We start from the raw sequence: 70,374 nt of genomic DNA on the forward strand, positions 1-70,374 counted from the left end.
TAATTATATAAAAAAAATTTAAAACTTAAACTTGAATTTTTTTATCTAAAATTACAAATAATAAAAAAGAATAAAGGAGCTAATATTCGAATATTTCTATTCTTTTCTAATAATAGTAATAATAAAAGTTTAATATAAATTAGCTATAATTATTATATAAAAAATAACTTTTAATTTATATAATTAAATAATAAATATAAAGAAAAATAGGCTTGAATTATTTATTCTAAAAGATTTTGGCTTTAAATTAATCTAACTAGAATAATTTAAATATAGTTTAATAATTTATATATTATATAATATAAAAGTCTTTTTTTCTTCTTTTTTTTAATTAAAAAAACTTCTTATTTAAGCTCGGTTCGAGCTTAATAAAACTTAGTAAAAAGCTTTATAAATAATAGAAAAAAAGAAAAGAAAGCTATATAATAGAAGCTATTAATAGAGAATACTAGATTACTATTTAAAATCTTAATAATAATTTCTTTTATATTTTGAAATATAAGAAAAGATATTATAAAATTAATTATAAAAATATTATAATACTAAGGTTTTAAATTATATAAATTAAATAAATAAGAGATTTCTATATTATATTACTTATATTAGAACTAGCTAGGCTTATTAAAAACATTTCTATATATAGAATATTTAGAAAAAAAGCCAGAAATGTTTTTAGAAAGTATTTTTAAATAAAGATTTATTTCTTCTTTTAGGTCTTTTATTCTAATAAGTTTCTTTTATCTAGCTATTTCTTATTTTATTTCTTTTTATTTAATTTATTTAAATTATTTTTTCTATTAATATTTATTCTTTTAGTCTATTTTTATTAGAATTATATAATTTCTATAAACTTTTAGTTTTCTAAAATTAGCTATCTAAAATAAGATTCGTTTTATTATATCTTTTTAGTATTAATTTTAATCTTTAAAATAGATTCTAATTATAGGCTTAAGTTTCTACTAATAATATAATATTATATAATAAACTAAAAATAGTAATATATCTTAATATAAAGCTTAAAACTATCTAATTTATTAGTTTCTTTTATAAAGCTTAAAGAATTAATTTTAATATCTATTTTTTTATTTACTAAAATATTATTATATTAATAATTATATATAAATATTTCTAATTTGAATTATATTTTAGTTAAATTAGAAATATTTATATATAGTTACTAATATAGTAATATCTTAGTAAATAAGGAAATAAGCTATAATTTATACTATATTAAAATATTATATAATAAGTACTTATTAATATTTATAGCTAATAATCTTAATATATAAAAATAAATTTATAGTTTAGCTAACTAAAAAGCTCTAAAGCTAAAAGAGAAACTAATAGTAAAGAAATATTAAAGCTCGATTTATTTATTTAAATAAGAATTATATAAATTCCTAAATTAAGCTATATTATAAACTATTACCTAAATATTAGTATAGCTATTTCTTTGGAAGTTACGGGATATAGGTAATAGGATATGGAATACGGGATATAGTCATGTAACCTTGCATCTCATTAGTAACTCGACTAGTAGACTAGACCCCTTTAGGCTTAGTAGATTTAGGGATTGCGTATTAATATTATAATACTATAATCCCTACTTCTAAATAATAACTTTACTAACTATATATAAATAGTATTCTATAACTTATATAATAGTACTATATATTACTAGTAAACAGATACTAATTAGTTTATATATATAGATTAGAGAATAGAATCTTTTGAGCTAAAGTATCCGGTAGCCTAAATAAAAATTAATCTAGTCTATATTAAAGGAGGGAATTACCTATTAACTCTATAAAGTATCTGATAGCCTAAGAGAGAAAATAGCTAGCTCTTACTAAGGACTAATAACTACTTCATTAAAGGGGGGAATTACTTATTAACTCTATAAAGTATCCGGTGGCCTAAAGAAAAAGACTCTAGTTCTTACTAATTAATAAGCAGTTAGCCATTTAATTATCTATTCATCTATTTAACTATTTACTATCTTTTAAAACCAACTTCTTTCGGCCCCAAGACTACCTTCTTGGAAACCATCTTTTCCACTTATATAATACCTGTATCTATAGGATACTCTCTCCGGAATATATGCCCTATATATGCCCTTAAAGCTCTTTAACTACTACTTCGATTTTACTATTAAATCGAGTCCTTTGAACTTCAGACCCTCCCGGAATCGTAATATTTCATTTCCTAAATTTCTCGTTATAGATGAAATATTTAAGGGCGAAATATTTACTTTAATACCCTTAATACCTCTAGGTATCTGGGATATCTAATATCTTAACCAGGCATCTGAATCAGGTATCTAAATACCTTTATTACTAAATCCTTTCTATAAACTACCTTACCTTCAAACCTCTCTTGCTACGAATTACATATATATTAAGAAGGGCTTGGCCCTAGGGATTCGGTATAGCGGAACTATAGAATAGATATATATAGATAAAGAAGTAGAAAGACGGTATTAACCTAATTACCTATAGTAATAAGGAAGTCCTGGACTATCTTAATACTAGACTATTCTAGTATAAGGTAGAGAAGTTAACTAATAACTATCTCTGGGAATTATTTAAGGAGGATTTTAGTAATTTCGACCTCGAAGTACTTAATTATCTAGATTAATATATACTATATAAATTACGAACTACTTTATAATATAGTAGTATTTATATTAAATAAAATAATAAGAAACTTGCTATTATATAGTCCTTAGTTAATACTATTTAGGAAGAAGAGTAATATACCTAAACTATAGCTAATATTATTACTACTAGACTAGACCTTAATACGGGCTCTATTATCTTATTATATATATCTCTTAATAATAGTATTATAAGAAATTAATAAACTAAACCAATTATTACTTATATTTCTTTACTATCTATAACTGCTCTTACTAGTACCGGACTATAGAAAGCTAGTAATAACGGATTTCTACTACTTCTACTACCTTTACTACCTCTAAATGGCCCTTTAGCTAGCCCTCCTACTATAAAGCTAATTAGAGAAGTAGTAAAGATATATACCAAAATACAGAAATATAATAGAACTAATAGTAGTTTCGACTAAAAACTTGCTATCTTTCTCGATATCTACTAATATATAGAGCTCCCAGAAAAGGTATTAGTAAAAGCTTTTCTTACTATATTAAAGGAACTAGTATAAGACTACTTCTATAATAACTAGCTCTCTTAATATATATATAAAGAAGTCTATATAAATATTTATAGTTTCTTTAAAGGCTCCGGTTACTATTATCGAAATTTAGATAAATAAAATACTATTACCTTAATAATTATAATAGTAAAAGATCCTAAAAAGACAATATTCAAGCTTATCTAACTACTAATTAATAACTTATATAAATTGCAATATAGCCTTACTCCTGTCTTATAAATTACCGAATTCCTATATAATAAAATTATTACCTCCTATTAAGGCTTACTAGTATACTAATATATAGTCTCGGACTCTCCTAATAATCTCGGCTAGCTTATTAATAAGCTCTAATTATTTATTACTACCTATAAGAAGAAGTAATAAATTATTACCGAAACCTATTTTACTAATTAATAATACTATTCTCAAAACCCTCCAAGCTACTATTTGTCCGGAAATTATTAATACGGATCCAGCTATAACTTCAGAACCTGTAATAACTATTCCAAGCCCTGTAATTATGATAATTATACTTTAAAGTCGTATTTTATATATAAGAGACCTGAATATTACTTATAGAAGTATATACCAGAGAAATAAGAGGCTAAGAAGGCTCGATTTAAGAATAAAAACGTTTACTAATTTAGATCCCGAAATACCTATAACTTTAATAAATACTTTAGTAGTACTTATATATAGTATATTACCGAATTCGAAGGAGAAAAGAATAACGAAAATAGTAAGGACAAACTAGTAAATAATGCTTTTAAAGCCTTACTAGTAGAAATAGATAAAAGAAAGAAATATTACTCTAATTCCTACTTTACTTCTATTAAAGGCTTCCTAGCCGCTCCTATAGCCCCTGCTTTTACTATTCCTATAACTAATACTCTTATAAATAACCTTATTTTTTTCTTCTTATATATTAGATAATAGGCGAAAACCATATCTTGGAGCCTATTAAATAGATAAAAAATACCCAGATATTTATAATTAATAATATATTAAAATATAATATTTACTACTTTTATAAAGTTATAATTAATACCGGAGCCTCTAGATTCTTAACTACTAGTTCTAACTAATTCCAAGCTTTATAATAGACTAATAATAGTATTAAACTTAATAAAACTACTAAAGGTTAAGTTAATATCTAGTTTAGTATTAAATCTATATTCTTTATTAGATCTATAATAGTAAGAATACTAATTAGGTAAGTATAATTCCATATTATACCTATAAAGACTTTATTTCTATTTAGCTTAGCTAATATAAATAAGCTAGGAATCTATTTTAATAATCTTACTAATTATCTTATTACTTTTAATAAATACTTTATATCTGTAATATAATATTTTGGATACTCTTTCCTGCTTTAGAATACTATTCTATAAAGCTTTATTTCTAAATCCTTTACTTATAACTCCTGCTTTCTTATAGAAGTCAAATTATAATATCTATATTACTGTTTTAGTTATCTATTTATTAGTAAGCTCCGAAATATACTAGAACAAATAGGCTATAATATTAATATAGAAGCCCTTAAGTATTTTACGAAATACTATAAGTAATACTAGAAATTCGGATAATTACCGGAATAATTTAAATTTAACCTGAGAGATAATATTAGCTTTAATTACTCTATTATTATTAATATTTTCTATATTTCTAGTAAGCTTATACTCTATATTATTAATAAAGGTACTTAATATTAAGCCGGCTAATGGCTTTAAAATATTAGTATATTATATACTTGGGATACCCTAAAATAGTATTAGATTAATATCTATTTAGGCCCTTCTAATTAGATTATAGCAGATACCGGAAAGTAGTTTACTAGTAAGAAGTTTACTTAGCTTGCAAATACTATAGGAACTAAGGTCAAAATTATTCTTATAAAAGCTTATAATTCTGTCGGAATTATAGAATACTACTATAGCCCGATTTAATATACTTATCTTATTATTATAGCCGAAATTAATAGAATTAATAAGAATATTATATTCCAAATAGCTTTTAAAGCTATTAATAATTCCGCTAGACCCGATAGTATTATCCCAATTCTTTTAGTTTATAGTATTTTATCTTAAATAACCAAATATAATACCCTATTATTAACTATATTATAGTAATTAGTAGTACTTAAAAAGGCAATAATAGAAATTCAGAAGCTTTGAGCTAGATACTAGATTACAAATACCCTAAATACCCGAAATAGTTCTAGTACTACTAATATTTATAAACTTCCCTTAAATTTGGATATTCTTATATAATATAAAGGAAATACTAGTTAACCTAGTAATTAGAATAGACTATATAAGCTAGTAGCTATTAACGGGGAGGACTATATACTAGCCCTACTATATAGTAATACTACCTTTTATTTAACCTCTATAAAGCCCTTTTATATAAGGGATATTAAGGTTATTACTAATAGCCCCGAACTTGAACCTATTTCCAAACTCTATAGTAATACCGAAAGTAATACAGATATGATTTCTTCTACTATTCCTACTATTCTACTAAAGTATAATAGAGGATGCCCTTATAAGAACCCGGATATTATAGTATTCCTATAAAACAATAACCTATACGAGAACTCCCGTTAAGTTAAAGTTACTAGCCTCCTAGAAAAGGGTATATTTAAGGTTACTTCCAGATCTCAGATACTAAAAGAGATATGTATTTTTAATTCCCGGTTTATTAATAAGATCAAGAATAAGAATATAGAGAGAGAGTTTAAGAAATTAAAACTAGTTATCTAAGCTTATAATAATAGTAAGAAATATATAGTATTAATATAATTGCTTACTATTTAATATATTAGCCAGAGAATTATCTTTAGTATTACTACTATAATAATAGATACTACGGAACTATATTTATATAATATCTTATAAGCTTATATCTAATTAATAATCTTATTTAACTATAATTTTTATATTAACTCACCTTGCAAGCTTACTAGAAAGCTAAATCTGAATAATAATTCGGTTCTAAAAGTTATAAAACCACTATATAGTATACCGGAAGCTGGGAACTACTAGTTTAAGACTTACTATTCCTACTATATTAATAAGCTTTCTATAGAATAGTCTACTTATAACTCTTGCTTTCTCTATAGCAAATAATTCTTCGGAATTATTGGCCTTTAAACTAATAATACCCTGTTTATTGGAACTAATGATTTTGCAAAAGCAGAGTAACTAAAGCTCTATAAGGCTAAGTTCTTAGCTAAGGAATACAAATGCCTTACTATTAATTATAATCTCAAATTTAATAGAGGTATTATCTATATAGATATTACTAGAATTACTCTTATATAGGAATACTAGTATAAAAACCTCTAAACCGTTTCTATAAAGAATACTACTACTACAAGTAGTAGGGGTACTATTTGTTAAGATTTCTCTATTAAGAACTAATATATTACCTAATATACTAGAGGAGTATATATTGTATTAGTCTATTAACCAGAAGCTTTATATAACCTATTAATTACTATTTAAGCTATTAAACCTTTGGAAACTAATATAAAGGCACTTAATAAGTATATTTAATAGCAAATTGAGAATACTGCCAGAGGACTGAGATTCATAAAGCTAGTAAAGGAGTTCTTATATTTAATTATTTTTACGAATACTTTATTCGCAAATAACAGAGATCTCTCCTCCCAAATCGGATATATTCTAGTTCTAGTAGACGGAACTAGATATACTAATATTATTTACTAGTTCTCTACCAAATACAAGAGAGTTACCAGAAGCGTCCTAGCTTCGGAACTCTATAATATAGCTTATGGTTTTAATATAGGCGCTTTAGTTAAATCTATAATTAATAGAATACTGGAAATAAAACTACTATTAGTAGTCTATATAGATTCGAAGTCGTTATATAAATACCTTGTCAAATTGGGAACCACTCGAGAAAAGCGCCTAATAATCGATATAATATGCCTTTGCCAGGCATACGAATAATAAGAGATCGCAAAAGTCAAATGGATTAAGGGAGAATTAAACCCTGCTAATTCCATAACGAAATCGAAGCCAATAAACGCCCTCAAGTACCTAATTAATACGAATACCATATAATTGGATATAGAGGAATAGGTCGAGTACGGATAGGGCGGAAAATATATATATAGGATAGGAGGAATTTATGGGAGGAGAAGTTATGTATAAAAGGCTATAGCCTTTAGTATATAACCAAAAACCTCAGAAGTAATATGGATATACAGAACGTTTGGGAATCTGGTACTAGGCCGGATTAGGGAATTTGCATACGATCGGAGGGAGATACTGTTTTTTCGCGTTTTTTAGAGAGTTTCCAGTATTAGTATAGCTATTCCTTTGGGAGTTACGGGATATGGACAATGGGATATGGGATACGGGATATGGTTATGTGACCTCGCGTTCTATTAGTGACTCGACTAGTAAACTAGACCCCTTTAGGCTTAGTAGATTTAGGGATCGCATATTAATACTATAATACTGCAATCCCTACTTCTAAATAACAACTTCACTAACTATATATAAATAGCATTCTATAACTTATATAACGGTGCCATATATTACTAGTAAACCAATACTAAATTAGAAAAAGAAAAAGATTATAGAAATAACTTATTCTAATTAATATAATCTTATTCTAATTTAGCTAAAAGCCCTTTATTTATTAGAAGCCTATATTATTTAATAGTTATATATTTAGAAAAAAATAACAAAATATCTATTATATAGTATTTTCTTTTTAGATTTTTCTGAATCTAATAATAATTCTATATTTTCATATATAATATTATAATATATTATATAATAAATATATAAATAGCTAGTATAATAATTCGATTTATAAAAGTATTATTAAAGTTTCTAGCTATTATAAGGCCTTAAAAAAAGTTCTATACTAGATTAGCCCAAATAAAAGAATTATATAAATAAATATAAATATAAATATACTAGTAATATAGCCGGAATTTCTTAAGTTAATTCTATTAAAACTCAATTCTTTAATTTTTTATATTAATTCTAAAATAATAGATCTTTTTTTTTAAAAAAAAAGAATTAGTATTATTATATAAGAGAAAATATATTAGATTTTAATAATAAAAGAAATCTTTCTTTTTTTATTAGAAGAAATTATTCGAGAATAATAGTTAAGCTTTCTAAATATCTAAAAGAACTAGCCAAATATATTATATATTATATAATATTATAAAAATAAATATTAATAATAGTATAGATTTAGAAATTCTATAAAGCTAGCTTATTATACTAATTAAAAAACTATTTCTAATTCGAGCCTTTAATTATTATCTCTTATTTTTTATATTATATATTATTTATATAATACTTATAATTCTTATTATATAGATCCTTAATAATATTATAAATTAATTTATAAAAAGTAATAATTATTATTTAATAGAAATATATTTTAATTAAGTCTATTTTATAATTTTTAATTTTTTTTATAGTCTAGCTTTTTTATATAATACCTATAAGCTATTAGTAGTAAAGAGATATTCTTTTAACTAAAAGTATTTAGAGAATTATATTATTATTATAATTACTTATAAATAATTCAGAAATATATAATTTAATTCTCTTAACTTCAGAAGACCTATTCTTTCTATTATATAATATATCTTATTTCTAAAGAGTATATTTGAATATATTTAGACTATATTTAATTTATAGAATTCCTATTATTTTATTTAATATCTCAGGAATTATATACTTCTCAGAGATCTAACTAAGAATCTCATCTTTATAAGACTCAAGATCAATTTTTAGAGGCATTTTTCGTACCATATAATATATATAATATATTAAAAGTGGAATAATTAAAGTAAGTAGTCTGTAGTAGGTCAAAAATGCGATTTTCCAAAAATTCGATTTTGCGGAAAAAGCCATTGAGCCTTTTGGTCGCTAGGGTCAACCGTACCTAAGCGCAAGGTCCACGAGATTAAGAATCTCCGAGTCGTCGATGCTTCTACTATCCCAGTCATCCCCGACTCCTGCCGCTCCAGAACTCCGTCTAACATGATTGGCAGAAGGACGCCGACTTTGATCAAAGGCTGGCCACAGGAAGAGCTGAGATGTAAGCCAGGCTCTGTCTCTTATAATTAAATAAAATGTTCAGATGAAATTCCGCGGTTTTGGGAACACATCTCTCCCTTTCGGAGATTCGTCTGGATTGATGGTCTGGATGGTCACCGTAGCTTGTCTTTCAGCGCCACGGGGAGAAGCGAAATGACAGGCCAGCCTAGCAACTAAAGGCGAGGTGTTTGATGAGTTTTTTGGGGCTCAGTGCAACACTAAATTTCGCGAGCACATTTAAAGTTTGCCGTGAAACATTTTTTTCCCCTTAATGGACAACATACAAGGATCTACCAGTCTCTACGCAGGTTCAGGCCCTAATGTTTGTTACACCGCCTTTGCAGGGGTTACGCTGAAATGCCCTGTAGCAATGCGCTGTAGCCGACTTTTGCTTAGCAGAACTTAAGGCGGTGTAACAAACATTAGGGCCTGAACCTGCGTAGTATGCTGACCGCCGTGCTGGACCGACCCGCCCGGTGGGGGACATAGTGGACCACTCTGACCCGTTGTAATTTCCCGTACACTTTTGAAAGCGGTTACTATATTCGAAACACTGACATCGAATCTAGCTCGAATTCTCAGGTCAGTATTTCCTCGAGACGTCTAAAGTATCTACTGATGAGCATCCTATTCAATAGAACAGCGGCAGATGTCTCAATCCCTGCGAGGTGAAGAGTACCCGACTTTAATGGCCGTTGCCCCCTCCGATTTCTCATAGCAGCCTCCACCTTCTTTTCATGTTCATCAAATCCCATACACTCTTTCCACCCTCAGTTTATCGCGTCTTTCTTTCTTCCAGTCACTCTTTACAAACCTAGGTTGACCCGAATTCCAATGACTACTTCTCTTCTCTTACAGCTTTTGTTCCTCCTGCCATTTGTTTCTGCCTTTGTTCATCCCGGACTTTTAGTCACGAGCAGTGACATCACTCGCATTAAGACAAAACTCGCGGCGCAGCTAGATCCATGGCAAAGTTCATGGAATAAACTTATCAGCATTAAATACTCCCAGTCTACATACACCAACAATGCTGTCTCCAGCGTTTACCGCGACACCGTGGGCGATGTTCACGCGAACGCCCAAAATCTCTGGCACGATGCCGCCGCCGCTTTCAACCTCGGACTGCGCTGGAAAGTCGAGGGCGATCCTCAATTTGCCAAAGCTGCGGCAAATATCCTCACCGCCTGGGGAGAAAAGCTCACGAACTTTGATATAGGAGATGACAAGTACCTCACTACTGGCTTACAAGGGCATCAGTTAGTCAACGCTGCTGAGCTCATCCGAGACTACGCTCCATTCGCCGATAGTGGGTTAAAGACCTTCACCGACATGTTCAGCAATGTCATTTTGACTAAGAATATGTTCTTCCTCAACCATGAAGCTGGTTCGGAGCATAACCCCAAGCACTTTTTTGCCAACTGGGAGCTCTGCAACATGGCATCGGTCATGGCCTTCGGAGTTTTTACTGAGAACCAGACTCTTTTTGATTTCTCTGTCGAGTACTTTAAGACGGGAATAGGCAATGGTGCAATTAACAATGCCATATCAAACCTTGTGCGAGAACCGGGGACCGGCAAAGTGATTGGACAACCCCAAGAGAGCGGGCGCGATCAGGGCCACACAGGATTGGATTTCCAACTGCTTGGCGTAATCGCTCAACAAGCCTGGAATCAAGGCGTGGATCTCTACAGTTATAATAGCAGTCGTATTCTTCTCGGGTTTGTCCTCCTTGGCTGGTAGCAACGATCGAAGGTTCTTGGCTAATCAATATATGGCAGTGCCGAGTATTATGCGCGCTATAACCTGGGGAATGACGTGCCTTTTGTGAATTACACAAACGGAATCGTGTTTTACGACCAGATCAGCTCTGCTTCTCGCGGTGCCTACAGGCCAACTTGGGAGTTGCTCTACGCTCATTATGCCCAGATCAAGGGACTTGATGTACCATGGACAGAACAGTACAAAAATCATACCGTTGAGTCGATGGGCGGTTTTGAGGGCGGTGCTGGATCCTGGGGCGAAGGGTCGGGTCATTACGATGGGCTTGGCTGGGGGTCATTGCTCTATCATTTGGATTCGTCTGATGTTGATGCTCTTTCATCACCCACCGGCCAGACTTCGTCAATCAGCTCTTCCTCCGCAGTCTTGACTGGCGCAACTGCGCACTCAGATATCTCCAGCTCTACTTCTGTCAGCCCTGTTTCCACCTTCATCCCCACCACAACTACTCTCTCTTCTGCCTTAGCCCCCGGCACCACTTTCGCAACATCCACTAGTTCTACGAGTTCCACAGCCTCTGCCAGCTCTACGACCTACATATATGAATACGATTGCGGCTTCTAAAATAGGAATGAGTCTGTGGAGAAATTCGACCTCTTTCCACAGTACATACCAACCGCATTGGACAAGCCAGAGGCTCCGGAGGACACGTGACTTTGAAGTGATCATCAACTTCAATTCTATCTAACTTCCACCATCTGCCTATTTGTATCGCGGCCTTAGGTGACATTATTTTCGAATGATCTAGTTATTAGGCTTAAAACCTTAGAATTTTACTTAGAACGGCCGCCATGGCTATCAAAGTTCATACTGTTCAACTTTAGAACACGAAGTGTTTTAAATATCCCTTTCCTTCTTGTTCGTCTGCTTTTCCTTTCTCCTCCTCCCTGTTCCTAATAATTATAACATCGAGCCTTTCCTTCCTCTTCCTAAGTTATCCTATAACAGGAATAAAGGGAAGCAGGGGAAGAGGGAGGGTCGTGGCACCTAACTACGTAACATGTCCTCTGCGTTCAGCCTCACAAGGCTGACTTTGGCGCCTCCCGGGCAGCTTTTCGTTTACGCACCTAGCATTCCCGATCACCGTGAGGTTACTTGTACGGGCTTGGCCGACCTGCTTCAGCCTCGCATCTCCAAAAAACCACCCAATCCAACCTCACCTACTGGTCCCAAATACTTCACAACCCGTTCAATTACTGAGATTTCTCCCCCACAATCGCTAAAGTCTACAAGAATCACCACCACCACTGCCCGCATCTCCACCGTCGAAGAAAGAAGCGCGGTCTACAGACTCCAATATTAAGCTCTAGAAAGCTGGCGAATCCTAAGTAAAATACACAAAGCTCTGCCTCCTTTACCGAGAACTACGAAGATAATGGCATAAAGTATTGGGAATACGGGGCATTTTGACCCTTGGTGCTCTACAGGGTGCAAATTTAGGGCAGAAGCTCGCTACAAGCTTATATAACTTTAGGTAGTGCTACCTAAATTAATATAAAGAGGCGCTAAGTAAATCTTTTAAGGTTATAGTATTATTAATAAAGCAACTATTCCTTTATTTACTGAGACATTGCCAGGCGCTAATAAGGGGGTATCCCGTATTAAATAAGGAAGTCTTACTTAGTATAAAAAATATAATTTTATATACCTTTATATATAATTTTTTAGTAAGCTATATTATTTAAATAAAATTATTACTAGTACTCTTTCTCTTTATATAATAATATATTATTTACTTCTTTTCCTAAAACTCTTTTATATTTTAATTAATATAAATACTATAAATAAGTGCCCTTATTAAAATACTTTTTTTTAATAATATAAATATATAAGAAAGTACTCTTATATTAATTACATTAATTATAGTGTTTTTTTTTTTTAGCTCTTTAGGCTCCAGAAATAAGCTAGAAGAATTATTTATTATATAATATATATTCATTCGAGACCAGACTTTGTGGCACTATCCGATGGGCTCTTGTCCCATTGGAAGTGAATACAATCCAATTGCAATGTTGGACTCCGAGTTTCGTGTGAGGGGTGTTGATGGCTTGAGGGTTATTGATGCAAGTGTGTCTCCCATCATTCCTGGTGCATTTCAAGCTGTGGCAACGACGATGGTTGGTCAGAAGAGCTCAGAGGTTATCCTAGAGGACCGCAAAGACGGCTGGGAGCGAAAGAGAGGTAAAAGGTATACAGAAAAGCCAAGTAATAAATCCCTTTGTGTTTATATATTTTAAAAGTCCACCTCTCTTACCGATTATCGTCTGCCACTTGGCGCCCAAATTAGGAGTTAACAAGACTCATTCTCTCGAAGCAACATCCGAGCTTCCTTTCAGAATCTCTCCCCTCAAAAGCAGAACGTCGTAGCAGCAGGATCATGTGCCAATAACAGTTCTCATCACCCTGCCGATCCTCTTTTCAGGGGGGAAAAGTTCGGCGGATTTAGAGACAGCTGCCTCGCCTTGGCGTGCCGTGGAAATGAGTTTAGCAGTTGCAAGAATGAGGATCATACCGTGATTGTTGTTGTGGAAGGAAGTGTCTTCGTAATGCTTGTTGTGCTCCTGAGAGTCGTAGCTGTTGGAAGCGGAGGAGTCAGCAATTATTCCAACAGTGTTCTGAGAGAATCGGAACATTGAAAAGGTGGTCTCGTTGGGACTTCATGAGATATTCTCGAATAGGTAAATCATTTCCCTACCGGCTTACTCGAAGCCTTGACAGATGTAGAGCGCACAGTTGAGGTTGAAGTTCTCACCCTCGCTGGAAAAAAAGACTAGTCTGCAAATGTAAAATAGACCAGGAAGAAGGATGAGAGCCTCGGGACGACCCAAAGTATGAAATGTTCTTCTCTCTGGTTACTTACTACTTGTGGATGTTACGACAGACGTGGAATTTACGGCCGATGTGCTCGTGGTGGTTTTCGTGGCGGTCTCGGTACTTGAGCAAACTCGTGCGACGAGGGCCGATGAGGTATAAACCGCAGCAGCCGCGGCACAAACGCAGGTCCCACCAGTTGTTGGCAATGCAGTCGATGATGCGGTTCGGCTGTTCGATGTCAAAGAGCTAGGCACCGAAGAATGGCCGCTGCTGGATGAGCGCGAGGAGCTCAACGGGGTAGTGCTGGTTCGCGATAACGACGATGAACTTCGACCGCTAACCGAATTCGAGAATGGTGTCGAGCTATGGGTGTTGCTTAGTGTGCAGCTGTGTGTCAACGATGTAAAACTCGTTTTCAATGGGCTATACGATAACAGCGGGCTAGATTTGGTGTTCGCGAGGGACACAGATAACGTTGAAGAGAGTCTTGAGCCGGACAGAGTAGAACTGCTCGTAATTGATTTTGATTGTGTGGAGCTGGAGCTACTGTGGAAGAGCTGTCAGCAGGGAACTGGTATGAAGAAACTGATATTATTTGGCGGTGTTATATATCATGGCCAAGGTTGAAAGACAAGGATGGTATCATGGAGAAATAAGACTCTCACCTAGTTGTGAGGCTCGGTGACGTGGTATTGGTGCTGGAAGAGGATCTCAATGAGCTAAATGTAAGTGTTGCGATTGATGAAGTTGAGGAGCTCGAAATTGAAAGCGTAGAGCTAGAAGAACTGGAGGACACGCCTGGACATGTTTCCACGTTCACGGTATTCGCATCAAGAGTGACACTCCCAGTTAATCCGAACACACCCCCATTCGATACTGCGTCAGTGTTGAGCGTCACAGAAGCTCCCGCGAGGATGGGGCCATGGCATAAACTGCCTGTACCCAAAGTCGCCGAAGTTCCAACTTGCCAAAACACATCGCAAGCCTGCGCTCCTTCAGTGAGCACAACACTTGAGCCAGTCGCCATGACCAAAGAGCTTCCAATCTGAAAGTACCAGGCATCACTTGATGAACCGGTGCCGGCAAGAGTCAGAGTCCCAGTAACCGCTGCAGAACTGCTGTAGCTGTATGTCCCAGGAGCCAAGGTCATGCCACCCAGATCACCAATCAATGGCGTTGCGCCACCGAGGCCAGTGAGCACATTGTACGCCGTCTGAGCATCGTTGAGCGGTTTTGTAGCAGGCGTTCCTGTGATTTCGGTGCCAGTAAAGACTCCAGGGGGAAAGCCCGTAATTGACGTGCCAACAGTGCCAAGATCGCCATTGATAACAGTTGCACCCGTGTTCGTAACACTTGCTGAGCTGAGAACACCGAACGTTGCAGCGGAACCGAGATTTATCTGCTAATGTCAGCGACATAGCCCATGTGAAGACAAGGGGATCTTACTTTTGCAGATGCGAATGATGAGCAAGACAGCAGACCGAGAATCAAAAACATGGCGCCTATTGTAGTCTCCGTTTACTGACGTGGAAAGCTTGGCGAGTTAAGCTTCTGTTGGGATCTGGGCAGAAAAAGAGAGGAACCACATATGCAGCCAAGGTACTAATACCTGAAAGGGACTCTGGAGAATCGAACGCCTTGCATGTTGGAGAGTCTATATGGGAACTGGAATGAAAGCAATGAAAAGAAAAGAGAGACAATCGTTAGCTCGAGGAGACTTCCTGACGAGTACAAATCCGCTAATCTCCACCCATCCCAATGGAGACACTTTATCTCACATATCGGAGTGTCGAAGACAGAATGACGGTGAAAGTCTTGAGAACGGACCACATCGGGTATATGAGGTACAAGGAAAAGCAATTGAGGAGAACTTCGCCGCCATGAGTTCCCGATTGAAAATCGGGCCGCGGAACCGAGGTGCTTCAACCCTCCACCAACTGGTATCTCGGCTCGAGGCTGCGGCTGAAAGATTGATACCAGTAAAGCAATAAAAACCAAAGATCTTTGTCTGTATATATAGTTTTCGGCTTTTCTCTTTTATACCTCTTTTTTCAAATTTAACCCCCTTATATCTTTATTAATTTAAGTCTATTAATTATAAAAAGTAAATTAAAATACTCGCAAAAGCTAAGAAAACTAATATCCTTAAAGGTTTATATTTTTAAGGCTTAAAAATAAAGCTATAAAAAGTGCTTTAAAAATAAAGTATTATTATAGTTTCGGTTTTAATCTAGTTATTTAACTAACTTATACGTGTATTACTTATATATATTACTTCTCTAATTGTCTTTATAGCTTCTATTATCTCTAGTTATTTAATAAATATATATAATACTATAATAGAAATATAAAACAAGAAGTAATATATAAATAAATAGGCTTCTATAATATAGGATTACAGTATATAAATAAGATGTGAAATTAGTATATAAAGATTAATTTATATAAGGTATTTATTAGTAGGTAATAAGATAATAGAATAAATTAGTATATTATAAAACTATAGTATTAAATTTAGTATAGAACTAATTTCTGTCTTTTCTATAAGGTCCAGAAAAGCCTTCCCTAAATAGAAGGCTCTAATAATATATATATAATTAGTAATTTATAAGCCTAATATATATAATATAAATAGTAGTTAGTTATAGTATTAAAGGGCTACTAATCTTTCTAATTAATACCTGTAATATTCGAGATTCGTTATATATAACTTTATATATATTATAACTATATCTTTTTTTTTTAGGATCTTATTTCCAAGATCTATTAATTTATTCTAGTAAAACATTTAATTAATTATATATTTAATTAAGATAAACTTCTAGTATTTTAGGAGATAGATTTATTAATATAATCTAGGTAATAAATATAAAAATCGTCTAATTAGATCAGGACTAAATAAGTAAAAAGAAAGAATAATTATACTTTAGATATAGAGGCTAGCCGGTAATTATAATTTTATTTAGGATCTAAGTATTTTAATTAGCTTAATCTAAAGTACTAAGATATTATTCTATAAAATTAATACTATCTATTAAATTTTATATTAGAATAATCTAAATAGCTATATAAAAAGAATTTAATAAATATTTATATAAGAATCCTATATAAATGTTTTTGAGATTCTAGAAATTATTTATAGGTTTCTAGAAATATATATTAATCGGTTATACTAAATTCTAATTAGAACTAATATAAAAACTAGTAGTTAATTTAGATAGTTCTTTACCTCTATAAAAGAATCTCTTTATATTACTATATATTCTCTTTCTTTCTAATAACTATATATATAATAACTTCTTTTATTATTACTTTCTAGCCTATTCTTCTATTCTTCTTTAAGTCTTCTTTAATTATCTTTAATTAATTCTATAATATCTTTTTCTAGCTTTATTATTTACTAATATAATTACAAGTATAAAAGTAATCTTATAGCTTTCTTTCCTATTACTAGTAAATACTTGAAATACTTTAAGTATTTACTTATTAATCTCTTTATTTTATATACTATAATATCTAGTAAAAAGAATTATAACTATTATAATAAAGGTTCTAAATCTTATATATTAGTAAGTTCTTTAGCTTTAATATCTATTAAAGCTAATATAACTTCAGATTTCTTACTATTTATTAGAGGCTTACTAGTTCTAGAAAGATACTATTATAACTTTTAAGAAATTTCTTAAAGAATATCCTAAATAGTATTATACTAATAAGAATAATACTATTAATTAGGTTTTCGAAAACTAGAAAAATACTAATAAGCTTCGGAATTCTTCTTTCTATCTTAATAAGGCAAAGAATAATACTATTTAGGTTAGTATTCTAAAAGTAAGTTCTTTCTAATATATTTAAATACTTACTAATTCCTTAAAGAAATACTATAAAGTCTACTTTTAAAGTATTAATCTTTATTATAGTAAGAATTACTGAATTAGGGCTAGTATAATTGCTTTACTTAGTCAGGATCTATATATTTACTTCCTAAAGCTTTATACTTTACTTAAGCTCTTTTCTAGCTAGTTTAATAAACTCTTTTACTATCTAATATAATTCCCTACTCTGTAATCTTTATATATATTAGTTATGAGCCTGGCCTTATACTAATAAGCTTCCTAATTAGTAAGCTATAGAGAGTATTTAAGAGCTTATTTAATTCATTCTTTGAAAATTATACTTTAGTTTATATTTCCGATATTAACTAATTAATAGAAACTATTCCTATAGCTCCTATAGTTTCCAAAGCTTAATCGCGATTATATTAGAAGCTATAGTAAAGATTATTATCCTGAAAGACTATAGTTTCTGGACAGACTAGTTTAATGCTTTCCGTAAAGTAGCTAGTAATAAAGGCATCTGGAATAAGATTAACCTATTTAATAATAAAGTAATTAAAACAAATATAGTAGCTTCATCCAGGCCTCTTTTTATAATTAATAAGCTTATACTAAAGGAAATAGAGAATTATTATACTAGATATTAAGTTAATACGGAAAATTGGGATAAAAATACTTGACCTATAATTAAGAAAGAATTAAAACTAGTATTTCTATAGCCTGTAATATTTAGGGATATTAGAGATTACTATTTAGTATTCTTATAGGACTATGAGATCAAGAAACTAGACTAGATAAATAAGCTAGTATATTACTATATAATTAGGTAGTGGCTCTATTAAATAGTTAATATAGAGATTCTTATAAACTCTATATTAGGCCTTAAAAAAAGTAAGCAGAGCTCTATTTGTGAGGTTCTTAAGGCTTTATTAATAAAATATAATTTTATAAATATAGTACAAATTACTACTACTTAGAAAGTATATAGCTCGGTTCTACTATAAGTAAGTAAAGAAGAAGTGAGCCCAAAGTACTAGTTTACTAATTGGGAGAAGGTACTTAATAGAACCAGAGCTCTCAAAATTACCGAAATTAAAGGTACTCTAGTAGTAATCGAGTTCTTAATAGCCCTCTAGTAGAAACTTGTACTAACCTGGGTAATAAAATAGCTTAGTAATCTATATAGTAAAGATAAACTAGGGCTTCCGATTCTTATACTTGAATAGTATAGCCAGGTATTTAATTAGATTATTTTAGAAAATTAGAATACTAAATACTTAGAAGCTCCTATAATTTTTATAATACTCGGGAATTAAACTAGTAAAGAATTAGATAGTAAACCCGATTCGAACAAGAATAAGTACTATAAGTACCTTTATAAGAGTTCTAAAACCTATAAGTATAAGTAGGACCTATTTAGCTATATTACTATAGAAATTATAATTACTAGATTAAGTAAAACTTAAATAAAATTTAAGCCTAATAAGAAATAGATTAGAAAAATCCAGGATAAGATCTTAATTAAGTATTAGAAGAATCTAAAACCTTAGCTAAAAGAGAAATATAGTATGAAAATTACTAGTAAACAAGCTATAGAGAAGTTAATACCTAGTACTAGTTCTAAAAAGAAGCCTAAAGTATCCGGAACCCAGTTTCCTAGAAACTTTAATACTACTCTAGTAAATTCTATACTTATAATCCAGAGCCTAGGCTAGGAAATCTATATAATACTTGATTTCTTAAAATATTTGCTTTCTTAGAATATCTTACTAGATAATTATAGTATTATATACCTAGTTAATAGTAAGAATCTAATTAATTCTAGTACTTTTATTAAAGCAAAAATTAATAATTATATAGAAGCAGGAATAACTAGTTTTCTAATTATTAGATATAGTACTTATATAATTAAAAATATAGTTAATAGATTTATAGAATTATATACTAAAGATCTAATTCTCTATAATATTATAGTTATTAAAGGGTTCTATATAAATATTATTTCCGAAGCTTGCCTAGCAAAAAAGAAAGCTTAGTATTATAAATATAATCTTATAGTTAGACTAGAAGATTATAAAAAGAATATAGTATTAATATAATTAGAATATAGGTTCAATTTAGTTTTCCTTAAATATAAGCTATTCTTTACTTACTCTAATATTTTATTTGAAATTTTTATTAGTACTAATAATATACTTATATTTCTAATACTCGAATATTTAATTAGAGCTTAATATAAGAGATCTAGAGAGTATCTTAAGCCAAGAAGTAATTCAGAAGAAAAATAATATATAAGAACAGGGTATTTAGCCTATAAAGCTCTATAAAAGCTTATTAATTATATATATAATATGAAAATTAATAAACTAATAAGAATTATATACGAATTTTATATTTAGGTATATACTAGGCAAGTAATTTTATATAGGCTAACTAAGAGAAAGTCTATTTAACTATTTTAGAGAATCTTATAGAACTTATTTAATTACCTAAATAGCTATAATAGTTTGAGCTAGATTCTAATAATTAAGGACAAATTTAGTAGAAAGCTCTTTGGATATCTTCTATTAAGTAAGGAGAATTTAGTAGTATTTAATATAATTAGGGATTTTAAGTAATAGATATATAGGTAATATAATCTTTTAATTACTTATATTAAATATAATTAGAAGAAAGTAGTTATTCTAATCCAAGAAATATTAGCCTATTAGATCTAGATAAAGAAAGAAGGTATTAAAATCGAGCTTTCTTTTTTTTATATATATGAGCTAAATAGTAATACTAAATAAATAAAGCAGGAAATCATAAATAAGGCTATTATAATATACTTAATAGCTAATTTACCTGAAAAGCTATAGCCAGAGAGCTTTATAGCTATAATCTATTTATATAATTAAAGCCTTTTATATATAAATTACTAGAGAATATTAAATAAAGTACTTGATTTATAGTTCTATAATTATTTCTATTAGTATAACCTAGAGCTTATAGTACGAATAATAGTTAATCTCAGGCCTAATTAGAATGGGATTTATATATATAATTCTAGGGCATATCTAATAATTAAGAACTATAAAGTAAGATAGAATAAGAAAGTATTTAAGGTTATATTATATAAGTATATTAGATATTTAGTTAGATATATTATATCTAATATTTATAAAATCTGGGTTCTTATATTTAATAAAGTAATTATTATATATAATATTATATTTAATAAGAATATATTTTATAAAAAGAATTATAAATATACTAAAGGCTATAGTATAAAGATTATAAAGGATATAGTAGAACTATTTCTAGAGAATAAGATTTAGGATACTAAATTAATCTTTGAGAATAAGGAATTATAGTATAATAGCTTATTAGAGTAAATAGAAAATGAGCCTGAACTAAAAAATAATAAATAAATAAACTAATAATTAGAAGAGCTTATAAATATACTAATTAGTTATAACTCGGAAATAGGAAGCTTTATAATCTTATTAGGAATAGAACTCATAACTTTATAAAGTACTCTAGAGCCAGAAAGTATACCAGAGCCTAGAAATAGTAGAAATAAAGATACTAAGCTCTTAAGAAGGCTTAGTACTATAAAGAGAAATATAATAGAGTATACCGGAATTATTAGGAAAGTATACTAAACTAATAAAAGCAGGAAAGAATCTCCTTAGAACTAGTAATAAGGTTTATTAATAGCTTTTATAAGTAAAGCAGGAAGCTTATCTATAGAATAAGTAAATAACTTAATAGAAATAGGAGAATTCTTTATAGAAAAAGCAAATAGCTTAGCTAAAGTAGAAAATTAAATAATAAAACTAAAGAGAAAATAAATAAAGAAACTAATTATTAGAACTAGAGATAGGCTAATCCAAATATACTTATATAAGGGAAATAATTAGGATAGAGATCTAGGTAAAGCTAGTAGTAATATAATTACTATAGTAAGTATATTACTATAAATAATAAGTGAATTAAATTAGATTAATTACTTAGAGTCTCTTTTAGGGTCTCTCTAGTTTAATTAACTAGAAAATTATAAGAAGGAATTTAATTATAAGACTATATATACTATAATTATAATAGTAGTTTAATTAAGAGTATATCTAGAATAAAGTACTTCGGGTAATATAATAATAAGAAAAATTTATATTAATAATCTTCTAAAGGCTCTAAAGACATGAAATAATCTAGAGAAGTATCTAGTTAGGAAATACTTTAAATCGGATACTAAACTAGAAATTAATAACTTTAAAACTCAAAATTACTAGAGAATTATTTCTAGTAATAAAGTAAGTATATCTCTAATTTCTTTAAAATAAGTATTTATATATAAAATTAATTCTAATAAATATATTACTCGGTATTACTTAAGGCTAGTAATTTATAGAAATCTCTAAAAGAAGATATTACTTCTATTTATATATATTACTATACTTATAATAAAGTCTTTTCGAGTAACTAGTATAATTATAGCTTATTTTAATCTGGAAATAAAGTAATTTAATATTATAAATATATTTATTAATATAGAAAGAGATTCTAATAGGCCTATAGTAGTATATAAGCTACTAGATAATTTCAAGGTACTAGGCTATATAATAGAGATAAATCAAGCTCTATATAGGCTATAAGACTTTCCTGCTCTATAATATAAATACTAGATAAATACTTTTAAAAGAATTGAATTCTCTAAACTCAATAAAGAGCCCTATATTTATATAAATACAGATTATAAGGTCTTTATTATTTTCTATATAGATAACTTTTAAGTACTTTATTATAAGAATAATAAAGCATATACTTAATTAATTATTACTTAGATTAAGATAGTTTATAAGCTTTATAATATATAAAATATAGAATAGTTTCTAGAGATTTATATAATTAGAGATTAGAAAACTAAAAAGCTCTAGCTAGTTTATAATACCTATATTAAGAAGATTACTAAGAAGTTTAAGGTAGTAAATAGAAAGTACTCTAGTACTTTATTACCTGAAATTAATTTTTAGAGATATAGTAGTTAAGCTTATTTATATTAAATTAAGATATATTAGGAGAAGATTAGATTACTACTTTATATTATAATTATAATTAGGGCAGATATAGCTTTTACTACTTTAGTACTCTCTTAGTTCTTAATAAACTCTGCTCTAGAGCACTTTATAGCTATAGATTGGGCTCTCTAATACCTGTTTAAAACCCGGTTTTTAGTAATTTAATATAATAGGAAATATAGAGAGATATAACTATAGATTATATCTAATACTTTATATATAAATAATCTAGATATATAATAATTAAGCTATAGGTATATAATTTTCTTATTTAGAGATTTAATATTATAAAAAGCTATTTAATAGAGCTCTATAATTATTTCTTTAACTGAATTAGAAATACATAAAGTTACTTATATAATAAAGGAGACTATAGCTCTCTAGAGGCTATTTAGGGATCTATACTTAGATCTTAGAGAGCTCTGAACTATATTTTATAATAATAAGTAGATTATTTAACTAATTATTAGAGAGAATAAAAGAATTACTATAAAGCTCTATTATATTAATATCTAGAATATATAACTATATTAAAAGTATAATAAAGGTATATTTCAAGTTATATATCTTTAAATAAGTAAGATACTTATAAATAGACTTATAAAAAATCTATCCTAATTCAAATTTGAGAACTTTAGAGCTTTATTAAATCTTTAGGATATTAGAGTAAAGATTAAAATAATTAAATAATATAAAAAGAGGCTTTTATTTATGCCTTTTATTTATAAAATCTATTAAAATAATAGAGCTTGAGAGCTAATAGTAAGATATCTAAAAATACTTTATTATAGTATTAATAAGCTTATATAGAAAGCCTTTTATCTAATTAGACTACTTCTTATTCCTATTAATAGCCTTTTAAACCTTAGTAGAAAAGCTCTTATTACTATTTTCTTTATTAGATTCAGTAATCTCAAGTATAATATAAATAGAATATCTAAAAGTAGATAAATACTTTAAAATAATTAGAATCTATAAAAGAGAATTAAGAAAAGGAAGCTTATAGTATCTTTAGTAATCGGAAGTTCTATAAGAAAGAGCTATATAATAGAGATATAAGAAATTAGAATAGCTAAATAAGAATAACCAGAAGTATATTTCTAGTAATAAGAACCTTAGCTAATAATATTATAGTAAGAACTATTACTCTTGCCTTTTAGAGTAAATGAGACTATATTAAATCAAAATAAGCTTTGGAATAATATAAAGAACTTATAATAACCCATATAAGAAATCTCTCTGAGACTAGTATAAGTAAGATAAGAAATATAAGGCTTGGATATAAATTTCTTTATCCTTAGTAAAGAAGTACTAGAAGTATTGGAAAATAGTATAGGGATCTAAACCTTAATACTTTATTAAAAGTGAACTTTATATTAATAGTTAAGAGCTATACTTATAGCAGACTTATAAGCTACTTAATACTATCTAAAGTCAGAAAAAGGTAAAGCAAGAACATGTTTTGGGTTAAAAATATCTTGGATTTGCAAGCCGGAATTAACTTAATAATAGTATAAGAAGAGATAGAAGCCATTTTTATAATAATTAGAAGCTTGGGAAGAGATTTCTAGAAGAGTATTAAAGAAGAATATTTAATTAGAGGCTCTAAAGTTAGTAGAAAGAGGGGGTTTATATAGAGATTCCCTGAAATTCAGTAATCTGGGGAAATAATATATACTAAGCCTATTTGGATTAGAATATTAATATAGCTCTATAAAACTCATATATTAAATAAATTTTGCTATTTTAAAGCTTTTTAATTAGGCAAAACAGGTAGAATACGGTATTATGCCTTTCTAGAAAGTGTATTATAGTAAGAATTACTGAATTAGAGCTAGTATAATTACTTTACTTAGTTAGGATCTATATACTTATTTCCTAAAGCTTTATACTTTACTTAAGCTCTTTTCTAGCTAGTTTAATAAACTCTTTTACTATTTAATACAACTTCCTATTCTATAATCTTTATATATATTAATCTTATTATTGAGATTATTACTAAGATTACTAAATAATCTATTACTAGTATTTCAAGTACTAATAATATAATACTTATAGTTATTCGAGACCTGATTTTAGAAGTTCGAGCTTTCTATAAAGTATATATAGTAATTATAAGTTCCTTACTTATTTCTTTTAATATCCTTAATACTAATATTATTAATTATATTCTATTAAAAAATAAATAGATTTCGGAAAATATTAGCTAATTCTTTACTAAGTTCTAAATAGAGCTAGTATTTAGTATTCTTACTTTAGGAATTAGAAATTCATAGAAATTAAAGTTTATTTATTTAAGATATTTATAGCTGGTTTATTTATAATAAACCTTTCTTAATTCTAAATTTTTTTCTAATAATTTAAATATAATTTTTATAAGTCTTAATAAAATTCTGGAAAACTTTTATAAGTAAAAAAATTCTAGAAAAAGAGTATTTCTATTATTATTCCGGGCCTTTTCTTAGCTATCTAAGTTTTTTCTTTTTTTTAAATAGCCTTTTTCTTAGTAGTCTAGAATTCTTTTTAATTTTAAAAAATTATTAAAAGATAATTTCAGATTTCAAATTATAGTTTTAGTTATATAATTTTAGAAGTTTCTTGAAATTTTTAAGATTAGGGAAAGCAGATAACTAAATATTATAATTTTCAGGCTAGGCTTTCTATTTAATTAAATACTATTATTTCTTATTTCTATTATTTTATTAATAATTAATAATAGCTTCTATTTTCTATTCTTATTCTTTATTATTATTTACTAATTCTAGAAGTTTTCTAAAAAAATATAAATATAGCTTCTAATCTTTTTTTACTATATATTTTTTAAAGAAAGAAATATAAAAAGTTAAATATAAATAATTATATATATTTAGTAGTTTTAACTTATATATTAAATTACTAATATATTTAAAGATTCTAAATAGACTTATAAATTTTAGCTTAAGCTTTCCTATTTTAAGCTTAATATTTTTTATTAATAATATTATTTAGGCTTCTTTAAAATAATATTTAGCTAACTAGTATTTATTATAGTAAATTTCCCGGTTATTTTATATATAATACTATAAATCTTTAAGCTTTTTCTATTCTACTTTAAGGGTTTCTAGCTTTTTATATATAACTAGTATCTTTTCTATAATTCTGTTTTTAGAATTTTATAGAAGTTAAAAGTAGTATCTATAATATATATAGAAAGATATATTTTATAAAACCTAATATTTTGAGTTATTATATATAAATTCTATAAAAGATAACTTTTTAAACTAGTTATTCTTTTAAATATTATAATAATATCTCAGATAATATTTCAGGGCCTAGTTTTATTTTTTTATCTAACTATTTATTTGAGAATAGTAAGCTATATTCAAATACTATTTATATATTAAATAGAAATAGAAAGTAAACTAGAACTAGCTAGTAAATACTATTTCTTAATTAGAAATAATTCTATTAGGAAAGCTAAAGATTAAGAAAATATATTTCTATATAATTTTAGTAAGTTTCAGAAAGTTAATAGTCTTATAATATATAATATATCTTACTATTTTAGAGTATTAGTTAATAATTATAAGAATTATATTAAAATCGGGACTTTTTATTAGGTTTTTATATAGTAATAGACCTGTAATAAAATCTATAAAGATCTTATTTCAGGATCTTTTAGGCTATAGTAAACTATTAAGCAGACTATATAGTAAATGCCTTTTTATTTTAATTCTTTAGTAGATATTATATTCTTAATAATAATTATAAATATTCTTTTTTATATTCTTCTAATACTAGAATCTTTTAAAAAGTTCGAAAGTCTTCTTTATTTTATAGTATTTGGCTATTAGATTATTATAATAAAGCTTTATAACTTCTTAATATAAGGCAGAATTATTAGATATAATAATTTTTGAATAGTACTTAAATAGACTCGAATTATTTTTCCAGATTTCCTTTCCTTAATATCTTTCTTACTAAGCCTCTATTTTATAATATTCTAATATTAAGAATTATTTCTTTAAGCTATCTAAATAATATCTAGAAGAAATCCAGATAGAAAAGCTAGTATTATAGCTCTTTTAATAGCTATATATATCTATATATAAGAAATTAGATATTTATAACTATCTAATTTAAAAACTCGAGAAATTAAGAAGTCTTTAGTTCTATTAAGTAATATAATTATAGATATTTCTATTATCTTAGCTATAATAATAAAGTCTTTAAGATATTTTTCTATATCTTATTTTTTAACTAATTTTATAGTTAAGAAATCTGTAAGATAATCTATTTACTTATTTTATAGTAAATATTTCTTTTTAGCTACTATAGATATAGTAAGTATTAAATAATATTTATTTTAAAGAAAGAACTTTTCAGATATCTATAAAGACCTCTAAATTATAATTATAAAAGCTTCTTTTAGTTTATTTTAAAAGATTAGAAACCAAGTTATATTAATAGAACCTTTTTTATAATTAGATCTTCTACTAGATCTATTTACTGAATTTGAGATATCTCTATAGTAAATAATATTAAAATTATATATTATAAGATATATTATTTAATATACTTTATAGCTTTCTGGATACTTTATTTCTATAAAGTATTAGAGATTATTATAGTCTGTAATAATCTTAATTATAAATCTGGATTCTTTAAAGTAATAGTACTAATACTTAAAGGCTTTAATAATTATAAGTAGCTTTCTATTATAGATACTATAATTATATTTAACTCTAGAGAGTTTCCGAAATCAGAATACTACTAGATACTAGTATTTTTTCAGACTATTACTAGAATTAACTTATTATAAAATAGTACTAGTAATTATAAATTTCAATATATTAGTTTTAATATAAATTTTCTTAGAAGAATTAAAATAGACTAGAATAGATATTATAGTAAAAGCTTTTTTTAAAGTCTTAAAGCTTTTAGCTACTTTATTTATCTATATAAAGAAATCGGATTTCTGGCTCTTTTTTATTTCTTTTAAAAGATTTATTAAGCCTATAGTTATCTAAAAGTAATAGTAAATAAATCTATAATAGAAATTAGTAAATCCAAGAAATATTCGAATATTATAGAATAATTTTAGTTCTGGCTATTTAATAATACTATAGATCTATTTAGAATCTATATAAATACTTTCTATTCTAATAAAAAAGCCCAAAAATTTAATTTTCTTAATATTAAACTTATATTTACTAAATTTATAAAACAGGTTATTTTTATATAATCTAATAAATATCTAGTAAATATAATTATAGTATTTATCTTTATTTTAGAAATAAATAAAAATATTATCTAAATAAATAATTATAAAATAATCCAGAAGCCCTATAAATATAGTATTAATATATATTTGAAATATAGCTAGTATATTAGCTAGCCTAAAAAATATTATAAAATATTTAAAATAGCTATAGTAAGTTTTAAAAGCTGTTTTCTACTTATATTCTTTATGAATTTTTATTCGATAATATATATTCTTAAGATCTAGTTTTATAAAGATCTTAGTTTCTTAGAGCCGGTTAAAAGTCATATTAATAAAAGAAAGCAGATACTAATTCTTAATTATAACTTAATTAAATCTATAATAATTAATATAAAGATATAGTTCTTTATTCTTTTTAGGAATAAAAAGAATAAATATCTTTACTAGGCTTTTACTAGACCTTATCTAATATTTATAAAGTATATTCTATAAATACAAATATAATACTTTTAGTTAGGTCTCTAATAGATTATATAAAGGCCTATATAGAACTATACTATCTATATTAATAGAGTATTTAATATTACTAAAATCAGGAAGTTCTAAAGCTTTATTAGAGTTAAAAACCTTTAAAAAGTCTTTATATTTATTATTCCGGAAATAGATAGATACCTTTAAAGTCTTTTTCCGGAAAGTATTAATTTACTATATTAAAAACTTCTATTTAGTATTACTAGAACTATATAATAAAATAGAGACTTAGTAATTATTACAAATATATAAAGCCTATTATCTAGAATAGTTATATTTGTTTTTAGTTAAGAATAAGACTTAAGATACTAGTTTAAAGTATTAGTTAAGCTCTTTACCGAATTCTTTCGATATTAGAATCTTAATATTATTAGGCTATATAGGTATATATATCTATTATTTCTTAATATAGTCTATATATTATATAAGAGTTACTTTATAAAATTCTATATTAAAAACAAGGCTATAAGAGCTAATATTTTTATACCTATAAAACTAGAGCTTAAAAGAATATATTTTATTATAATTATCTATAATAAATATCTTAAGATTATAGGCTTAATAGATCTTGAATTTATTTCTATAAAAGATTATAAATTCTTAGTTATATTTAGCTAAGATAATAAAGCTCTGGCTTTAAATCTAATTATTATTAAGGAAATTATAATCTGATCTAGTATTACTAAATCTACTATATATTTTTAAGGTATCTACTTCTAGCTATATTAATCTTACTTAAATAGTTATATAAAGTAATATATTTTTTTTATTATAACTAAAATTATTAATATTCAAGATTTGACTTTTTTTTCCCCTGTTTTTTTTAGAAAAGTCTCTTTTAAAGTACTTCTCTATAGTAATAGTATTAACCTGCTTCTATAGATATCTTAATTCTTCTATAGTTTTAGCCTTATTAGAGTTCTACTAAGCCTATTTAATATACTTGAAATATTTTATACTTTTTAAGAAATACTCTTTATATCTATAAGTTTAATAAACTATATCTGAAATAGAACTAGTACTTTATTAAAGCCTTAAAAGAGCCGAAATACTATCTAAGGGTTTCTTATATAATTTTCGGAACTTATCTTTTCTTTTTTAATAGCTTTATAAATCAGAATTTACTAAATTAGAATTCTTAGAAATAGAATTACTTTTACTAGACTCTTCTGTCTTTACTTTTCTTAATTTGGAATAAGTAGTATATTCTGCTTTCTAAACTTTCTTAAATTATTTAGAAATAGATATTATCTTATTTTCTAAAAGAATAGATATAAGTATCTAATAAGTCTTATAATTAGATAAAGTAGTATTAAAAGTTCAGATCTAGTTTCTTTTAGAATATAGATTCTAGTTAACTTTAAGACTAATTATTCAAGTATATAACTTAGTAACTATCTTACTATTTTTCTAATAAAGATCTTGGAGCTTCTTAAAGATATCTTATTAATAGGTTTAAAGTACTTGAAGTATATTAGCTAAATAGGCCTTAAATTGCTTCTAATAGACCTTATATAATAGTAGGCTTTATTTTATTATAGCTTCTTAAGTATTATAAAGTTTGTTTCTAAAGATACTTATAGTAGAGTTAATTCTAGAAAAGTATCTGTTATAAGTTTAAGATTAAGTCCTAAAAACTGCTTTCTAGAAAGATATAAATATTTTTTATTTCTTAAGAAACTTTCTATAATATAAATCAGATATCCGGACTTTAAAAAGTTTCTTTTAGTTTAAATATATTTTCAGAATATTATATAGTAGTTTCTAATAAATAGTATTAAGATTACTTTTAAAGCTTATTATATTAAGAAAGAAAATAGATTTCAATTCTATTTCAGGAAGTTCTCTAGTAGAAATTATTAAGAAAGATAGAATAGACTTATAAATAGAATTTCTATAAGATATAGTAAACTATAAAGTATTCCTAAAGACATTCTTATATTACTCTAACTATAGGATATATTAGTTAATTATATTTACTAATTCTTGCTTTTATTAGAGTACTTTAATATTAGTATATAATCTCTATTCTATAGCTTAGATAATAGTAACTTGAATATTAATCTCAATATCTTAATTATTACCGGAATTGTTTCTATTATTATTATTACTAGCTTTTAAAGGCTTCTAAGAGGCCCTATTAAAAGTATTAGACAAGCCTTTATTATTACTTGTATTAGAGTTAATCTAGTTAACTTCCTTTATAGAAATAGCTCTAGTAAGAAATTATATATTTTGCAGATTTCAAGATATAATTACTTATTGAACTATTTCTTTTAAAGATAGAGAGATTAGCTTATAAGGTATTTATTAGTAGGTAATAAGATAATAGAATAAATTAGTATATTATAAAACTATAGTATTAAATTCAGTATAGAACTAATCTCTGTTCTTTCTATAAGGTTCAGGGAAGCCTTCTCTAAATAGAAGGCCCCGATAATATATATATAATTAGTAATTTATAAGTCTAATATATATAATATAAATAGTAGTTAGTTGTGGTATTAAAGGGCTGCCGATCTCCCTGATTAATACCTGTAACATCCAAGGTTCGTTACATGCCTTTAAGTCACGTGCGACCCTGCACACATTACAGTTTGTTTCTAAAATAGAGAAGGAGAGAGAGGTAATATATAAGCGAACCGGATGTCCGGAGGTCACCTGACCACGCCACGTGAACCTGGAGCCAAAATCCCCACTACAGCACTATAAATAATTAAGAAATTATATATATAATTATTATTATATTAAAAGCTGAAAATTATTAATTATTAATATTTATAATATATATTAAAGTAAATTCTTTAAAATATAACTTATTAAAGAGTTATACTATTATAATATGCCTTTATTAGGTCTTTTCAAATCGGGGAGCTAAGGGCTAAATAATTAATTACAAAGCTATATATAGGGTTTACTCTATTGAGAAGGAGGTGAGGAACGAGGATAAGAGGGGCGAATCGGTAATTGACCCAAGCAACAGAGATTGAAAAGGGCGGTGGATGGCCGTGGGGAAGGTGAGGGCTGGACGAGAAAAGGAGAGGTGGTTTGTGGACGAGAAGATGTGGGGAGAGAGGATGAGAAACGATGGGGAGAAACGATGGGACGGAAATTGGCCACGACACGTGATTTCGTGTTTGATGACATCGCGTCTCCCGATTCTTCCCCAAACAGACACAACAAGCCCGGATCCTCTGCGCAGATGGCCAGCCTATGGTCAAGAGCTCGACAACGGAGGAAGCACATCCGGCAACATTGAGGTGATGGCCGAGTCACCCGCAGAAGAGAAGACGGTCGTCGAGCACGAAACACTCAAATACTCCCTCCTTGGGCCATCACTCACCAAGTCTGGCCAAGACAACGTCGACCAGCAGAAGGCAGGGCCTCGAACTCGACGATGAGCGATTAGTACTGACGTTTATAGGTCTCAGAGATCATCTACAATGCGTCGAAAGGATCCAAATACTTCAACAACGAAGAAGCCCGCGACAAAAACCTCACACAAAAAATCGAGCGCATTCTCGAAAAGAAGGCACAACTAGAGAAGCTTGACCTCGCCTCAGACCGACGCAAAGCAGACGAATACATCGCAGAGCTCGAGCTATCAAGAGACTTATCGCAAGTCGTGGTGCACATCGATTGCGATGCCTTCTACGCCGCAGTCGAAGAGCTCGATCGCCCAGGGCTGAAGGACGTCCCGTTCGCGGTCGGCGGAGGCGTCCTTACAACGTGCAACTACCACGCGAGGAAATTTGGGTGTCGGAGTGGGATGGCGGGGTTTGTGGCCAAGAAGCTGTGTCCGGAGTTAATCATGCTGAAGTTGAATTTCGACAAGTATACGGCGAAGGCGCAGGAGGTTAGGGAGATTATCGTGGATTATGATCCGCGGTTTGAGAGTGCGAGTATTGATGAGGCGTATCTGAATATTACCGAATATTGCCGGAGGAATAATATTGAGCCGGAAGAAGCTGTGGAGCAATTGAGGAGGGAGGTTCATGAGAAGACGAAGATTACAATTTCTGCTGGCATTGCTGCGAATGCGAAGCTGGCGAAGATCTGTTCTAATAAGAATAAACCGAATGGGCAGTTCTCTCTTCCCAGGGATCGAAATGCTATTATGGCTTTTATGAGGGACCTACCAACGAGGAAGGTTAACGGCGTAGGTCGTGTGTTCGAGAGAGAACTCGATGCAGTTGGAGTCAAGACATGTGGAGATATCTACCAATATCGGCAATATCTGGCAAAGTTATTCGGCGACAAAGCATTTGCATATCTGATGCAATGCTACCTGGGACTGGGAAGAACAACGGTACAACCTGCAGAAGAATACGAAAGGAAGAGTGTTGGCACAGAAAGCACATTTGGAGAAATGAGCAATACCGCCGAACTTCGAGACAAGCTACTAGCTACAGCCCAGGAGTTAGAGAAAGACATGGTACGAACACAATTCAAAGGTCGAACTATCTGCCTAAAAGTCAAACTCCACACCTTCGAAGTCTTCACAAGACAAGTCATCCCACCCAAAGCCATCTATCTAGCACATGATCTCTACAAATACTCCCTCCCCATGCTCTCAAAACTCGAGCAAGAATTTCCCGGCATGAAACTCCGCCTCATGGGCCTTCGTTGCACCCACCTAGTTAGTATGAAGAAACCCGACACAATGGCCTTCTTCGGCTTCAAACGAAAACCGACCTCCCTCGACGCAATCGAATCCGACTCTCCCTCCACCGACACCAGCAAACGAAAAGCCTCCACCCTTTCTACCCCCGACAGCAATGAAGAGCAATGGGAATCCTGGCCCGACGAGCTTCTCTTCGAAGACGCAGAGCGACAAGAGCGCGAAGACGAGATGCAGGAACTCGAGACGCTGAGTCAGGAGATCGATAAAAGGAGACATCATGGGAAGGAGATTGTGCCGAACCCAAAGAAGGGGGAAGAGGTGGAAGAGGAGTGGTGGGATTGCCCGATTTGTGGAAGGCCGCAAAGTGCGAGTGAGAAGGCATTTAATGAGCATATTGATCTGTGTTTGAGTCGGCAGACTATTAGGGATGTGGTGCAGGAGACTACGGAGAGCAAATCAACGGATAGTACGCCTGCACCGAAGAAAGCGAGATTGGGGAATGAGAAGAAGGAGAGGGGAGGTTTGCCGGGTGATCCGAAGCAGAGACGATTATGTTTTGGATGATTGCATAAGGAAGAAGGCGTTCTGCAGCATTGGAGAAGCACCAAATGAAATCAGAGCAAAATCAACGCATAATGTCATTTGGCCTTCCCATCCATAAACCTAATCCCAAGTGAAGCACACCATAATGCTATGAGGTATCGTCGGTATCGTATCATCCATCCATCATCAATTTTGGCTTCCTTCCTAGCCTTCCATTATACCTATCGACCTAAAAGTCCCTTTTCAAATCCATTCCCCTCCGGTCCCTTCACCCCTCCCTCCCACTGACCTAAGCACCACCCTCCCGCTTAGCATACTCCTCCTCAATCCGCTCCTCATACAATCTCTCCGCCTCCTCCTCCCTCTTCTTCTCCTCTTCGCTTGGGATCTCCGTCGGATCCTCAGTCAAAATCCCGTCTTTGATCAGATCCTCGGGTTTCGGACGGTGCGAGATCTTCTCGTTGAGAGAGTCGGCGCGCATGTGCTTTTCTAGCTCGCGCGCGGGACCTTGAATGGAAGGGGCGGCGGTGGAGGAGGGGAGGATGTTGCCTTTTTACCTTCCCGTCAGTGATCGAGTTGTAAAAGGTGGATGGATTGGGGAAGGTGGAGGGAGTGAAATGTGGGAAAAGAGGGGATGGGGAAGATGGAAGGAGGGGACATACGCTCAACCAGATCCTCCCTCTGTGGACGCTTCTCCAATCCTTTCTTCAAAGAATCCGTCACTTTCTGACGCTCGAGTTCATGTGCTGCTGCTTGCAGGGCTCTATTGACTGTCAGCTCTGCCCCTCTTCTACACCCATATTCGGGAGGAGCACTCACGGCGCAGCATTAGTATCCAGCAGAATGTGCCTGTCGCGCAATTCCTTCGGATCTGGACGGTGCTGCAGGTGCTTCTCCAACGAGTTCTGCCGGACGTGCGAGGACTCGCGGACGGGGCTGATGGGCGTCTCGTCGATGACGGCGGTGCGGTCGTCTTCTGCCATCTTGTCTCTCTTGATCTCTGATTCGTGATTGACTGATTCGTGAGTGATTGATTGATTGCGGGTGGAAGTGGGTTTGTAGGTTGAATAAGGAGGGAGGAGGTAAGGCGAGGGTGAGATGCAGGTCAGGTTGTTTGGATCTCGGGAGCGGGGCAGCCAGGCAGGGGAGCTGATCCATGCATGAGTTCACTACAGCAACGGCGGGGCTCGCTTATCGCGTTTTCATTGCCCCTCCCCCTTTTTGATGTAAATATAAGAGGGGTCCGCTTCATTTTCGCAGAAGCTGCCAATTACGAGAGTTGAAACTGAGAGAGTTTGCTGAGTCATATCACTTTCTTGAGTCGAGCGCAACGCGAATCGTAGTTTTGAAGCGAATACAGTTAACTGAGAACGGAATTTCGTCGATTCTCAGGGATGTGGCTTATGACAGAGCAAAAGAGAACAAGATTTCGTAAGGGCTCTTTCTAACATCGTCCCCACAATTAAACAACTTATGATCGTGCGTTAAGACTTGCACGAAAGCCCCTGCGTCCCTGCGGGTTTAGTGTGTATCAGCGATACGGTCGCTTTTTTTTCCTAACAAAAAAAAACTAGAATTTTTAATAACTTCCTAAAGTAATACAAGATCTTAAAAAAAAGTTTACATAGAGGTAATCGTGCGGCGTCGCTCGCACTAAACCAGCTACCCTGCAGGTTTAGTGCGGTACAGTAATATGGTCGAAAATCAGTAATATGGTCGCTTTTTTCTCCCATTTATTGATTTTAATTAATTAAATATTAACACCATGACCAAATATGACCCTGAAGAAGAGAAAAGGATGGCCCAGGCCTCCGATTTCTATGCCAGAAACCCACACGTCAAAAAATCTGCGATTGCGCGTCAATTCAGGGTAAAATATCGACTCTGGAAAGCGTATTTGGCTGGACGAAAATCACAGAACACCAAAGGGGCCTATAATAAAGCACTTAATCCTGATTAGTAGGAGGGCGTTAAGCAGTTTATCGATTTCCTGATCTATTTAGGCCATAAAGCTAATCTCAAAACGGTTCAGGCGGCGGCAAATAAGATTCTAGCTGAGAGCGCGTCCACCCACCAAGTTACGCGTATATGGGCTCAATAATAGTTTAAACGGAACAAAGCATGGTTTAAAACCCTTCGTGCGAAGATACTAGTACAAAAGCGGAAGGCAGCAAATCGAAAGGAGGATCTGGAAGAGCATTTTAATAAGTATTATGGGGCGTTAGAGAAGTTTGGGATCTGCTTTAAAGACATGTGGAATATGGACGAAACTGGCTTTCGTATTAGCGTTTTGAATAGAAAGATTATTATTATATACCTTAATACGAAAGCTGTCTACTTGGCAGATCCTAATAATCGAGAATCACTTACTACGATCGAAACTATATCTGCTAGGGGCGAAGTAATTATACTATTCCTGATTTTGAAGGGAGAGATCCTATTAGAAGAATACTTTAATAATGACCTTAATGCCGAAATAGTCTTTGCTATAAGCTCTACTAGATATATAAATAATGCTTTAAGCCTCAAATATATTAAGTACTTCCATAATCAGATATATTAACGAATATAGGGCAAGTGGAGGATATTGATTTTTGACGGTTATAGCTCCCATACTTTAGACAAGTTCTTATATTATTACTAGTCCTATAAGATTATCCCTTTTTAACTACTACCACATAGTACATACCTCCTCTAACCACTCGATATTGGCCTCTTTTAATCCCTTAAGCACTGGTATTAAGTTAGTATTCACGATAAAATCCAGTATAGTAATATTATTTATACTAAGCTTGATTTTCTAGTGGCATACTAGTTAATACGGGGAAGGATATTTAAGCACAGGACAATTCTCAGTGCCTTTAGTAAAGCAGGCCTTTTAGGGCGAGAAATAATATGGTATATATATAATAAGCTAGCTTAATTCATACTAAAAGAAGGTTTATTAATTGGCTATAGATTTATATGATAATATAGGCTAATTTTATAGTAAATAAGCAAACCGAGATTTCACCTCTATGAACCCCTCTAATATCGAAACCCTTCCAAAACCCCCCTATATCTGCGAATTATATGGCACATAATACCTATATATATTAATGTTTAGACGACTATTTTATCCTTGGAAGGGACAAGGAGAAGTACGCTCTTATACCGAGTTTTTGGAGATCTTGGAGGGCATACTAATAAGTAGCTAAGCCTAAGTTACTTAGGGCAAGCTTAATTATGGAAAGAGAGCTTGTAAGAGAGAAGGCAGTACTCCAGGAATAACGAAATAAGCTAGATAAGGGCAGGAAGCATGTGCAAAAATATGGGGTCATTTCCAAGGGTTTGGTAGTTCGTTAAATCGCATATCGCAGAGAGTTCCTTTTTACCGCTAAAGAGATGAATAATAATGCCTACCTAAATCGACGAATTAAGGAAACTAATACATATATTATAAAGCATATTACTAGTAAGCTTCTATACCGGAGACGTGCTTGTGGGGAAATAGCTCCGTACGATTTAGGGGAGCCCTTTGGCTATGGAGATAAACCACTATTTATTAATTATGGTAATACTGGTCTCAAGGCTTACTACCAAAAATTAATGGCAAAATGGGAGGAATAGAGGCAAATTAATCATAAGATAGAGCTTTTTCATGCGAATAAGATGGATTTTAGGCTAGCTTCCCCTGGATACGAAGAGGAGTGGGTTAGTGAGTTTGGTGATATGCGGGTGGAAATGCTAGCTAGAGAGCTTGGTTTTGTGAGGCCACTACCTAACCCCTCTTTATTTTATAATAATGGTTTTGGTAATATAGTTAGATTGGATACTAATGGGGAGGAGATAATTATTAGGTATACGAAATAGGACGTGGTTATTATATAATTAATTGATTTCTAAGTTAGTGGCATTTTGGGGGGGTCGCCGATGACCTGAAGTATGTAATATTTCCACCATTTTTTACTATATACATATGTGATATGAAAGTAAGAGAATTTGATTTATTAATTATAGTATGAATGCCATATAAACTGTAAAATATTTTTCTGCGATTTGCATTAAAATTCTAAAAGTTAGTGTTCCAAAAAAACGACCATATTACTGATTTTCGACCATATTAGTGATACGCACTAAACCCGCAGGGACGCAGGGGCTTTAGTGCAAGTCCTGACGCACGATTACCCCCGATAATTACGCAATTTTTGGCTTCTTTGAATTTTTGAATTTTGTGAAACTGTGAAAGGTACCACAAAAATGACCGTAATCAGTTCGAAGTAAACAATTCACATGCTAGTAAATGATCACGGCGTTGACGATTTAAAAGTAAAAAAATGTTTTGTGTAGTCGGAAACGTTCTGAGAGAGCGAAGGAGACGTATGTTCAGATATTATGGTCCACGACCCAATACCAACCTCCGCTGCTTCACTTACCAAGCCGTCCGATCTAACCATTCATTCTGCCGTTGTGTCGTAGGGAAAGTACCATTGATGAAGAACCACCCGCTATCTATTTGGATCTGAAGTAAGGGAGAGCCAGGGATCTGATGCATTTCACATTGTAAGTACAAAAACAGAAGTTTTTCATTAATTGTGAGAAAGGGTGGAAGGTGGAGGTGGTTGAAGGGTTCAAATACCACACAGGTGTGGGAGGGGGTGATAAATTATGTGGTTTTCGAACTCCAATTCACTTCGCAACCATTGCAACAGCTCACCTTCGACAGTTATCCTATTACTAGGCTTCGCATATTCCTTGAACACTTTCCCCCCAGACCTTTCAAAGCCTTGAGATTACCACCAAATATCATCCACTGCGTTCCCGCTCAGCGCCGTCAAAGATATTGTCACTTCTCGGAGCTGGTAAGTGCCATTCCAGGTAGCGCCAGAAGGAGAGAACTGACGATAAAGATAGATCTTAGTCCACACTCTGAGCTATGTCTTCCTCAAAGGGATCACGGACTTATACCACAGCTTCGAGTGCGGTGGTGGCCCCCGCAAAGCGACAAAAAACCATCACTTCAACAGTCGAAGAGGCAGGAAGACAAGCTATGATTGAATCCCTAAAAAGGGAACTCGATAAGCTCTACAGAAACTTCGACCTGCTTATACAGGGAAGTGCTGCCATTCATGGATTTGCCAATATTATGAAAGATTTAATCAGAAATGACTGTCTTCAGATTGCTGGTGCGGATGCACTGGAATACACACCGGAGCCAGCTACATTACAGGAAATCGTTCAAATGTTTGGCCCATCCTCAGTGAAAAGTCTCCGAGATGAGGCGATGAAAGAAATTGACAACCGGGTGGTGTGCAACTTTGTTTCCATGCTTCAAGAAGACTACGCCGTCCTCTGGAAGTTGAAACTGTCAGTCAGCCATGCTATTACAGCATGGTCCGTTTGGAAGAGTGATGCAATTTACAAAGCTATTCAAGAAGCAACACGAGCGGAACTGCTATTCATTGCCGACAGTGGACGTCAGAATTGAGGAGCAGCGTGCTATGTTGACCGAGCTGTTCATTGTTGCAGGAAAAACCATCACCCGTCATAAAGGTTTCGAGACCCAAATGGTCCGAGAAAGCGTGTCTACCAACTCTCTTTCTGCAACGCAACAAGAAGCTATCCAAAACTTTGAGCGCATGTATTCTCAAAATCCTCGTTGCAACCACGGATTTCTGGCGGCTGTCATAGATCTCTACCAGCAAAAGCTATGGGCACTTTTTTTAGCAATTCCACTACCAAGTGGTTGACTGCAAGAACTTTCTACAGAAGAAAGAGTTTGATATCTGGAAGAAGCCAAATACAAGTCCTATCAAGTACGTGGGGTCAAAAGCGGTTTTCAGATCTTTCCAAGACGACTTGATGCAATTCCCGATTATTGCTCGGCAGCTGCCCAATCATCTAAAGACGTGAGGCGAAGGTGAACTCAATTTGACGGAACAAATTCACGAGCAACGGAATGGGGTCGGGTGCTAAGGTTTTGAGAGAGATTTTCTTTGCACTTCATTCTTGGGAGAGGGTATTCTCTTGGCTTCGAGAAATATTCTGCAGGGAGTAGAATTGGAAACCGCGATACGGAATTACGGATGGACTTAGTGACAAGTCGGGCAGAAGCGCAGTCACAGTGCAACGAATGAAAGATAAACGTAAAGGCTTCCTTGACATGCTGCTAGTTCTAGTCTTCTAGACTTATGGAATTTGAACCGCAAATGCCGGGAAAATCAAAGTGTAGTTAGAGAAGAAAATTCTTCGCTTATTCCCCCTTTTCGCTCACCAGCGCCGACTGTCAGAAACAGCGCGAAGTCGAAACATAACTTTAATTAGTCAGTTTTTCTCGCCACCACCACCTCTCGTTCATAAATTTTGTGACACTTCTGAAATTTTGGCATTCTGCGCCTCATTCTCGGATGACCCTGCGGTCCTGCCCAGCCTTTGCTCAGATCCGGTTCGGCTTCGGCTCGGGTCCGCTGTCTGCATACTTCCTAATTACGAGTATGCGAGTACGACGGCCAGGGACTCTATGGGTTAAAGGTATCATAAAACTTAGAGCCTACTTTATGTAATCAATCTTCGAAAGAATTGGACACTCATTTATGTTGAGGACATATATTAACTATTCGCTTTGTCAGTGAAAAAGGCTTCGATATTTTGCATTATACAATATATCTAAGGCATGATTTTGAATTTGCCAATTACTAAACATGAGTATATTCAGGCGAGGTATCGCAATCAGCACCATATCTGCAGATTTGGCAGTTTTTAGAACAATTCAGTTATTTAAGACCCTTCATGAACTCTTTAGCCTTTATTTGTGGGAAAATAAAGCAGTATTATTCCTTGCCCTCGCAGAATTCGGGCAGATCAACGTGAGCTAGCTACGGCCAAGCCCTCAGGGAGAAGAAACCCAATATCGAAACCGATTTTGCGTCCTTTCCAAAGGAGCTTTATTGAGTCGAAAGCATTACTTGGGTTGTTTAGGGATCAAGTGAGGAGGGATCTTGCGGAGCGCGGGTTCAATAATGAAATCAGTTTAGAGTAGTTTGACAAGGATGTAATAGTTATTGCAGATGAATTAGAGCTAGAGCGTAATGGTTCTAAGAAGGTTTTGTGGCGTGAGCAGACGCGTGTTGTGCGAGAGTGGGACGAGTTTAGACGTAAGAAGCCGGTAACTGGATATTAAGCAGAGATTATTGACTGTTTCGCGCAATCTCTTGTTCTCAATATTGTTCTCAGTTCCGTGCCTAGATACTCTTGCCTTGCTGCCGGTTTTTGCAGATGACTTGGCTAACTTCCTCTTCATGTGCTTCGTTCCGGTTTAGTACAATTGTATATATAGAACTGATTATTTATATTATACTTTTCGCTTTTTATTAAATATAGCAATTAGTGAATAGTAAGCTTTTTTATTTTATTTATTTTAATCCTAAGGTTTGATACCTTACAATAACAAAACTCGAAGTCTCACACTTATAGCTCGACGCCATGCAGCACACGCCCTTTGAAATCCTTATCTTCTTTATCTTAAGAGGCTAGAAGAAGTAGCTATATTTAAGGCAATACGCATTAGCAAAATTTATATATAGACGACAAGGAAACTATAATTGACTCGCGAGGATGCCAGAAGAGGATCCCCTAAGCAAACAGAATGTCTGTCTCTATATACACATGTACAATTACCAAGAATTCTGATATCAACATCTAATAATACCTGACTCAAAGCCATACTTGTGTTGCTCTCACAGCTTGTCTTGAGTTTCGGGCTGTTCAGCGTCATTGACGCTGCAACTCTCCCACTGAACACCCCAATTCATTTCTCACACAATGCAACGCTTCACCGAAGAAATAATATCAGCAAGTATGATGGCTGCGAGTCTGCGACAAGCAGTATACGAATGGCAAGGGCAAAGATATGTTAAAAGTAACACAATTGGTCCACCCATTTCTGAAATTACCGTCTCCTTCTGGCCCTGGTGGGCATGAGCCTGACATTCCACCCAGTGTGCTGGAGGATCGCTTCTTTGGCCCATGACCCAACGTGGATCTCTCAAGGTCAAATCGCAAGTGGAGCAGGACTAGGAGCTAATCTCTGGCTCACTGTCGACTGTGGCTTGAAGTATTACAATGCTTCTTCATTTTAGATCTCACGCTAACTCCTCATAACAAAATATCCGGGCTTTATGATTGCGAGCCAAGTTCAGCCGACCCTCTGACACAGGCTTTACTCATCTCAGCCAATAAATGCGACATCGCAGAGCTGACCCACCCACTGTCCACAACTATCCACTTCGCAGATCTAAACGGTGATGGCCGAACCGAATATCTATACGTTGACGGCAGCGGAGGCGTGACTGCATTCCTCAATCTTGGCGGTCCAGACAATGGTCCTAACGCAGCTCGGATATCATGGCTTCCACAAGGCGTCATCGCTTCTGGTGTAGGAGCCAACCGCAGCAGTGTCCAATTCGCGGACACCAACGGCGATGGGCGAGCCGAGTACCTCTAGATCCACGACGACGGTAGTGTAGACTGCTGGCTGAATCTGGGAGGTCCGGGCAATGGGCCTAATGCCGGGAAGGTCTCTTGGCTTCCGCAAGGAAAGATTGCTGCTGGTGTTGGGAAAGACGGGGCAGGCGTCCGGTTCGGGGATCTGAATGGAGATGGGAGAGCGGAGTATATATATGTTAATACTGATGGCTCTGTGGAAGCATACCTCAATCTCGGCGGGCCGGATAACGGCGCCAATGCCGCAAAAGTGAGTTGCCTGCCACAAGGCACGATCGCGACCGGTGTTGGACAAGGTAGGGATAATGTCGTGGTTGCTGATATCAATGGGGATAGGAGGGCCGATTATCTGGCTTCGTCGAGGACTGATGGGAGTACGATGGCCTAGATAAATGGTGGGGGGCCGGATAATGGGCCGAATGCGGCGAAGGTTGTGTGGTACCCGCATGGGACGATAGGCACGGGGGTAGGGACGAATGGGAAGGGAGTGCAGTTTGCGGATCTGAATGGTGATGGGAGGGCAGAATACTTGGATGTGGATTTTGAGACTAGTGCGGTCAATGCTTGGCTGAATGGGTGCTAAAGCCGCTGTTCATCACTTAACCACCACTCCGTACTTCTCATCTCCTCCTAGATCCGTCCTCTTCAAAAGATCTCTTAGTATCGCTTCATCCTCCTCTGTACTTCCTTGCGCCTCTGTGACAATCGAGTCTATCCCCTCCGCGTTAAATCGATCAGAATCAAGCATAACAACAGCTTTCGCCTTCTTCTCACTCTCCCTTTCTAATTCAACAACGGTCAAGACTCCATAAAAATCGACCTCAAACATTACTTCGATTTCCACTTCCCTTTTCCCTCTCTTCGGAAGACCATTTAGCTCAAGCCTCCCCAGCACCCGACTCTTGCTTGCCACCAGTCTTTCCCCTTCCAAAACAATTATCACAACCTTCTCCTGCTCATCCATCATCGTAGTAATCACTCGCATCTTCACTGTCGGGATGGCTGTTCCCCTTTGTATCACCTTCTCAAATCCACCTCCTTGCGTTTCAATACCCAAACTCAAAAAGGTCACATCCACCAATGACGGAAAGACACCATCATAATCATCCGAGACAGAATGTGCTTGTAGAGCAGCTCCGTATACCACAGCTTCATCAGATGCGAATTCTTTTGCCTGTAGAATTTTCCTCCCACGGAGAAGTCCTTCTAGTATTGGCTGGACTATCCCTGTCTTCGAGGGATCTCCAGTAAGCACAATAGCTTTGACATCCTTCTCGCCAATTTTTGCATCCTCAAGAACTTGCTTAACGAGCACTTGGATTCTGTCAGGCGTTGTCACATGACGGAGATGCTCGTCCTTCAGATGAGTCTCTCCAAGCGTACTATCAGTCTGTAGTCCAATCGTCTCCAGAACGCCATTAAGTACAGATACAACAGCGATACTCGACTCCTGCTCGCCGAGATTGCAAATCAGGAAATTATCCTCCCTTCTGCCGTGTCTCGCGATCATAGTATCAATATGATGTGCAATACCAGCGGCTGTTTCTTCGCTGATGAATCTCTTTACTTCCAAACCAGCGAGTCCAGCAGCTGTAAGGACAATTTGTTGCTGTGGATCGGCAAAATAGGATGGGACGGAGATGACGGCTGAGGAGACTGTTTGATTCAGCTGTGCCGAGGCAATGTTTCTCAGATGGGTGAGATGGTGGGATAGGATTTCAGCAGGCGTGAAATATTGGGCTGTTCCATTGATATGAAGTTTGACTGAAGTATGGTTGTCGTGGGATACGACATCGTAGCGTAGCTCTTTGATGATGGATTGAAGAGAGGGGTCAGAACATGAGAGTCCGAGGATGAGGCTGATGAGTATTAATATTTTGGTTTCGTGAGCATGAGAGCAAGGAGACTGACCTGAGGTCATATATGGTATTCCCCGGGTTACTGCCAGCTTGCGCTTTTGCTTCAAAGCCAGTCAGTGGGACTCCAAACTCAGTGAAGCCCACGTAAGATGGGATCTTGCTGCGGTTTTGATGATCAGTGATAATCTCGAAGCTGTTGTTCCTAAATGCTGAGACACGACTGTAACTTCTTCCAAATTCGATGGCAACAACTGCATACCGTTAGTCGGGCTTTCGGAGAGCATATGAAGTCCGGGATGCTCCTTGCCTTGGTTTTGAGGACCGGCATCAGGTTGAAGGCGCATCAAATGCTGGAAGATCACAGCGAAGAGAAGAGCGCCTGCAAACCCAAGTGCCGAGAGCAGTTTGAGTACCCTTGATGCGGACATTGTATTTGGTATCTGGCGTCCTGAATATGTGTGGGGAGTGTTGAAGACAGAGTCTGACAATGTATCTGAGATGCGTGGCAACCTGGTAAGTGTTGGAATCTGGGCCTTGGAGCCTCAAGTGACCTACGGAAAGCCAAAAGAGCGTGATGTCTAAGCGGGAAATGCATAATTTACTGTGCCGCACCCTGCGAAAAATATCAAGCACTATCTTTTTTTTAATTATTATATTTATATACGCATTTAGGAATGCCTAGGTTGGGAGGCGGGATTGTGTGGGTACGGGCATTTTTGTGAGGTGAATCGTGGAAGATCGTTTACGTTTTGAGTTTTGAGTTTTGCGTTTTGCGTTTGTCGCCGTTGACAAGTGATCCTTACGGCTTTCCGTACATTTCGGAGTCGAATATTACACTGAAGTCACATAATATCAGCTGATTTATAGCTCGCGATGAATTCGAATCTAAACGTGTTTATATCCTCTCTGCCTATTTCAAATAGGAGGTGTACTAAGTTATACTATATTTATATTTAAGTATTCCCTCGATCTCAAAGCCTTAGTCATAGTCTGCCATGACCAAGAAAATTGCAGCCATTTCTGGCTTTTCTGGGGGGGAGGGGGGTGTTGGATGACCCATTGGTGGGGCAGAGAAATCTTGAATGGAGAGCATTCATTGGGTGAGACAAACAAGGAAATTGCAATGCCGAGAATGAACATTTGACAGGCTTCGAGTGAAGGTTAAAGAAAAGACGGCTTGGGAATTTCTCTAGAATGTCTTTCCAGTAAACAACAATCCACAAAAATAGAGCGTAAGAGGCAAAGTACACATTTCTTACATTGAGAATCGACAGAGGAACATCGCTATGAAATTACTCGATAGACGCTTGGATACACCACCCTAAAAATCTAGAGAAAATAGCCTCAGATGCTGATGAAACTTCCAGTTTCAGGCTCAGTAATCGTTCCCGCCGTCGTCGTCCCTGCCGTCGTCATTGTCAGATGATGAAGACGACGAATCGTTGTTATCCTCGTTGTTATCCACGTAAGTATCCTCATTATCGACGTATGTATCGCTGTTATCAATATAGGTGTCGTTGTCCTAAGTCCAGAAGCTCGCGTTAGTATTGTCTCAAAAGGTGGGATCGAGAGTCCAGACAGTGTCTTGTAATGATCTTGATCTCGAGACAGAGGAAGGGAGTAGAAACCCGCAAGGCCTGTGAAGGAGGGAATAAGAAGAATAGAGGCTTACTTCGACAATCACCGTCTCTTGGACAATCGTAGGGTCGCCATATCCATAACTACTACTGTGGCCACCGCCAAAACCCCAGCCGCTACTATGGGATTTGCGTCTCTCCTCTTCTAGTCTCTCCTTTTCTTCATGCTCATGCCACTCGTGAGCAATGAAACTTCCAGCAAGCAAACCCGCACCTCCTCCTAGGGCCGCGCCCCCCAGTGCTCCCATTCCCGGCTTAGCGCCTGCAGCAGGTGAAGAGTGTCCACTCAACTTGCTGAGCATACCCATAACCCCGTGTTTCTCCTGTCCTGCTGGCTGAATTGGTGGTGGGGTTGCGTATTGGGGTTGTTGGCCATAAGTAGGCTGGGGAGAGTAGGCAGGCTGCGGAGGATAGGCAGGATTGGTAGGGTATTGTTGTGGTTGGCCATAAGCTGGCTGAGCAGGATACTGTGATTGACCCTGGGGTCGACCGTAGTAATCTCTGTTGGTTTGATGAGAGAGATCGGCTGGATTAGGAGAAGCATCTCTGGCTCCAGCAGCCGCAGGTTGGCCTGGATTAGTGGAAGGGGCTCTGGCACCGGCTACCGTGGGTGGGGTGTTGGGGTTGTACATCATTTGGTGAGTACCAGGGGTGTTGTAGGGTTGCGGGGGAGGAGAACCAGCAGTCAGAGAGGGGCTCGATAGAGCAGCTGGATTTGGAGAAAGAGCTCTAGCTCCAGGAGCTGTGGGTTGGTCATTGGGATTGTACATCATTTGGTGGGTACCTGGTGTGTTGTAAGGCTGTGGTGAAGGAGAAGCGGCAGGTTGGGAAGTTGTCGTTCGGGTTTGGGAATATGCGGCATGAACTGGCTGCTGGACAGCGGGAGGTTGCTGGGCTTGGGCCGGATAAGGAGCGGGGGGTTGGCTTGAGTCCACAGCTGGCCGTGAAGAATAAAAATCGTAACCTGGTTGTTGCGGGGTGAGAGGTTGCTGAGCCTGAGCAGGCGGCTGTGTGGGGTTGTGCTGAGGTTGAGGGGGTGCGGTTTGCTGAGATTGTGCGCCGCCGTAAGGTTGCTGAACAGCAGATTGGGGATATGAAACATATACGGGTTGCGGAGGTGGTGCATTCTCGCCGATCGAAACGGCGGCCATGATGTTTGTCAAAGCTGTTGGATCAGCGACGAATCCTGGAGGCGGCCCTGCAGGCGGCTTCTTTCCTGCTGGTGCTGGAGGGTATACAGGCTCCGTGGGCTTCACCCAGACCGTATCTTCTGTATAAATGTTCTCATAGAACCTCCAAACTAATCAGCGCATGATGGGGAATAATATTCAAAATGATGTGAGCTCACCATGCTTTGTACGTTTCGTCCCAGTGAGCTTTCCATCCTTCTGGGACTTCTGGCGGAGGGGGACCTGCGGGTGGTTTAACCATGGTCGCTGGTTTCCTGTCTGTGCGATCGAATATATGTCGTAATGAGAATATTGGGACGAGCGTGGAGATTCTTATCTTCGGGAAGTTCGGACTTCCTGTACCTTTTTGAAGCTGTATCTAGCAAAATGTAGTAGTGGTGGCGCAGATGGGAACATTGTTTTTAAGAATGAATAGCTACCCCTCCACTACGAACCAAATTGGACAGCATGCAGCAAAGCAATCGAAGACCCAGCCAATCCAATTCAATGCTTCCAAGAACACGGAGACTCAGCCCCGGAGCTTGGCGCCGAAAGAGCGTGTAAGAAATGGGGTGGGGAGCCATCACAGGTGCTCAGGAGATGCAGTCTCAGCTTCCACAACCGCATACAAGCGACCTATCACGTTTTGATATGACCGAAGCAATGCATGAGCTGAGAACAATTTCCAGCACCAAAACGAAGCTGATAGTGCTTCCGAGCACAGCGCATGCTTTGATAGTCTAAATCGCGAATTTCAATTGAACTTTTTTGAACGAAATCAAAATCACATCCAAAAAAAACTCTGGCCCACTCGGACATTCCTGTCATTGCGAGATGCCATTCATCGAACCAGACTCGTGGTTCTATTGAGCTTCAGGAAGAAGGCTGAGACCGGCGGTTTCACAGCCTTCTCTCAATCAAAACGAACGACAAAATCCGTGGTCGTGGTGGCATGCCAGGGCTGGATTTGTGGGCGGGTGTGAGCCTGTGAGCCTGCTGAGCTGAAAAGCTTGTCTTCCTGCCCCTGCCAATATTCTCCGGGGCCGCAAGAGCTAAAACAAGACTTTCTTTGATTCGTCGACGAGTTCGCCGCCAACTAGAAATGAGATATCGCCCGGAACCGCGCATGAAATCATTCGAATAAGAAAGCAGTCTAGGAGGTTGTGAGAAAGACAATGCTTGTTGTTGAATGTTAATAGAGGTGAAGAAGGAGGAGGAGGTCAACTTCTAATCTCGTAATTTCCTACAGTAGCGCATTTCCTAAAGACAAAGTTATCCACGTGATTGTAGCTGAGACATGATTATCAAGATCTTTATAGAGCCCCAAGCGTAAATCAGCTGCTCAGAGCTCGTTTTCTACAAATATAGTGCTTTGGAATATAGGCACCCGAAGAGGCTTTCGAATAACAGGTGGCGTACATGTGACACCCCCATCGACACCCCACGGGGTCGTTTTAGTCTTTCCCAAAATAGGCAAGGCACACCCAAAAGCAAATTTCAGCGAAACCATATTTTTTATTTTTTTATTTCTCTCTAACCATGCGCTCTTCTAAGAAATTACGCCTTTCCTATTTTTATGAAAATAGGCGGAAGCGGTGGAAAACCTCGCGATTAAATCTGGTTTGCGGCGAAGCTCCTTAGTTTATATCGATCAAACAGAGAGAGGACGGACTTCTCATGATGAGCTCCTCCATTGAGGTAGTGTATGTGTCTAGAAACAATGATATTGACCCCATCAGTGATAATCTCAAGACTCCGTAGGCTTCTGACCATACGCCACATGGAATGGTAGAAAGGAATGCACGCTGGCGTCCATCAAGCTTTTTCTGACACCCACCAAAAACAACTCAACATCTTCTGGTGACCACTTCAGACCTTTTGTGAATGGACCCAAAGCAATTCCTTGAAGTCCGTCGTAGATCACACTCCTCAGATATAGCCCTATCATTTTCATCGTCTTATTCTTCGGCCATGTCCCAAGCGGGATCTTGAACACTTTCTCCTCCACGTTTACGAACCCTGCATCACGAAGCCGTTGCGCATTGCCAGTAACAGCTAGTAAGTCGACACCGAATACCGCGAGTCCTTCTTTGACAAATCTCAAGAACTTTTCCACGTCGTAATCGTCCTTCATAGTACCATCGTCGCATTTGAGGACGAACTGTAACTCTTGGAGCTCGATCCAGCCGCCTGGTTGAATATGACTGCCGCGTATTAGTACAAGTCCATAGCATGTCGATGAAACTCACTTGTAGGCTGTTGTGAGAAGTTTAGGCCAGTTCTTTATGGACGAGTTCATGTGTCGAATGTGCACAAAGTCAAACGCGTTTGGAGGATGTAGCCATGGGCTTTCTGCATCATCGACCATAAACTTGACATTGGGTGGAATCCACTATTGCTCGCAAATCAATGCCATTCATGTCCATTTATATATGAGATTGGAAAAGGATCGAGGGCTTCAACAGCCATCGAAACCTCGGTCTCGCACACGAGAAAGGAAAGTGGTGCTCACTGTCGGCTGTATAGGACTCAGATCGATACCCAAAACCTGCGCGCTAGGATATTCGTCGCCAGCTGTTATAGTTTAGCACTCAGTTACGCTCGTATAACACATCGGGTTCCTACCATCAATGGCCCATATTCCCGTTCCAGTGCCAATATCAATTATATTCTGTGGGTTGTTCAAAGGTGCGTAGTGCAGCTTCCCACCACAAAGGCTAACCACCATCGCATGTTTCATATCCTCTCTCTCTTGTTCGCTCTCATCGTTGGGAAATTTGTATCTCCCTTCTCTGAATTTATGATATCGTCTGCCATGTTCGAATGCGTAGTCCCGCACAGAGGAAGATATTGAAGTCGAGAAGCGAGAGTCTGCCTCTGTTTCGTAGCCAGGATCCTCCGAGTCATCCCCTGCTTCGATTATGGTTTCTGCTTGATGTGCGACGATCTCTGCTTGTGTCTGCTGGAAGTTCGATTGTTCTGTGGCTGGGGGTGAGCCTGTGGGTGATCTCGAGGACGATTGTTGACGCTGTTCAGCTTGCAGAGCTGGTGGAGGTTCTGCCATGGTTTGAAGCGCGCTTCGGGACCACAAGTATCATGCGGACTCGGGCGAATCGAAGTCACTCGATTCTCGTGAGACGAAGGTTTGAAGAAGTTCGCAGAGCTATATTCATATTCTGGCTCCTTATCGTGGGCGCATGGGGGTGGCTGCGATAGTAGCACGACGGAACGTTCCGATGCTGAGGGGAGTGGGGCCATTGTTCAGCATCATCGCCAATGAACCGTAACCGATGCCCCGCACCAAAACACGTCCCGCATCAAAAACACGCGAATTCGCATTTCGCCCCGAACTTTAATAATTAATTACTCCACAACCACTTATCCAAATAAAATAATATTAAATCACAGGATAGAGTCAATTGAGATCTTGAACTTGTGCAATTCAGTTTTTTTGTCTAAAGCATTATGGTAGCGTAATTATACGCGTACTCGTTTTCGCCTGTGCTACCCCCGATGTGACTACCTCACTAATTTGGGCAATCACCTCTTGCTATACCACTACCTTTGCAGGGCGCCTAGCTTTGATAGGTGCTTTCCGCTTAGTTGATACCACTGGAGCAGCTTTTTTTGCCTTGGGAGCAATAGAAACTGGCTACTTCTTGGGTGCTCTCTTGGCGGCCAGCTCCACGTCCCCCGCCAATTACTTCTGGACAGCCTTAGCCTCCCTATCTGCCGCTCTTTTTGCCTTCTCCTGTTTCTTTCTAAGGGCATTCGCGGCCCTTTTGATCTTTCTTTCTAATTTAGCTTCCTCCTCTGCGATTCTCAGCCTTTCCTTCTCTTCTTGGTACTCCCTAGCCTTAATAATCTTCCCAGGAGAATAGTAATTAATCAAGCCCTTATTTGCCTCGCCAGCAAGATTCAAACGAATGCCCTGTCGACCCTTCTTCTTTTAAAGCTCGATTGCTTTATATAAACCTCGATTTTCGTGCTCCAGAACAGAGACTCGCGCGGCGAGGTGAAGCGTGGTTGAGAAAATCGTCTTGATCTTGTCAATCGTGGGTTCTTTATCGTATGCTTAATAAAATCGACGAATCGATTTCGCAGACCTTGGAGGACGTAATCCAGATAGTTTTTCAGGTAATGCAAGTGTGGGGCGAGTAATAGTCTTAATAATAAGACTACTATCGGTTGGCCATATTCCTGATTTGCAAAATGCCAATTAGATATTCTTTTCCGTAAATGCCTTGTCCCAAGATCTCTTAAACTTTGGCCAAAAGAAGCTTTTACTTATTCTAATAAGCCCGCCCGATTCGTTTATTATTATATCAAGTTCCCAAGAATATGCAGTTAATAATAGTTAAAAAAGTCTAATATTAAGGGGCTAAAGCCGGTAAGTCGTATATAGGAGTAAGATTAATAAAATTATACCATATTAATTAGCCTAATTAATAAATGCCATATTAACGTGACTTAAATACCCATTAATAATAAGAAGATGTTTTTGAGTCATATGTGGTGGTTTGGTATATTATTCAAATATATTTTAAAGCCAAGATAGCCCAATTATATTATTTAACTATCTATTATGCGAAACCGTAAAATGAGCCTTTAAATCAGTTATAACTTTATTAACCCATATACTTATAAGATCTCCCAATTCGCCTTAATATATTAAAAGCGGTAGTATCCATTTTCCGATTACAGATATATAAGCTAAGATACTAATAAATTCGCGGCTTCTATCTTGCTTTGATTTGGAGATTCGACCCGATTCCAGAGTAGCTCTGGTCATAATTCTTTTCAAAGATCGCCCATATCCTATCAAGAATCCCTTTTTATTAAAGTTATATATATTTTCGGCCATAATTCGATATTTCTTAATCACTATTACGAGCTAGTAAAGCAGATATACGTTAGCAGATACCCAAGTAATATATATATAGAATAATAATAATAAAGTAATAAATTACGCTAAAAAATAATTAGAATATTAGAGCGTACTTAGCGCTAGTACGTAAATTATCAATATTTCGTAAATAAAGGCTCTTTAGCCTAATGGAGTAATACTTCACAAATTGGCTAACCCAGTTCTTTCCTAGCGGCCCTCCCTTAATCTTCTCTGCAAGGTTTTTAATAATATGACTAGTCAGTGGTATTCCTTGATTAGTAAGAGTATTAATTTAATAAATTAAATACTCCTCTTGCTCGATAGTTAAATATTAGTACCAAAATAAATTCGCTTCCTTCTTTGACTTCGTGAGGCCACGGATTCGTCTGGAGACAGCGCTACGGTTACACTTGAACTCCCTAGCTATATTGGCATAATAAGTAAACTCCCCTCTTTGAATTGCGGCTACTGCCTTATTAATACGACTTGATTTAATGAATTTATTACGCATTTTGGTAGTAGTATTAAACGTGTTTTTCGCGTGTTTTGGTGCGGGACGTGTTTTGGTGCGGGACTTCGGTTAGGGTTGCGCGTGAGCTGAGGTCTCGGCGAAGCAAGGCTATTTCTGCAACTCTTTCATTGTTCTCATAAAATCCAACTTCGGCTTCGGCAATGGATAATTTGATACAATGTTTCGAACTATCACGGCCCGAAAGCATTGGACTGTGGTAACAATTAATCTGAGGTAACACTCGCACTGTCTCGGTGGCCGAGACTTGGCGTTCTTAGCACGAGGGACGGTAATTAGTTCTGTTACCTGTTCGTACGTACCTTCCACAAGTTACCACTGGTGGTTCGTAAAAGCGATCTGGCCAACTACAGTCGGTCCGATCCAAAAGCGACAAAACGGTCGCTCTTTTACGCCTATAATAACCTTTTAACCACAACCCCAATTAATTAATACTAAGTAATGCGATTATAGAATAGAACCAAGCGAAAAACACCTATTAATTAGATTTTTAATACTATTTGTGGTTCATTAATAATCGAGGTTTAAAGTATACGGACCCTTTTTACTTTTTTGATTTTTCCTTATATAAAACGCAAATATATTTGCTTACTAAGATCACGTGAGCCCGGACTTTAGAGAAAGATCGCGGCATCTTACTAGTCTTATTATTAGTATAATAATAATAATTAAGTCTTATAAGCTTAAGTTAATCTTTCTAAATACTAAATATAGCTTTTTCTAATATTATATATATTATATATATAATAAAGCCCTAATTATATAGATTTCAAGCTAATTTTTAGCTAAATTAAATCTATAAATCTTATTTATTATTTAGTTACCCTTTTTCTCTTACTTTTATATATTATTTCCTTTATTTATTATCTTTTTAAATATTATTCTATAATGTTTTTACTTATATATATATTAAATAGCTTATTTAATATTTAATTCCTTCTAATATATATTTATTTAATAGAATATATAATTATAAAATCTTTATATAATCTTAATTAAATAAGCTTTAAATATTTTTATTACTTTAATCTTAATATTTGGAAAGCTAGTTTTCTTTATTTAATAATATCGAGTTTTATTATATTTCTAGTATATTTTAATTAGATTAATTTTATAATAAAACTTTAATAAAAATATAGCCTTATATTTTCGATTTATAATAAGCTTTTTAATTTGGGACTTCTTTTTAAAGAAATCTTAGTAATTTAATAGTATATAAACTAAATAACATATTTATTTAATAATAATAAAATATTTAATAATAATAAAATATTTAATAATAATAAAATATTTAATAATAATAAAATATTTAAGAAATATAATATATTTAAATCTTAAATAAAATATATTATAATCTTATTTAATAAAAATCTATTTTATATTTTTAGGCTTTATTTTTATATTTAAATTAAATTATTAAAGAACTTAAATAATATCTTATAATTCCGGAATTATATATTTTAATAAAAAATATATATTTCTTTTATAAGCCTTAATATTACTTTTTTTTTTTAATTCTTTTTAGTATTTTATTTATATTAAAGGCATTTAGTATATTTTTACTATATAAAATATATATAAAATATATATAAAAAACTAATTAAATATTAGAATAGTTATATAATTTAAGTATTTCTATTTAAATATATTAAGTATTTTAGTAATCTATATTAGTAATTATTTTATATTTTATTAGAGATTTCTATTTAAATTAAAATTATTCGAAATAAAAATACCTTTATTATTTAGTATTCTAATATATTTCTTAGAGCCTATAAATTTAGAATTATAAATTAGTTTTTTATTATTTTTTTCCGGATATTTTTTTACTAATTATTTACTAACTAAAAGATTTTTTTATAATTAAATCTATAGAAATAGCTTTTATTATATAAGTATATAATATATTTCTAAACTTGTAATAGATATATATAATAGTATATAAATAATTAGAATTATATAAATAATTAGAATTATATAAATAATTAGAATTATATAAATAATTAGAATTATATAAATAATTAGAATTATATAAATTATATAGAATTATATTTTCTAGTTAAATAAAGTACTTTATAGACTTAACTAAATACTAGAAAATATATAAAGAAATGCTTCTAGTTTTAGAAAAGAATATTAATTAGTCTTTTATTAGAATTAATTCTTGAAATTAGTTATATTTATAAGTATTATTCTATAGCTTATTTATCTTAATTATTTATATATTATTTTACTATTATATATCTTATATTTTAATTAATCTAATTTTTAGAAAATAGTTTATTATAGGATAATTAAATTATTAATAGATAAAACTATTAATAGCTAGAATATTAATTACAAAAAATACTTCTATTATTATTAGAATAATCTAATTAGATATTTAGAAAAGTATCTAATTAAATACTCTTTATATTATCTAGTTAGAAAAAGGAAATAGAATTCGAATATTTCTAGAACTAGCTAATAGAATAATAATAATAAAGAAATTAGTAATAGCTTACTATTATATTACTAAATTAGAAGCAGAAATATAATAGAAAAAAGATTTAGAAAAGCTAGAAATTCAAATCTATTATAGATATAGTATTCTAGATTTGGAAAGTAAAATAAAAGGTTTCTAATAAAAATAATTTAAAGCTAAAGAAGAGAAAACTAGAATATAGAAAACTATAAAAAAGTATATATACCTTATAGTATACTAGTTCTAAAGAGGCTTAGCTTTCTAAATATCTATTAGTTTACTAGTAATATATAGTACTATTATATAGGTATAGAAATACTAGTTATATTAGTTAGTAAAGTTATTATTATTTAGAAGTAAGAATTATAGTATTATAGTATTAATATATAATTCCTAAATCTGCTAAGCCTAAAAGAGTCTAGTCTACTAATCGAGTTACTAATAAAATACGAGATTATATAACTATATCCTGTATTTTATATTCTATATTTTATATCCTATTATTTATATCTTATATCTATATTCTATAACTATATATATAATTTCTAAAGAAATAGCTATACTAATACTAGAAACTCTCTAAAAAATACGAAAAATAATATTTCTCTCTAATTATATACAAATTCCCTAATTCGGCCTAGTACCAAATTCCCAAATACTCTATATATCTATATTACTTCTAAAGTTTTAGTTATATACTAAAGGCTATAGCCTTTTATATATAACTTCTCTTCTTATAATATTTTTCTATTCTATATATCTATTTCCTATCCTATCTATATTTGACCTATTTCTCTATATTTAATTATATAGTATTTATATTAATTAGATATTTGAGGATATTTATTAGCTTCGATTTTATTATAGAATTAGCAGAATTCGATTCTCTTTTAATTTATTTAACTTCTATAATCTCTTATTATTTATATATCTAGTAGAAGTATATTATATTAATTATTAGATACTTTTCTTAAGTAGTTTCTAATTTAATAAGATATTTATATAATAACTTCAAATCTATATAAATTACTAGTAATAGTTCTATTTCCAGTATTTTATTAATTATAAATTTGACTGAAGTACCTATATTAAAGCTATAAGCTATATTATAAAGTTCCGAAGCTAGAATACTTCTAATAATTCTCTTATATTTAGTAGAGAACTAGTAAATAATATTAGTATATTTAGTTCTATTTACTAGAACTAGAATATATCTGATTTAAAAAGAGAGATCTTTATTATTTATAAATAAAGTATTTATAAAAACAATTAAATATAAGAACTTCTTTACTAGCTTTACAAATCTCAATTCTCTAGTAGTATTCTTAATTTGTTATTAAATATACTTATTAAGTACTTTTATATTAGTTTCCGAAGATTTAATAGCTTGAGTAGTAATTAATAGATTATATAAAGCTTCTAGTTAGTAGACTAATATAATATATACTTCTCTAGTATATTAGATAATATATTAGTTCTTAATAGAGAGATTTTAACAAATAGTACTTCTATTACTTATAGTAGTAGTATTCTTTATAGAAATAGTTTAATGGTTTTTATATTAGTATTTTTATATAAGAGTAATTCTAGTAGTATCTATATAGATAATATTTCTATTAAACTTGAAATTATAGTTAATAGTAAGGCATTTATACTTCTTAGCTAAAAACTTAGCTTTTTAAAGCTTTAGTTACTTTATTTTTATAAAATTATTAGTTCTAATAAATAGAGTATTATTAGTTTAAAAGCTAATAATTTCAAAGAGTTATTTATTATAGAGAAGATAAGAGTTATAAATTAACTATTTTATAGAAAGCTTATTAATATAATAGAAATAATAAGTCTTAAACTAATAGTTTCTAGCTTCTAGTATATTATATAATAGTTTTATAACCTTTAGAACCGAATTATTATTTAGATTTAGTTCTCTAGTAAACTTATAAAATAAGTTAATATAGAAATTATAATTAAGTAAGATTATTAATTAGATATAAGCTTATAAGATATTATAGAAATATAGTTCTATAATATCTATTATTATAATAGTAATACTAAGAATAATTCTCTAGCTAATATATTAAATAGTAAGTAATTATATTAATACTATATATTTCTTACTATTATTATAAGTCTAGATACCTAGTCTCAACTTCTTAAACTCTTTCTTTATATCTATATTCTTAATTTTATTAATAAACCAGAAATTGAAGATATATATCTATTTTAGTATTTGAGATCTGGAAATAACCTTAAATATATTCTTTTCTAGAAGGCTAGTAACTTTAATCTAATAGAAGTTCTTATATAGGTTATTATCTTATAGAAATACTATAATATCCGGGTTTTTATAAAAATATCTTTTATTATACTTTAATAAAATAGTAGAAATAGTAAAAGAAATTATATCTGTATTACTTTCGGCTTTACTATAAAGTTCAGAAATAGATTCAGGTTTAGGGCTATTAGTAATAACCTTAATATCTCTTATATAAAAAGGCTTTATAGAGATTAAATAGAAAGTAGTATTATTATATAATAGAGCTAGTATATAGTTTTTTCTATTAATAGCTACTAGCTTATATAGCTTATCCTAACTACCAGGTTAATTAGTATTTCTTTTATACTATATAAGAATATCCGAATTTAAAAGAAGTTTATAAATATTAGTAATACTGAAACTATTTCGGGTATTTAGAGTATTTGTAATCTGGTATCTAGCTTAAAGCTTCTGAATTTCTACTATTACTTTCTTAAATACTACTAATTACTATAATATAGTTAATAATAAGGTATTATATTCGGTTATTTAGAATAAAGTACTATAAACTAAAAGAATTAAAATAATACTATTAGGTTTAGCAGAATTATTAATAGCTTTAAAAGCTATTTAGAATATAATATTCTTATTAATTCTATTAATTTTAGCTATAATAATAAGATAAGTATATTAAATTTGACTATAGTAGTATTCTATAATTCTAATAGAACTATAGGCTTCTATAAAGACGATTTTGACTTTAGTTTCTATAGTATTTATAAGCTAAGTAAACTTCTTACTAGTAAACTGCTTTCTAATATCTATTATAATCTAATTAGAAAGGCCTAAATAGATATTAATTTAATACTACTTTAGAGTATTTCAAGTATATAATATACTAATATTTTAAAGCTATTAGCCAGCTTAATATCTAGTACCTTTATTAATAATATAAAGTATAAGCTTACCGGAAATATAGAAAATATTAATAATAATAAAGTAGTTAAAACTAATATTATTTTTTAGGTTAAATTTAAATTATTCTAGTAATTATCCGAATTTCTAGTATTATTTATAATACTTTATAAGATATTTAAAAGCTTCTATATTAATATTATAGCCTATTTATTCTAGTATATTTCGAAGCTTACTAATAAATAGATAACTAAAATAATAATATAGATATTATAATTTGATTTCTATAAAAAAGTAAAAATTATAAATAAAGAATTCGGAAATAAAGCTTTATAGAATAGTATTTTAAAATAGAAAAAAGTATCTAAAATATTATATTACAGATATAAAATATTTATTAGAAATAATAAGATAATTAGTAAGATTATTGAAATAGACTTCTAGCTTATTTATATTAGCTAAGCTAAATAAAAATAAAGTTTTTATAAATATAATATAGAATTATACTTATTTAATTAGTATTTTTACTATTACAGATCTAATAAAGAATATAGATTTAATACTAAACTAAATATTAACTTGACTTTTAGTAGTTTTATTAAGTTAAATATTACTATTAGTCTACTATAAAGCTTGAAATTAGTTAGAACTAGTAGTTGAGAATCTAGAGGCTCCGGTATTAATTATAACTTTATAAAAGTAGTAAATATTATATCTTAATATATTATTAACTATAAATATCTAAATATCTTTTATTTATTTAATAGGCTTTAAGATATAGTTTTTATCTATTATCTAATATATAAGAAAAAGAGAAATAAGATTATCTATAAAAGTATTAATTATAGGAATAGTAAAAGTAGAAACTATAGAAATAGCTAGAAAGCTTTTAATAGAAATAAAATAGAAATTAAAGTAATATTTCTTTTTTTTATCTGTTTCTACTAATAAGGCTTTAAAAGTATTATCTATTAGTTTGTTTTTATTACTCTTATTATTCTCTTTTTCTTTAAATTCGGTAATATACTATATATAAGTACTACTAAAGTATTTATTAAAGTTATAAGTATTTCAAGATCTAAATTAGTAAATATTTCTATCTTTAAATCAAGCTTTTTGAGTCTCTTATTTCTCTAATATATGTTTCTATAAGTAGTATTTAGGTCTCTTATATATAAAATATAACTTTAGAATATAATTATTATAATTATAGGATTTAAAGTAATTATTACAGGTTCCGAAGTTATAGTTAGATCTATATTAACGATTTCCGAATAAATAGTAGTTTGAAAGATTTTAAGAATAGTATTATTAATTAGTAAAGTAGATTTCGGTAATAATTTATTACTTTTTCTTATAGGTAGTAATAGATAATTAGAGTTTATTAATAAGCTAGCTGAGATTATTAGAAGAGTCTGAGATTATATATTAGTATACTAGTAAGCTTTAATAAAAAATAATAATCTTATTATATAGGAATTCGGTACTTTATAAAACAGAAATAAAGCTATACTATAATTTATATAGGTTATTAATTAGTATTTGAATAAGCTTAAATATTGTCTTTTCAGGGTTTTTTACTATTATAATTACTAAGATAATAGTATTTCATTTATCTAAATTTCAATAATAGAAACCGGGACTTTTAAAAAAGCTATAGATATTTATATAGGCTTCTTTATATATACGGCTTGAAAGCTAGTTATTATAGAAGTAGTCTTATACTAGTTCCTTTAATATAGTAGAAAAAGCTCTTACTAGTACCTCTTTTAGAAGCTCTATATATTAGTAAATATTAAGGAAGATAGTAAATTTATAATTGAAACTATTATTAGTTCTATTATATTTCTATATTTCGGAATATATTTTTACTATTTCTCTAATAAGCTTTCTAGCAGAAATAGTAGATATTAATTAATAGTAGTTCGGGTTTAGTAGTAATACTAGTAATAGTAAAGATAGAAGTAGTAGATACTTTTAATTTAAAGAAGATAGATAAATAGCTTGATTTCTTAACTGAGATTATCTAGTTCTTTTATATCTAGTTCTATTTAAAATAAAATAAATTAATATAATAGATCTCTAAAGAAGATCTGTTCTAATTAAATTATTATTAATAATATTAGCTTTATTCTATATATTCTTTATTTCTTTTTAGGTAAGATTAATAAAGAATTATATAATAGTAAGATTTCTATAATTCTATTTAATATAAATACTACTATACCGAAGTTAGGCTTAAAGATTTTATATAAATATATAATTAATTAGATTATATATTATAATATCGAAGTTTTTAAAGTTATTCTAAAATAGATTTTATAGATTATTATTACTCTTTCTATATAAGATATACTAATATATCTTAATAGTTATATATTTCTAAAGTTCAGTTTTTATTATAGTTACTAAATTAATACTATTCTCTCATTTCTTAATTAGTTTCTTTCTCTTATTAGTATCTATACTAAACCGAGTTCAGATTCTCTCTAGTATATATATATATATAGTTTGTAGTAAAAAGGGTTTAAAGGTAAAGTAGTTTATAGTAGGTTTATAGAAAGAGTTTAGTAGTAAAGGTATCCAGATATCTGGTTTAGATACTAGATATCTAATAGAATATTAAAATAAATATTTTGCCCTTAAATATTTTATCTATAATAAGAAATTTAGGAAGTGAAATATTATAATTCCGGAAGGGTCTAAAGCTTAAAGAACTTAATTTAATAGTAAAATCGAAGTAGTAATTAAAGAGCTTTAAAGGTATATATAGGATATATATTTCAGAAAGAGGGTTCTATAGATATAAGTATTATATAAATGGAAAAGATAGTTTCTAAGAAGGTAGTTTTAGAGCTAAAAGAAGTTGGTTTTAAAGAATAGTAGAAGTTAAATAGATAGATAGTTAAATAGCTAACTGCTTATTAATTAGTAAGAGCTAGATATCTTTTCTATAGGCTACCGAATACTTTTATAAAGTTAATAAGTAGTTCCCCTTTTTAATATAGAATAGACTAGATTTGTTTTAGGCTATTAAATACTTTTAGAACTAATCTAAAATCTTTTCTGATTTATATATATAAACTAATTAGTATTAGTTTACTAGTAATATATAATACTATTATATAGATATAAAAATACTAGTTATATTAGTTAGTAAAGTTATTATTATTCAGAAGTAAGAATTATAGTATTATAGTATTAATATATAATTCCTAAATCTGCTAAGCCTAAAGGAATCTAGTCTACTAGTCAAGTTACTAATAGGATATGAGGTTATATAACTATATCCTATATTTCATATCCTATATCTTATATCCTATTACCTATATCCTATATCTGTATTCTATAACTATATATATAACTTCTAAAGAAATAGCTATACTAATAATATCTCTAATATCTAGTAAGGTATTTCAGATACCGGATATCTAGAAATTATAATATTTTTTTTTATAATAAGCTTATTTCCGAGCTTTATAAAAGCTATTAATTTATCTAATTTTATATTATATTTTTTCCTAAAATAAAACTAATATCTCGAATATAAATATTATATATAAAAAACTAATACCTTTACTATATAACTTAAAAGAATTTATTATTATTTCTATATAATTCTAAATAAATATTATTTTTTATATAGTCTAGCTAGTATTATAAGTTTTATAAAAGTTCTAATATATTAATATTATTATTATAGAAACGTTATAAAATCAGGAAACTATTATTTAGTACTAAAGTTAGATATTATATTAAATCTTTATTCTAACTAATTTACTAAATTCTATATTTTAGCTTATTTCTTATTAGTTTAGTTATAATAACTTATTTAATACTATATTCTTATTTATTATTTTCTAGTATTAATAAAGGCAGTTTCGGATTTACTTAATCTAGTAAAGAATTTTAGAGGTCTTTTTATAGCTTCTTTATATAGAAAACTAGATATATTTTTATAGTTTCTAGTAATTTTAGAAGAAATAAATAGCTATATTATTCCAGAATTTTAAATAGGTCTTTTATTTAGTTCTCTAGCTTCTAGTTTAAATAATTGGATTTCTAGTACTTTATAATAACTTATATTTTATTCCCGACTTTGAAATTAATTAAATAATAGTATTTATTAGCTTATATTATATATTATTTCTATACTTATTTTATATAGCCTTAAATAAATTACTATAATTTATATAATTAATTTACTAATACTTTAGCTTTATTTTTATTTAGCTTCTCTTTAAATAAGTTAGCTTTAATAGAGAAGTTCTAGTTTAGAGAAATATAAGGCTTATAGCCTTTTTTTAGTTATAAATAAGAATTAGCTAATAGTTTTATATTAAAAGAAGGCTTATTAATAATTAATTATAATAACTTATTTATTTTAATTATTTTAGTAATAATTAATATATAAATATAATCTCTAATTAAAATACTAATTAATAATCTCTATTTATTTATTTATTTATTTAGAAATAATTAGTTATTAAAACCTTAAGCTTTATACTAATTCTTATATAGAATTCGCTCGAAAAATTAGATATAAATTAAAGTTCCTAATTTAATATAATTATTTCTGAAATATCTATTTAGTATATTATATAAAGTAAAAATAAAAATACTAGCTATTTAGCTATAATTATATCTTATATAGAAATTGTAATTAGATATTTTAGATAAGTAATTTATAAATATAGTAATTATATTATAGCCCGATTTGCTTTTTAGATAGCTTTTAAAGTCTATAATAATATATTATTAGAAGTAATTAGAAATTAGAAGAAAATAAAATAAATCAGGCTTTTTATTTCTAGATATATATAATTTTCTATAAGTATAGTAATTACTATAGTATTAATTAATATTCTTATTTATAAATAGCTAGTAATATTACTTCTTTAATAGCTAATAGAGTTTTATATATCTAGAATATCTAGAAAAGAGTTTATATATACTTTATAAATTAGAGTAGTTTATAAAAGTAATTCGGAAGTTATTTTATTTTTTATAATATAAAAAAAAACTATTTTATAATATTCAGATATTACTTTTAACTTAAGCTATTATATATAGCTTTTCTAGATCTAGTAATATATAATTATTCTATAGAATCTTATTTATAAGTTATAAACTACTATACTTAATAAGAGCTTCTAATAATACTTTTATAGGAACTATTATAATAAAGTTTATTAATAAAGCTTCTAAAAAAATACTTTTTTCTAGAGGAATTATATTTCTAATAAAGGTATTTTTTTTTTCGAAAAGTCTTTAGTATATACTTGGTTTTTAAAGCCGAATTCCGGATTAAATAAGCCGACTTTATATAATATTATTATAAGCTATAAGTTATAGATAATTTCCGAATTAATCTTATTTTTAAAGAGAAGTATTTGAGTTTATAGCTTCTCTTTAATCTAGCTTTAAATATTTACTTTATTCTAGTTTTATAATAAAATACTTATTTATTTATTTAATTTTCTAGAATAATATATAAGCTTAAAATAATAATAGAATAGAAGTTTAGTTTATCTAGCTTATTAAAAAAAGAGCTTCTTAGTAGTTATAAAGTATTCTAAGATATAATAATTAGAATAGATTTTAAAAGAAGTATTCTAAAGGCTCTTTAGTTTAACTTTCTATTTTTTTAATATTTATATTATAGTAAGTATTTCTTTATTATATATATTATAATTAAGCTTTATTAGAAATATAATTTTAGAAAAATAAGCTATAGAATACTAAAAACCTATTTCTGGGTTTTATTAAAAAAGTAAATTAATAATTATTTCTTTAAATATAATTATTTCTATTATTATAAATAAATCTAGATTATAGTATTATAGAATTAGAATAAAAATTATAGCTTTTTTTAAATAGAGAAAAGCCTTTTAATATTACTCGAATTATTTAAAGAAAATATTCTTTTTTATAAATAAAATAAGAAATCTAATAATTTATTTATACTTTCTAATAAAGTATTTATAAAAGTTATAGAAACCGAGAAAGAATTATATATCCTTAATTATTTTTAAAGATTATTAGTTATATATTACTTTAATTTTATTAGAATCTATTTTAATACTAGATATAAAAATAATAAAGCCTAAATATTTTATATATATAATTTAAATTCCGATTTCTTAATATTTACTTAAAGGCTAGTAAGATATAAATAGCCTAGTACTTTTTATATATACTTTTTATATTTTACTAGATTCTTTAAATAAATAAAAATATTATTAAAATATATTATATAAAAGTTATCTAGATATTTAAAAAGTATATTATTTATATAATATTAATATATAGCCAAACTATTTATAAGGCTTTTCTAGAAAACATTATATTTATATATTTTATAATAGATATAGAATATTATTAGCTTTTAAGAGTTCGGATTTATAGCTATATAATAGAAAGTTTAGTAAATATCTAATTTAGTATAAATCTTAGCTTTAGATAATTAATTTAAAGTCTTATTAATAAGTAAAAAGAGATATTAATTCTTTCGAGTAATATTATTTAGATAATAGAAATTAATATAAAAGTATAAACTTCTATTTGCTTTCTTTATAAAAAGAACTAGTAAAATAAAAGAAGCCTAATTAGTTTTAATAAAGCTTTTAGCCAGATTATTTTCTAAGAAATACTTGATTTCTAGAAGCTCTTAAATAAAATATTACTAGAGGAATTAATATCTAATATTCTCGGTTTCTTTTAAGCCTTTAATCTAAATCTTATAATTATATAATTTATAAAAAAGAAAAGTATTAGATTTCTTTTTAGTAAAAATAGAAATATATTTCTTAAGTTCTAGAAATAATATTCTTTATAGCTACTAAAGCTTTATTTCTTCTAGTTATTAATTCTCTGAACTAGAAATAGCTTTTTTCCCCCGAGTTTTAAGCTTTTTATTAATCTTATAAATAGAGATTTAACTAATAATAATATTTTTTCTTTTAGTTATATAATTAAATACTATAGAAATAAGAATAACTAGATCTAATATTTACTTTTTATTAAGAACCTTTTTCTATTTCTTTAGCTTTTATTTGGGTATTATATTTTAATTAAGCTATAGAAGCTTCTTTTCTATAGTTTTATATAATTTTCTTTAATTAGTCCGAAAAAAGAAAAATTATTTAAGAATAAAAGATTTCTAGAAATAGCTTATAATAGAATATTATTAATTAATATTCTTTTAATACTTTTTATTAGATTACTTTTCTAGCTATTACTATAAAATACTAATAATATAACTAAATTATAAGCTTGTTTCTTTTAGCTATATAAGTCTATTTTTTCTATAATTAATTAAAATATTAATATATATTACTTATTTTCTATTAAGAATAATATTATAAGCTTTAAAATTTAGAATAATTATAAATATATTAATATTTTATTTATTAATTAAAAATAAAATTTCTATATATTTCTTAATAAACTTAGCTAGCCTTTTATTAAAACTATATATAGTATAAAGTAAAAAAAGAAGTTATAATTCTATTTCTAAGAATTATTTTATAAGCTAAATAAGTTTTATATTAATAAAAGTATAACTATTAGCTCTAGTATTATTTAAAAAAAAGACTTAATTCTTAATCTATTTATAGTAATAATATAAGATATTATAAGAATATTTCCTTTTATTAGATAAGTTAAGTTAGTTTCTACTAAATCTATACTATAAGCCCTTAAAATAAAGGCTTTCTTTAGAGGTACTTGTTTTCTGGTTTTATATTAGAATTAGAGCTTAAATTCTCTAAATACTTTATTAGAATAATATATTCTAGTAAAATAGAAACTAAGCCTGGCTTAATTCTAGAAAGAGCTATTTTAGTTTCCTTATTATATAAAACCGGATAATATCTAATATAGTAGCTAAACTTATTATAATTAAAATATTTAATAATTAAAAGATTCTCGGTTTTTATAGAATATTACTTATATTTATAAAAGAATATATATTTAATAAAAGTAGTTAATATATGCTTTTTAGGCTCTTCTTTAGAAATATACTTTTTAGAAATATATAAGAATATAATACTAGAAGTAAACTTAATTAGAATAGCTTCTATTTTTTAATATTTTTTAGTTTTCTTATATATAGCTTTAATTTACTAATTATTAGTAATATAATACCAAGTAAAGTAAATAGTATTAATAAAAGAATTATTATAATATATATATACTAATTTCTAGAGCTTTAATAAAAACTTCTTATTTAGTTTATATTTAATATCTTAAAAACTAATACTGCTTTCTATAAATAATTATAAAAAAAGAATATAGAATTCTTAAAATACTTAACTAGAATATATTTAAAATTTACTAAAGTTATAATAAATATTCTATATCTTATTAGAATTAGAATATAGCTTTTTTAAATAAAAATAAAACTCTAAGAACTAATAATACTAATTCGAACTATTTTTATTTATATAAGAATTAGTTAGAATAAGAATATTACTAGTAAGTTTATTAGAAATATTAATAATCTTAAGATTTTCTAAAAAAATATAAATTAGTATTTCTTTATAGCTTATTCTTAATCTAAACTAGCTAGTTATTAAAAATAATATAATCTCTAGTAAAAAGAATTAAATCTGGAAGCTTAATAATTCTAGTATCTCTAAAAAAAAGTATAAGATATAAGAGATTCTAAATAGAAATAGATAAGAGATAGTTCGGAATTCTTTAAAAAAGAATTCAAAGTAGCCGGAATTATAAGAATAGTAGAAGTAGTATAATAGGGATATAAAACACGAAGTAATATAGATAGTAGAATAGGCTTCTATAGTATGGGATTATAATTATATACGAGTGAGGCGCGGAATTAGAGAGTAAAGGTTAATTATTAGTTTCTAAGAACTAAAAAGGAGAGAGGGGTAATATAAGAGGACTGCGGACTATATAGATATCCGGAGGTTATATAATAGAACTATATAATTAGGAAAGAAATTCCTACTATAGTAGCTAAAGCTATTATAAGCTAATTTATTATAACTATATAGTATTTAATATTATTCTTAAGTTTAGTATTATAAAACTTAATATTCTTAAGAATAGCTTTATTAAAACTATATAGTATTTAATATTATTCTTAAGTTTAGTATTATAAAACTTGGTATTCTTAAGAATAGCTTTATTATAACTATAAGTATTCTTATATAAAATAGTTCTTTAGATATTTTTCTAGTAGCTTTTTATAATAATATTAATATTTAAAAGCAAGATATAGGATTTCTTAGTCTATTTATATAACTTTCTAGTAATAATATAATTATTAGTTTCTAGAAGCTTTATAATAAAAATAGAAGATTCTATTTCTATAAATTTATTTATAAATTCTCTAGAAATATTAATAGAATATTTGGTTTAGAAAGAGCTACTAATAGAATAACCTAAACTAGTAAAAGCTTTATTAGAAGCCTTAATAGAAGTTAATATAATTCCTGGTTATATAATATTCTAAAAAATTAATTTATTATATTTTTTCTTTATTATATTCTTTCTAGTAATCTTATTACTAGTATATATATAAAGTCTATAAGGTTATAAAATAGGGCTTGAGAATAGTAGTTAAGTTACTAGCCTATAGATATTTATTATTCTAGAATTTAATTAAAGAATAGCCTTTATTTAAAGTTCTTTAATTTTCGGGTTTTTAGAGAAATTTCTAATATATTATTAGTATATATTTATAAAAATATAAATATCTGATTTCTCTAAAAGTTCTAAAGCTTTTTACTTTTATTATTTTAGAATCTATTACTTATATTTCTAAAATTCTATTATTTTAGTAGTATTTATATTATTAATAGTTCTGAATTAGTTTATTTGAAATTCTCTATAAAATTAAAGAAAATAAAATTTAAATACTATTATAAATATAGTATTTAGGGCTTAGAAAAGAAAATATAAGATCTTTTATAAAGACGATTTAAAGCTAAGAAAGAGAAAATTAGAATATAAGAGTCTATAAAAGAATATATATATCCTATAATATACTAGTTCCGAAAGAACTTAGTTTTCTAAATATCTCTAGTATATTTCAAATATATTTCTCTAATAAAGCAACTATATTATATATATTTAGAAGATATCTAATATCTAATAAGACATTTCAGATACCGGATATCTAGAAATTATAATACTTTATTTAAAACTACTTATAAAGCTAATACTTTAGTAAAACTTCAGAGAATATAAAAGCTAGTAATAAGAAATACTCGAAACTATATATAGAAGCTAGAATATTAACTTAATTAATTAATACCAGAAATTATTTGGGTTTTCCTAAATCCGGTTTAAGAAAAGAAAACTATTAGATTTTTCTATTATATAAAGATTTAGAAATAAGACTTCTAGTAATTAATTAGATAAATAAATAGCTATATAAAGCTAAAATAATATATAAAGCCCTTTAATAGCTATGGAAAGCTTTTATAATATAGTTTTAATAGCTATTAGAGCTAGCTATATAATAAGTAAACTTAATAATAATCTAGCTATATAAATTAAATTAATTAATAAATATATAATAATCTCAAATCTTTTATAAATATAGATATTTATTTTATTTTATATATTTCTTTAGTTTTCTTTTATAAAATAACTAAAAGCTTGCCTTTTAAATTCTAATAAATTTAATAAAAATAACTTAGTTTCATATTTCTAGTTTATAGAATTTTTATAGGTAAAGCTAGAGATTAATAAAAAGATAATTAGTAAGAAGAAAAAAAGAGTTTAGTATAGACTTAGTTATTTATCTAAAAGAATAATAAATTAAATATATTTATAACTAGAATATATCTAGAAAAAAGAAAAGTTTATAATTAAAGAACTATTTAAATAAATAAATCTAGCCTTTTATAACTTATAGAAATAATAGAAAGTTTTAGGAAAATTAAATCGAATTTAGTAAAGATTAATTTTTTTAGGCAAATTTTTAAGTAATTTTAATTATTTAATTCTAGAAATAAAAGAATAGAAATAGTAAAATAAAATTAAGAAAGAATATTTTAAAGCTACTATTATAATTAAGCTTATAAAAGAAATAATAGAAATAAAAAAGAAAGAGTTATATAAGAAATATTATTTTTAGTTATAAATAATTAATAACTAGTTAGCTAAAATTAAAAATATAAAAGCCTGCTATCTAAACTAATTAAATAAGAGGCTTAAGAATTCTTTTTTACTTAAAACTATCTTATTTATTTAGCTAATAAAATAAAAGTCTATTATAAATAATATAAGATAATAATTAAGAAATATTTCTAATTAGGCCTCTTTAGATAAAATTAATTAGTAAAAGAAGAAAAAATTCTGCCTTTAATATAATTAAAATAACTATTTTATATATAATTATTAAATAAAGCTATATTTGAGCTTTTTTTCCTAAACTAATAAATAAAAAAATAAAAAAGAGAAAAAATAGCTAAAAGTAAAAACAAAAAGTATAAAGATATTAAAAATAGCTTTAAGAAAAACAAAAATAGCTTAAGAAAAGAATAGTAATATCTTAGATAAAAATAAAAGTAAAAATAAAAAGAACTTGAATTTATTTAATTCGGGAAAAGATTAGCTTCTAATAAAAGTCGCTATTAGAAATATATAAAAATAAAATTAGATTAATAAGTTTAGAAATAATTTTAGAAAAATATAATTAGATTTTCTTTTTTTATATTAGTAGTAATTAATAAAGAGTATTTTATATAAATTCTTATTAATAATAGATATATATTATATGAAATAATTAATTCTTATTTTACTAGTTAATATAACCTCTAGTATATACTAATTACTTCTAAATAAATAAAGGCTTTTAATAAAATAATATCGGATATAATTAGAAAAATAGTAATATTTAGTATAAATATTAATAATTACTATAAATCTTATATCTTTTTTTATATAGTTCCCAAGATTTTTAGCTTAGATATAATCTTAAATATATAGTAGTTTTATTTATAAAATATATAAATTTATAATTCGAGGTTAGAGCTATTTGTTACATGGCAACTGCGTACTAGTAGTCACGTGCAGGCTCACGTGACTACATTCCTGTATTTAAGCTTTGGCCACTCGTGCCACACCTCTCTTTCCTTCCAAGAATCTATTTATTATTATTATAATACAATAATAATGTTTTATTATAATACTATTTATTTTATTATTAGAAACCTTAATATAAAATAGAATAAACAAGTTACTAGCTTTTAGTCTATAAATAATAAATTATATATAAATCTCAGTAGCTTTATTTTCTTATCTAATAAAAAAAAGTAAAAAAAGAAATATAAAAGTTTTTTTTAGTTAGTTTAATAAATATTTAAAAAGCTCTAATTTGGAAAAAGAGAACTAATTCTTATATGAAGCTCCCGGAATAATATAAGAGCTTCTAAAAAAACATTTTATCTAATTAAAATAAAGAAGTTATTACTTATTTAGAACTAAGAAATTAACTATTAGATTAAATTAGAAGAAGTTAATAAAAAAGAACCC

At 30.4% G+C, this 70,374-nt stretch overlaps 14 protein-coding genes across 14 annotated transcripts; 6 read left to right on the forward strand and 8 right to left on the reverse strand.

Annotated features, from left to right (window-relative positions):
• Positions 1 to 10,004: 10,004 nt before the first annotated feature.
• Positions 10,005 to 11,773, forward strand: K444DRAFT_656561 (chondroitin AC/alginate lyase). The gene is made up of 2 exons (XM_024886093.1): positions 10,005 to 10,993; positions 11,054 to 11,773. Exons 1-2 carry the CDS (start codon positions 10,110 to 10,112, stop codon positions 11,616 to 11,618), a joined length of 1,449 nt encoding a protein of 482 aa, XP_024727983.1. The 5' UTR covers positions 10,005 to 10,109; the 3' UTR covers positions 11,619 to 11,773.
• A 1,260-nt stretch (positions 11,774 to 13,033) lies between these two features.
• K444DRAFT_513959 (uncharacterized protein) lies at positions 13,034 to 13,204 on the forward strand (the record flags this gene model as incomplete). Its single annotated transcript, XM_024873528.1, has 1 exon — positions 13,034 to 13,204. A coding segment is annotated over one exon (171 nt), but the record flags the coding sequence as incomplete, so codon positions are not given.
• Positions 13,205 to 14,533: 1,329 nt separating this feature from the next.
• Positions 14,534 to 15,365, reverse strand: K444DRAFT_647409 (uncharacterized protein; the record flags this gene model as incomplete). The annotated part of the gene is made up of 3 exons (XM_024885331.1): positions 14,534 to 14,587; positions 14,683 to 15,267; positions 15,315 to 15,365. 3 exons carry the CDS (start codon positions 15,363 to 15,365, stop codon positions 14,534 to 14,536), a joined length of 690 nt encoding a protein of 229 aa, XP_024727985.1.
• A 16,393-nt stretch (positions 15,366 to 31,758) lies between these two features.
• On the forward strand, positions 31,759 to 33,683 carry K444DRAFT_656562 (DNA-directed polymeras-like protein kappa; the record flags this gene model as incomplete). Its single annotated transcript, XM_024886094.1, has 2 exons — positions 31,759 to 31,872; positions 31,920 to 33,683. 2 exons carry the CDS (start codon positions 31,759 to 31,761, stop codon positions 33,681 to 33,683), a joined length of 1,878 nt encoding a protein of 625 aa, XP_024727986.1.
• A 268-nt stretch (positions 33,684 to 33,951) lies between these two features.
• K444DRAFT_544878 (uncharacterized protein) lies at positions 33,952 to 34,645 on the reverse strand (the record flags this gene model as incomplete). Its single annotated transcript, XM_024876089.1, has 3 exons — positions 33,952 to 34,211; positions 34,325 to 34,425; positions 34,482 to 34,645. 3 exons carry the CDS (start codon positions 34,643 to 34,645, stop codon positions 33,952 to 33,954), a joined length of 525 nt encoding a protein of 174 aa, XP_024727987.1.
• A 647-nt stretch (positions 34,646 to 35,292) lies between these two features.
• Positions 35,293 to 37,671, forward strand: K444DRAFT_620252 (uncharacterized protein). The gene is made up of 9 exons (XM_024881665.1): positions 35,293 to 35,532; positions 35,626 to 35,746; positions 35,783 to 36,200; positions 36,791 to 36,819; positions 36,856 to 36,917; positions 36,951 to 36,990; positions 37,024 to 37,116; positions 37,156 to 37,224; positions 37,294 to 37,671. The coding sequence occupies exons 1-9, from the start codon at positions 35,428 to 35,430 to the stop codon at positions 37,512 to 37,514; spliced, it is 1,158 nt and encodes a 385-aa protein (XP_024727988.1). The 5' UTR covers positions 35,293 to 35,427; the 3' UTR covers positions 37,515 to 37,671.
• A 906-nt stretch (positions 37,672 to 38,577) lies between these two features.
• Positions 38,578 to 39,391, forward strand: K444DRAFT_706963 (uncharacterized protein; the record flags this gene model as incomplete). Its single annotated transcript, XM_024888147.1, has 2 exons — positions 38,578 to 39,008; positions 39,049 to 39,391. 2 exons carry the CDS (start codon positions 38,578 to 38,580, stop codon positions 39,389 to 39,391), a joined length of 774 nt encoding a protein of 257 aa, XP_024727989.1.
• A 2,215-nt stretch (positions 39,392 to 41,606) lies between these two features.
• K444DRAFT_706964 (uncharacterized protein) lies at positions 41,607 to 42,723 on the forward strand. Its single transcript, XM_024888148.1, has 3 exons — positions 41,607 to 41,744; positions 41,780 to 42,094; positions 42,272 to 42,723. The coding sequence occupies exons 1-3, from the start codon at positions 41,618 to 41,620 to the stop codon at positions 42,529 to 42,531; spliced, it is 702 nt and encodes a 233-aa protein (XP_024727990.1). The 5' UTR covers positions 41,607 to 41,617; the 3' UTR covers positions 42,532 to 42,723.
• Positions 42,663 to 44,504, reverse strand: K444DRAFT_573525 (actin-like ATPase domain-containing protein). The gene is made up of 3 exons (XM_024877407.1): positions 44,310 to 44,504; positions 44,055 to 44,253; positions 42,663 to 44,002 (listed from the first exon to the last, which is right to left on the reverse strand). The coding sequence occupies exons 1-3, from the start codon at positions 44,428 to 44,430 to the stop codon at positions 42,739 to 42,741; spliced, it is 1,584 nt and encodes a 527-aa protein (XP_024727991.1). The 5' UTR covers positions 44,431 to 44,504; the 3' UTR covers positions 42,663 to 42,738.
• Positions 44,505 to 45,041: 537 nt separating this feature from the next.
• K444DRAFT_669025 (uncharacterized protein) lies at positions 45,042 to 47,356 on the reverse strand. The gene is made up of 3 exons (XM_024887482.1): positions 46,988 to 47,356; positions 45,675 to 46,932; positions 45,042 to 45,524 (listed from the first exon to the last, which is right to left on the reverse strand). Exons 1-3 carry the CDS (start codon positions 47,068 to 47,070, stop codon positions 45,378 to 45,380), a joined length of 1,488 nt encoding a protein of 495 aa, XP_024727992.1. The 5' UTR covers positions 47,071 to 47,356; the 3' UTR covers positions 45,042 to 45,377.
• A 274-nt stretch (positions 47,357 to 47,630) lies between these two features.
• K444DRAFT_224380 (uncharacterized protein) lies at positions 47,631 to 48,001 on the reverse strand. The gene has a single exon (XM_024871180.1). It carries the CDS (start codon positions 47,934 to 47,936, stop codon positions 47,709 to 47,711), a length of 228 nt encoding a protein of 75 aa, XP_024727993.1. The 5' UTR covers positions 47,937 to 48,001; the 3' UTR covers positions 47,631 to 47,708.
• Positions 48,002 to 48,308: 307 nt separating this feature from the next.
• On the reverse strand, positions 48,309 to 50,008 carry K444DRAFT_620256 (UMTA methyltransferase). Its single transcript, XM_024881666.1, has 4 exons — positions 49,434 to 50,008; positions 49,321 to 49,382; positions 49,058 to 49,200; positions 48,309 to 49,012 (listed from the first exon to the last, which is right to left on the reverse strand). The coding sequence occupies exons 1-4, from the start codon at positions 49,870 to 49,872 to the stop codon at positions 48,556 to 48,558; spliced, it is 1,101 nt and encodes a 366-aa protein (XP_024727994.1). The 5' UTR covers positions 49,873 to 50,008; the 3' UTR covers positions 48,309 to 48,555.
• Positions 50,009 to 51,471: 1,463 nt separating this feature from the next.
• K444DRAFT_546312 (uncharacterized protein) lies at positions 51,472 to 51,988 on the reverse strand (the record flags this gene model as incomplete). The annotated part of the gene is made up of 3 exons (XM_024876213.1): positions 51,472 to 51,692; positions 51,733 to 51,779; positions 51,810 to 51,988. Coding segments are annotated over 3 exons (447 nt in total), but the record flags the coding sequence as incomplete, so codon positions are not given.
• K444DRAFT_620258 (uncharacterized protein) lies at positions 51,810 to 52,229 on the reverse strand. The gene has a single exon (XM_024881667.1). It carries the CDS (start codon positions 52,205 to 52,207, stop codon positions 52,028 to 52,030), a length of 180 nt encoding a protein of 59 aa, XP_024727996.1. The 5' UTR covers positions 52,208 to 52,229; the 3' UTR covers positions 51,810 to 52,027.
• Between the last annotated feature and the right edge of the window lie 18,145 nt (positions 52,230 to 70,374).

This window comes from Hyaloscypha bicolor (genome assembly GCF_002865645.1).
Source record: "Hyaloscypha bicolor E unplaced genomic scaffold K444scaffold_182, whole genome shotgun sequence".
In the NCBI taxonomy this organism is placed as follows: Eukaryota; Fungi; Ascomycota; class Leotiomycetes; order Helotiales; family Hyaloscyphaceae; genus Hyaloscypha; species Hyaloscypha bicolor.

Bases quoted from the DNA above. Each gene is read 5' to 3' on its own strand.
- K444DRAFT_656561 (XM_024886093.1), top strand. From the start codon at position 10,110: ATGACTACTTCTCTTCTCTTACAGCTTTTGTTCCTCCTGCCATTTGTT. The intron at 10,994-11,053 runs GTTTGTCCTCCT...AATATATGGCAG, and splicing joins AGCAGTCGTATTCTTCTCGG to TGCCGAGTATTATGCGCGCT.
- K444DRAFT_669025 (XM_024887482.1), bottom strand. From the start codon at position 47,070: ATGGTTAAACCACCCGCAGGTCCCCCTCCGCCAGAAGTCCCAGAAGGA. The intron at 46,933-46,987 runs GTGAGCTCACAT...ATTAGTTTGGAG, and splicing joins GACGAAACGTACAAAGCATG to GTTCTATGAGAACATTTATA. The intron at 45,525-45,674 runs GTAAGCCTCTAT...TTCTGGACTTAG, and splicing joins AAGAGACGGTGATTGTCGAA to GACAACGACACCTATATTGA.
- K444DRAFT_620252 (XM_024881665.1), top strand. From the start codon at position 35,428: ATGACCAAATATGACCCTGAAGAAGAGAAAAGGATGGCCCAGGCCTCC. The intron at 35,747-35,782 runs GTATATGGGCTC...AACGGAACAAAG, and splicing joins GTCCACCCACCAAGTTACGC to CATGGTTTAAAACCCTTCGT. The intron at 36,918-36,950 runs GTACTCCAGGAA...AAGCTAGATAAG, and splicing joins AGCTTGTAAGAGAGAAGGCA to GGCAGGAAGCATGTGCAAAA.
- K444DRAFT_573525 (XM_024877407.1), bottom strand. From the start codon at position 44,430: ATGTCCGCATCAAGGGTACTCAAACTGCTCTCGGCACTTGGGTTTGCA. The intron at 44,254-44,309 runs GCAAGGAGCATC...AACGGTATGCAG, and splicing joins TGCCGGTCCTCAAAACCAAG to TTGTTGCCATCGAATTTGGA. The intron at 44,003-44,054 runs GTCAGTCTCCTT...AATACTCATCAG, and splicing joins AATACCATATATGACCTCAG to CCTCATCCTCGGACTCTCAT.
- K444DRAFT_620256 (XM_024881666.1), bottom strand. From the start codon at position 49,872: ATGGCAGAACCTCCACCAGCTCTGCAAGCTGAACAGCGTCAACAATCG. The intron at 49,201-49,320 runs GTGAGCACCACT...TGCGAGCAATAG, and splicing joins TGAGTCCTATACAGCCGACA to TGGATTCCACCCAATGTCAA. The intron at 49,013-49,057 runs GTGAGTTTCATC...AATACGCGGCAG, and splicing joins CTTCTCACAACAGCCTACAA to TCATATTCAACCAGGCGGCT.
- K444DRAFT_706964 (XM_024888148.1), top strand. From the start codon at position 41,618: ATGAGCCTGACATTCCACCCAGTGTGCTGGAGGATCGCTTCTTTGGCC. The intron at 41,745-41,779 runs GTGGCTTGAAGT...TCTTCATTTTAG, and splicing joins TCTCTGGCTCACTGTCGACT to ATCTCACGCTAACTCCTCAT. The intron at 42,095-42,271 runs GTGTCCAATTCG...AAGACGGGGCAG, and splicing joins TGTAGGAGCCAACCGCAGCA to GCGTCCGGTTCGGGGATCTG.
- K444DRAFT_224380 (XM_024871180.1), bottom strand. From the start codon at position 47,936: ATGCGCGGTTCCGGGCGATATCTCATTTCTAGTTGGCGGCGAACTCGT.
- K444DRAFT_620258 (XM_024881667.1), bottom strand. From the start codon at position 52,207: ATGCGTAATAAATTCATTAAATCAAGTCGTATTAATAAGGCAGTAGCC.